General features: G+C 34.3%; 1 protein-coding gene across 3 annotated transcripts; it reads right to left on the reverse strand.

Moving 5' to 3' along the window:
- Nucleotides 1-17220: 17220 nt before the first annotated feature.
- Nucleotides 17221-44060, reverse strand: LOC131855652 (connectin-like). Of its 3 annotated transcripts, none has more exons than XM_059206951.1 (3): nucleotides 43906-44060; nucleotides 21115-22186; nucleotides 17221-17797 (listed from the first exon to the last, which is right to left on the reverse strand). In XM_059206951.1, exons 2-3 carry the CDS (start codon nucleotides 22151-22153, stop codon nucleotides 17367-17369), a joined length of 1470 nt encoding a protein of 489 aa, XP_059062934.1. In that variant the 5' UTR covers nucleotides 22154-22186; nucleotides 43906-44060; the 3' UTR covers nucleotides 17221-17366. The 3 variants fall into 3 exon arrangements, with proteins under 3 accessions (XP_059062934.1, XP_059062933.1, XP_059062932.1); XM_059206950.1 differs by having other exon boundaries at nucleotides 43902-44060; XM_059206949.1 differs by having other exon boundaries at nucleotides 43875-44060.
- Between the last annotated feature and the right edge of the window lie 28029 nt (nucleotides 44061-72089).

Consider the following 72089-nt stretch of genomic DNA (forward strand, 5'->3'; position numbering starts at 1 on the left):
ATCTTTCGCAGTTCACGCTATCAAACTTTGAAATGGCTTACCTCTTAATATTAAAACCTTTTTTTTATTTTGCCGCCGTCGTCGCTAGCAAACCGGCTGCTTCAGTACAGCGGCATGTGCCAAAAACGGCACTGAACATTGACCCTACGTGTGCTGCCACTGGTAACCGCGACGATGATGGCTTCGTCGTGGTACAAAAGAAGAGGCGCACAAACAGGGTCAATAGGAATCATTGTGGCACTGCACTCACTGGGCCCAACTTTCTGCTGCGTGCTGCTACACCGACCACGACAATGTACCTGTCCCGTCTACATTACGCCACTAAGGAGCAGGACATTGTCGATTATATTCGTACCAAGAGTAACCTGACATTGAGGGTAACGCAGCTGAAGTCGAGTCACAACGCGAGTTTCAAAGCGTTTGTGGCCCTGTTCCCCACCGACTTGCTGCCCACCTTCATGAAAGAGGACTACTGGCCGAAAGGTGTGGTGTATCGGCGCTACCGTGGCAGATTGCCGTCTTCAGTGCCGTGATCACACAGACAATATCGTTGTATTGGTTTTTAAATATTATATTATATGTATGTTAGTCTATAAGGTATTTATAATATGGGCCTAGTTGCCTGAAATAAATGAATAAATAAAACCGCAATGCGGGGTTTTTGATATAGAATAGTGTCCACTATTCTACATCAAAAAAACTGGATGTGTTAAAACCACAAGGTCCTAAGGTTACTATAAACCAAAACACTACATTCGTGTATATAAGGTTTATTGGTCGGTTTCAAATACAGGTGCAAAAAATGTTATAAAGTAAAATACATATGGACTTTCTACAAAACGAAACGTTAGCGAGTTTCAATTTTGTTACAGCGCCATCTATTGGCGCTGCATGCAAACAATACTATTTTATGGATTATAATACTTTAACATAATGAATATTTGCAAAAATAAAAACTGTTAGAAATATTACGTCTATTAATACGAATATGCTTGCCCTTAAACATTTTTGTCCCAGTATGCGTCGCACGTTGTCTGCAACCCTAATAATAAGAAACAAAGTGCACTGAAGTATTTCGCCAGCTCCACTTTCATTTGGTGGGGACACGATAGGACATAACTACACTCAATGCAAAGCGATATCTAAACTCATAGTATAAATCAACGCCCTCAGTGGTATAGTAGTTTTGTAGTTTAGCACAGCACCTTATTTACGATGGTCGTGGGTTCGATTCTGCGCACTGTACAAACATTCTGTATTCACGAGTGTTTTCTATGTATATTATATACGTTTTTACAAAAAAAATGTTTCTAATTAAATGTATCAGTTGTCTAAAACCCTTAACACAAGCTTTGCTTAGCTTAGGACTAGATGGCGCTGTGTGAATTGTTCAAGGATATTATTACAGTTAGTTAGGCAAAGATACAGGAAGTGAAACTACATAGAAAACACCAAAACTGATACAAACAGTGTCAAACTCATGAATACAAATGTTCGTATTATAACATAATTATAATTTTATCCCAACAGATGATAACATAGCATTCTATATGCTATAAATACATACAGCTAGCATATATAGTGTAGCTTTAAGTGGTTGTGAAGCTTTCTTAGAAGTCATAAATCCAATTACTTACAATTACTAATTAACAGTAGCTTAGTATAGGGGAAGCGGTGAGCTGGCAACACTTAAAAGTAATAATTTTAGTTAATTGACAGATTAAGTAAATTTTAAACGCAATATGAATACTTATGTATGTTTATAAATAGTTCTGGTGAACGTATTAGACAATCAAATGTAAGGATGAATGAACAGAATCTGACAGAATTTTTTTATTTTCACTAGCTGTGCCCGCGGTTTCACTTGAGTGATATATTTAGCCTATATGTTATTCTGATATATAAGCTATATTACTGTAAAGTTTCATCCGTTCAGTAGTTTTTACGTGAAAGAGTAACAAATAGCACACTCAAAACACTTTCGCGTTTATAATATTAAAAATGTATAGTGGAATATAAAATTGGGTTTAAGATGTATGTACTAAATAAATGTAAGAAAAGCAGATAAGAACACTGTTTTAGGTTCTACTACGTAAAAAAATCCAATAATAGATTTTTTCAGATATAGACGGCTTCGGTGGTATAGCGGTTTACTTCCAATGGTCGCGGGTTCGATTCCTCTTACAGTAAACTTTGTATACAATTGTTTGTATCGGTCTGTATAATACATACGTATTAGCAAAAAAAATATCTATATATTTGTATCAGTTATCTAGTACCAATAATACTAGCTCTACTAAATTTGGGACTAGATGGCTTTATGTGAAATGTCCTCATATATTATCTTTCACGTACAATCGTCAGGTGAAACTGTAAAGGCCAGCGGCCAACATCATTAGAATAGAATATAAAATTGGGTTTAAGATGTATGTACTAAATAAATGTAAGAAAAACAGATAAGAACACTGTTTTAGGTTCGATTATGTCAAAAATTTTCCAATAATAGATTTTTTCAGATAGCGACGGCCTCGGTGGTATAGCGGTTTACTTCCAATGGTCGCGGGTTCGATTCCTCTTACAGTAAACTTTGTATACAATTGTTTGTATCGGTCTGTATGTTTTATTATGTATAATACATACGTAGTAGCAAAAAAAAATATCTATATATTTGTCTATCTAGTACCAATAACACTAGCTCTACTAAATTTGGAACTAAATGGCGTTATGTGAAATGTCCTCATATATTATCTTTCACGTACAATCGTCAGGTGAAACTGTAAAGGCCAGCGGCCAACATCATTAGAGTAGTCAAAAAAATGTACAGATATATCCGTATAAATTTTATGTAAATAACTCGTTCGTTATGATTTTCATCAATTACATCCCGTTGTCGGCAAAAAGAGCGTCGGTTGCGGGGATCGTGTGCGGTTTTTTAAAACACATGCATACAATACAAATAAACCGTAAACACATACCTCAACGTTATATTCCGTACACATGCCAATTTGCAAACAAACGTGCAAGGGATTAAACTCTGTACCTTGTTACGAATTAAATTGTATCAATTCGTTAGAATCGGATTTGTTATTTGTATATTAGTATTCCAAAACGTATATACAATACATGCTGATATAATGATTTTATTTGAAAACAACGTGACAATGAATATATCATTATTACATTGTATAAAACAAAGTCGCTGTCGGTGTCTGTCCGTGCCTATGTATGCTTAAATCTTTAAAACTACGCAACGGATTTTAAAGAGGTTTTTTTAATAGATAGAGTGATTCAATAGGAAGGTTAATATATATACATGTGCAACCGTGCAACGCAGGGGTGAGTAACTAGTAAAATATAAATTAAATTACATTATTTATATTACTAACCGGGTCTTAACACGAACTAATTTTATGGTAAATAAAGGTATTTACCTCTCCCGATGTTTCGACTAGATTGCACTAGCCGTGGTCACGAGCTGACTGGAGTAACAGCGATGTCAATGTAGATAGGTTTATATAGAGTATAGGTTTGCCATAAAATTAGTTCGTATTAAGACCCTGTTAATAATATAAATAATATATATTAAACACGAAAGTTTAAAAATAACTATAAATTGAATTTTAGATATTATTTATTTTTCTTATATCTGCAAATAAGGCTGTTGTAGCGCAGTGGTTATCACCTCATCACTGTAGTGTTATATATGATGTGATGAGTGTCGCTACAGGTAATATTTGTATATTGTAATATGTAGATAGTGATTATACCGTACAAAAATGAAATGTGTGTACTATTTATTGTACATTAGTAAGTTTATTTGGTAATGTACATGGCTTATTAGTAACGCGTACATTCGCGGATTGTAACGTGGACTGACTTTACACTGAACTTAAATTTATGTTATCTGGAGAGGTACTAATGGAAGGGTCTCGAGTGTTGACAGAAATATTACAAGTGTGGGCACACTGTATTAGCAGGCTTTAAGCAGATTTACGGCCATAAGGCCGCACGGTGCGCCGCGCCATCACCGAAATGTCGGTATTGTGCTGCGGCGGGTCGCAAGTCCGACCACAGAGTGGGCGTCACCAAGGAGTGTCGCCCGCCGAAGGCCCGTGTACCGGCACCGAGCAGCGGCTGCGGAGGGGAAGGGATGGACACCTAACGGTTGGACATCCAATCCAACCGAGGTCACAGAGCTGCGGATGGGTAGAGCCATCCAAAGCTCTCAGGACGGAAAGTGGCCCGAGCGGAGGCGCGAGGCGTATATCCCATGGTGCCTTCTTGGGGTGTCCATTCAGAGCTCAAGGCGGGGAAGCGGACGAATGTCGTTTCCCGCGACCTCGCCACGAGCAGAGAGGTGTACCATCAGGTTTTTAGCCGGTAGGAGTCCGGCAGTACCCACTCGCCCCCTATGGCGACTGGCTCTCCATGACCGATTTTCCTGATGTTAAAAAAAAGGCTTTTAGCAGATTTGGCTCGGCAGGGAGAGAAACATGAGCGATGAAGGGAAGTGTTGATGCACGTCGGCAAAGGACGGTTAAACCTACACCCGGTTCCCAAGTCCCGGGAACTGCTCGGAGTTTCCCTCTCTGCCATGCGATGGATCCGGCTCCTGCACAGAAAATGAATGAATCGATGACATGCAAAGAAGTTTGTCTTTATAATAAAGATAGAAGATAGATATAGAAGCGAAATTATCTGTTTGTATTAAGGTTTTACGTTAAAACAGTTGAAAGGAGTAGAATTAAATGTTTATAAAAGAAATGTCAAATATGGGTCAACATATAAGCCACACACCTGATAATATTCTGCTCTGAATAATCCCCTAATTCAAACGGGGATCGAAATTACGACGGACTGAGTCGAGTTTCGAACCCCTAGCAGTGACCTCAGACTAAAATCGTGTCAGTCAGGTAGGAGTTCGCCTTAAGCCACTGCATAAGTCCTTCCGTGAGTTTGAAGTGCCATCTGCACTCGCCCCTTATCGCCCGGTGAAGCTATAAAGCCCAGCTGAGGCGAAAAGAAATGTTGGCACCAACCAGATGGTACTATGATATAGTAACGATCACTGGAAGGCCGATAGGCCACGAACCGTGCAGGGTGGAAACGGATCCGAGAGGCGTATGCCCAACGGTGGGCTACTTATATAAATATTAAGTGGATATACAGCAACAAATATAATTTAATCTTAATTTGGCAGCGTGGGAAGGCCTCCAGCAAGGTGGACCGATGATCTGGTCAAGATCCCTGGAAGGCGATGGATGCGAGCAGCGCAGGACCAGTCGTCGTGGAGATCTTTGGGGGAGGCCTTTGTTCAACAGTGGACGTCTTTCGGACTGAGATGATGATGATGATAATGACTCTTGATTTAATCACAGTTGCACGTAAGGTATAACTGTTACTTTGCAACAAGAACACTAATTTTAAATGTGATGGATTATACTTTTGATTTCACAATGTGCCTAATAGCTACCCCATGCTGAAGGAAAAGCGAAAGAAGTCAAGTGACATACTATATAATTACAAAAATACAACGTGCAAGTAACTTTCATTCTGTTTGAAATTTCCATGTATTAACTCATGAAACCCGAAGACGCTACTAAGCAAATATTAATGTCGCCAGGAGACGGCCGTGGCGAAATAAATATTTGATTTATGACTTTTATTAAGTTTATGAATATCTTCATTAATATTTAAACATGTATATTATATATTTATATGTACGCATGTATAAACTGAGACGCTTTTACTTTAATAAATATTATAAGTCGTCCACGGTGGTCTAGCGGTTTAGCATACCGTGTTACTTCCAATGTACGGAGGTTCGATTCAACAATAATTGACCGGTAACACAAGCGCTTTTGGAACATCCTATAGGTAAATGTGTAATTGTTATGTAAACAAGTATGATGGTCTCGGTGGTTCAGCAGTTGAGCATGCCGAGTTACTTCCGATGATCGCGGATTCAATGCTTCGCACGATGCAAACATTTGTATTCATGGGTATGACTTTGTATGGGTCTGGGTATTTTCTGTGTCCTATTACAAAAAATATTTTGAAAAGGATTTCTATCAGCTGTTTTATACCCATAACACAAGGTCTGCTTAGCTTGGGACTAGATGGCGTTGTGTGAAATATCCAGGGTTATTATTATTTTATCAGTACTTAACCAGTAATCCGCGGGGGGAATGGATATAGTTATTAATGTGGAACAATAACCTTATTTCTTTCAAGATAACATTTCGGTTTGACCTCCACGCTGTTCCCCTGGAAATCGCTGTGATAAATACCCGGTGAATTTGCTACGAAGAGCAATCTGATTTGACCTCGTGCTCATCTTTTTATCCTCCACTGCTCTTGCTCATCTTATTATCATCAGGTTATAAAGTTGCTTGACAGTTGAAATATATTATAGAGGTACTTTGTCCTCCAGTGTTGCCCCGCCAGCTTTAACTGTCAGCACAGGCAACTGTAACATTGTAACGCAAGGTAAAAAAGGTAGAGGTAACTATACGATTTTTCACAGAGTATACCTCGATGAGTTCCTGAGATTATCGCGACAATAAAACAAACAAATTCTTTATTACATGGTATAAAACGAAGTCGCTGTCGCTATCTGTCCCTATGTATGCTTAAATCTTTAAAACTACGCAACGGATTTTGAAGCGATTTTTTTAATAGAGTGATTCCAGAAGAAGGTTTATATGTATAATACATGTACACCCGTGCGAAGCTGGGGGGGTGGCTATTTAGATTATAATATTAGTATAGCTACGAATACTTGCCTATCGTTAAATTATATAGAATATTTATAGAATTGTCCGATGTTCCCAAAGGAACGAGAAATTCAGAGCTTTCCGCAAAGTTAAGTTCACAACAACTCCCATAATAATTAATATCAAACTAAGCTTCGAGGCGTGGCTCCGTTTAGCTGGTACATAAATAACTACAATTATGTGGGTATATTAATTTTTTTATTGTCTTTTTATGTTGACGATTATAGAATCACTCAACTATTATGTGGCGTTGTAATTAAACGTTGAACATACAGTGGGACAGATGACATATTTAAAAACATATTATTAATGGTAATCATAACATAGTATAAAACAAAGTGGTTGTCGCTGTCTGTCCGTTCCTATGTCTGCTTTAATCTTTAAAACTACGCAACGGATTTCGAAGCGGTTTTTTTAATAGATAGAGTGATTCAAGAGAACGGTTTGTTTAGTCATTTATATAATAGTATTATTGTCATAGTTTTTCGACATATCTGCCATACAACGGTTTCTATGTCTACCTAACGGTTAGCTATTAGAGAATGTCATATAACATTAAACTCACCTTCTTTTTTGTGAAATATACAAATGATTACATAGTATAAAACAAAGTCGCTGTCGCTGTCTGTCCGTCCCTATATATGTTTATATCTTTAAAACTACGCAACGGATTTTGAAGCAGTTTTTTTTTAAATAAATAGAGTGATTCAAGAAGAAGGTTTATATGTATAATACATGTACACCCGGGTGAAGGCGGTGCGAGTAGCTAGTAAAATATATTTTAATTCAAAAGATAAACAGAATGCATTTAAGTTTCACATTTTTCCAAAGGCCCCGTTGAATAGAATAAAATTTAAACGTTCATTAATCTCTATTAAAATTCGATTTCGTCTTCGAAACGTAAATTCGTTTCCGTGGGATTAGAAATGTGCTTCTACGGGATAAATTAATTCATAGCTAGTTAGATATGAATTACTTTATCCTGCGAGCCGAGTGGAAGCGGATTCTAATCCCTCTACCAAAAGGATTTAAGTTTCAAATACATTTTCCGCCAACTGAAATTCTATTTTTAATCTATAATTTTATATATATATGTACTGCGATGTTAGCAATAAAACATACGGCACATGATGGTAATCGGTTACCATCTTAATAATATAATAAACGCGAAAGTTTGTAAATATGGATGTTTGTTACTCTTTCACGCAAAAACAGCTGAACGGATTTTGATGAAACTTTACAGTACTATAGCTTATTCTTATTACTATAAAGTTTTATTTAGCTTAATACATAGGCTATATTTTTTACTGAAATTTAACGCGACTGAAAGCGCGGGTATAACTAGTAAACTATGAAACACCAGGAGAGTCACGTTCGTGTTACCGACCCTTAATAAACCTTGTTCTTGCACTTCTGAAATTGTATTTTTACTACATACTCTTTATGTTTTTATATACTACAGTGTCGGCAATCAAACATATGGCTCATCTGATGGTAAACTGTTACCATAGCCTATGAAATACCAGGGGTGTCACGCGCGCATTACCCGACTCTTAAGAAACCTTAATAAACCTTCTTTCCGTAACTCCGTCCACGTGTACATTTATAGTCTATTGATAATAATCAAAGCACTATTGTAGTCCTAATAGAATAAAACATCTATATAAAACCGTCTTTTATTTGATAAATTAATTAATTAATTAATATAATAATTGACGAAGTAAAAGTAAATATTGAAAAATATTCATAATTATTTCAGTTCTATAAAATACGGAAATTTCTCTCGAGTTTCTTCAGTCTACATATTGGACCCATATTTATTAACATCATCATCATTATTACACAATATAAAACGACGTCGCCGTCGCTGTCTGTCTCTATGTATGCTTAAATCTTTAAAACTACGCAACGGATATTGAAGCGGTTTTTTTAATAGATAGAGCGATTCAAGAGTAAGTTTTATATGTATATTACATGTACACCCGTGTGGAGCCGGGGTGGGTAGATAGTTAGTAGTTTATTCATCAACACAAAAAAACAGATAATTCTCGTCTTGACACGATTTTATTATGTGTAAATTGTAATGAAATATAACAAACAGACAAATAAGCCTAGCGGTCCTGACCTAAGCTCTTAAATTCGTACTCACTTATTTCTGTATACAAGTTTGTTAAGATACAGATAGACATTTTTATATACTGGAAAGCCTGGAGATGATTTGTAAGCTTTCTTTTCAAGCTTACTTTGAAAATTAACCAATGTATTGCTTATCCTAATACCTGAGCGGCTTATACTCGTACTCACCTATTTTTGCTGCTATACAGCTTGCTTTGTGAGCTGTTTCGGGTAATAGTTAAGAAAGCATAACCGATACAGTGCTCCGAAATGGTAACATATAAGAAATACCGAGGAAGACTGTAAAAAGTCTGCGTTGTTACCTCAGTCAACCATAAAGCAGCTTGCTTTGTAAACTTTATTTCAGCTGTAAGGTGAGATAAGGTAGCAACATTACAGGATACAAAGCATGACATCTTAGTCCTCGGGAATAACTATACATGAGGTGTATCCCGGGCGTCAACTGACGTGATGTCCGTAGTACAGCTAATAATTTATTGAGAGAATATCAAATCAAATCAAAATATCTTTATTCATGTAGGTCTATTACAGATTCTTATGATATGTCAAATCTACCGTCAGTTCAAAATGCTTACGAGGTGAGATGCACTTACAAGAAACTCAGCTCGTATTCTTTTCAATTATTACAACAATGTTAGATATTAAATAAAAGACTTTTGTAATACAATCAATTCTCTTTTTTCTCCAATAACGATACATAATGTCGATGGTTCCTATTTCCTACTTACTTGTCAGATGAGGCGTCAGTTGAAAACTGACGCATCGCGCGCCATTCCAAAAAACACATAACATGACACTTTGTGAAAAAAAGTATTATCCAAATAGGTCCAGCCGTTCTGAATAAACATGCTTTTTTATATAACCATTATGGAAACCTTCAGTAATTCCCTTGTAATAAGTAATTTCCTTTCTATCTAAGATTATACAGATAAATTTCGCTTTTCAAATGCCTGCCTATTTCTTATTCAACTTAGTGGAATATTAAATAATACTTTATTATCTACTAGCTACTCGCCCCGGCTTCGCCCGGGTGTACATGTATTATATATATAAACCTTCCTCTTGAATCACCCTATCTATTAAAAAACCGCTTCAAAATCGTTGCGTATTTTTAAAGATTTAAGCATACATAGGGACAGACAGCGACAGCGACTTTGTTTTATAGTATGTAATGAAGTTTATATTATTATTATTTGCAAATAAAAAAATATTTATTTTCTCCACAAAACACAGGACGCAATGGGACGGGAGCTCGGTCCGAAACCATGTCCCATCTACTGATCTACTGTCATACTCTTTGTGTCCAGCGTCTTGAATGAAAAAAGACCTGAATACGGCATCTAATTGTCCCAAAAGCTACCAAGTACGGTCTTAACATGTTTAACATGTAAAACCACTGTCACTTTTTACCATCACACCGCTCGCCATCCACGGTGATGCCATCGCCATTCATCCCCACACTTGGTCTTGGACAGTGCAGTTTCAGAGGAGTTTCCTCCCGCATACACTTAGGTTGTGGAATGAACTACCTGCCGAGATTTTCTCAGGGGACTACAGCATGGTGTTTTTTCAGGACGGGTACATTAAGGCGACTAAGGCGTCCATAGGCTACGGTAACCATTTACCATCAGATGGGCCGCCGATGGGATTTGCCACCACAGTAGTATGTATAAAAAAAAAGAAGCCTTCTTTCGTGTTAATGGTTATGCATTAAAGGAAAACCTGTATGAGACAAACATATCGCGAAATAACCATTTATATCCATTGACTATGAACATATCATGAGGAATAATATTTTAGAAGGGTCTCAAATATTACTATTTATAGGTTCAAGGGAAGAGACCGTGTAAAGGATGGATTTGTGTATCATGGCACGCAATGGAGGAAAACGATTACTGAATCGACGGCTTTATGGAAAAATTAGGGAGATTCGATTGTAGAAATTGGCTGATATTTTGAGATGAAAGAATGACATGATACAGTGAACCTTCATGTGAAATTTCAATAGGATCTGTGAAGACGTTTAGTTAAAGAATTGTTGTTTGTCCTAGTAATACTATAATAATAATAATCTTTGTTGGATTACGAATCCGTATAAAGAAGAAATAAGAATGATAAAAATGGAGAGTGTACTGTATTTTTGAAAAGAAAATAATTATTGGAAACGTATGGAGAAATACGATTTCGACCTGGAAGAACGTCTTCCACACTCCGAACACGCCAAAGTAAGCAAAGTAACAACAAACTTACTCACCTTTGCTCAGGAACGTCCCGATGTGTAGTACAGTTTAGTGGCCACGCACTCCGGACTATATATTTTTATAAAAACAAGTATATTAATGAAGTAAATATTTTTTTTGTTTTAAAATAGTTAAAATACGGACCGTCCTTTTTCTTCCACTTCTTATTTTCAATTGTTTTTTCCTTCTAAATCTGAATTTTAAGTGACCACATGTTTTTATTGGTGGTCAATATTATTATTATGTGACCTTTGCTCCTGTAAGCAAGCCGTTGTTACAACCTGCTTATACGAAAGTATTCGAAATACGGGACAACACACTTAGACAATCCACACAGCGCCATCTATTTCCAAGCTTAGCAGAGTTTGTGTGCTAAACAGCTAGACCACCAATCTATTTCCATATTAAATGAAATTAAGATCTGTTCAGGCGTAATTTAACAAACAGACATATCATAATATATATATAATTATACATATGTAGGCGTCATTTAAAACTTAGATATCAGCAAGTGGGCAGGCAGCTTCTTTCCTGACATTTCCTTGTAGAAATAAAACATGCCCTTAAAACCTTACCTTACCTTCCTTTTCGATTTGCAAATAGTTGGGTAAAAAAAATAAACAAAGTAACACTCATGGAAAAGTATCAATTTATTATACTCACACACGAATAGAATAATAAAATACAATATGTATATCAGATCTGAGCTGATCATTATATTATCAAAAATTTAATTCAAACTTTGGTGAATAAATTATGAAAAATTTGATTGTAATACAAATTATTATCTTCCAATAAATTTATTATTAAATTTTGTAATTTTTAATTTTAAATAGAGATTTGAAAAGTAATATTAATTTAGGTCAACAGGAGTCAATATATTCATAATTAAATATATTTTATATTAAACGTTTTAGAACAATAAATCATCATTTCCTTCAATGTCAAATAAAGAACATGAGTTTTAATCATTAATATTATAATAATCTTCTAATTAATTTTAAGTGTGTAATTAAAAGAATCCTATTTTTATTTTAAAATACCTTCAAATATACCTTATAATTATAATAATATAAGACAATATTAACTTCATTAATTCAAACTGGACCCAATTAAATACTCACTGTTACACTCAATAATTGTTCAGACACTGCATACATTCATAGAAAATGTACAATAGATGACGCATTTACAGATCTTCGTAGAAATAATAAGCACACAATCTTAGAACAAGTCATTTATAAAAACTACACTTATTCCCGGTTTACATTATTACAATCCAGGAATCGATAAAGCGCTGGAATGCTACTGCAATAATATTACAGCCCGACCACACTTTTACACACACACACGACACCGTCCTCGCCGGCGAAGACGACGACCTCAAACACACAATATCGCGCATTCAACCGGGCGCCTGCGCGCGCCCGGGTGCTCCACGCCGACGCCCCCTGGCGCCCCTCCGATCGATCTCCCGTCCAATTCAAACGGGGATCGAAATTACGACGGCCTGAGCCGAGGTTCGAACCCCTAGTGATGCCCTCAGACTAAAGTCGTATCCGTCAGGCAGGAGTTGGCCTTCAGCCGCTCCATAAGTCCTTCCACGGGTTTGGAGTGCCATCTGCACTCGCCCCTAACGTCCGGTGAAGCTGTAAAGGCCTGCTACGGCCAACAGCATTAGAGTAGTACGAAAAAAAAAATAGTTAAACCGGTTTTACACGAATAATTGTGGTAAATAAAGGTATTTTCTTTTACCTCTCTCGACGTTTCGACTAGGTTGCACTAGCCGTGGTCACGAGCTGACTGAAGTAACAGCGAATGTTAATGTTGATAAGAGCGAGGAATTTTCATTAGATTGTCTGAAGAAAAATCGCGATACGTTTAACGATATTTGTAACTAGCTTTTGCCCGCGGCTTCGCTCGCGTTAATTTATCCTCTTAGGGGTGGAATTCATCAAAATCCTTTCTTAGGGGATGCCTACGTCGTAGTAGCTTTATGCATGCAAAGTGTCGGTTTGAAATTGACAAAGTTTCATACAAAATTTCATCCCCTATTTTATACCCTTGGGGGTAGAATTAATCAAAATCCTTTCTTAGCGGATGCCTACATCATAACATCTACCTGCATGCCAAATTTCAGCCCGATCCGTCCAGTGGTTTGGTCTGTGCGTTGATAGATTACTGTAATTATATGCAATTATACAGAGCTGGTGTTGACTATTATACGAATATATAACTGGAATAATCTAGACGAAATCATCCAGTCCAATACTCTAGAACTACTGAAATGCTCTGGATTACAGGACTGGAATACTGTAGAGCAATCATATAGAGCTAGTGATGGTTGTTGTTGCGATTAAATAACTAGAATAATCAAGATCAAATCATCCAGTCCAATACTCTGGAATTACTGAAATGCTCTGGATTACTGCACTGGAATAATGTAAAGCAATGATACAGAGCAGATGTTGACTATTTTTGCGACTGGAATAATCTAGACGAAATCATCCAGTCCTATACTCTGGAATTACTGAAATGCTCTGGATTACTCGACTGGAATACTGTAAAGCAATCATACAGAGCTAGTGTTGGTTGTTTTTACGACTAAATTAATAGAATGATGCAGAAGTCCAGTCCAATATACTGGAATTACTGAAATGCTCTGGATTACTCGACTGGAATACTGTAAAGCAATCATACAGAGCTAGTGTTGGTTGTTTTTACGACTAAATTAATAGAATGATGCAGAAGTCCAGTCCAATATACTGGAATTACTGAAATGCTCTGGATTACACGTCTGGAATCCTGTGAAGCAATCATACAGAGCTAGTGTTGGTTGTTGTTGCGATTAAATAACTAGAATAATCAAGACGAAATCATCCAGTGTAATACTCTGGAATTACTGAAATGCTCTGGATTACTGGACTGGAATAATGTAAATCGGGAATTAATTCCAATAAATTTATGGTGCATTAACGTTATTATTAAAATTATATCACAAGCTAACGTACTTTTAAGTAATATGACTCAAGATTATTTTACATAGTATAATATTGTTTAGATGTATAATTAATTAACGTTATATTTACATTTTGTACATACCACAATTAGCTTCGTTTCATTATTTAATAGTTACTTTAATATTAATATCATAAATAACAATTTTACGTGTTGTAATTTTTTTTATTTATTTACAATACTAAAATAGTTACAAATAAATAAAACATAAATGTCACAATAATAGCTTTTCACTAAATACATATGAAAATATGTTTAAACAGTACATACATAAAAATAATTAAACAGCTCTAGAACGGCTACACTGATTTTGACGGGACTTTCAGTCGCAGATAACCAACGTTATAACTATTAACTTAGGGTACTTTTGTTTAAGGAATTTTGTATATTTTATAAAAAAGAAAATTAAAATCTACGCAGTCGCGGGTAATAGCTAGTGTGTAATATAATTGAATAGAATTACAGACACTAGACATTTACATAAAAAATATTAGGCTTCTTCATCATTATAAATCATCATCATTACATATACATTTGTCGAGACTTGATAACTAATAATCTGCATAAATGCATAGATACATAAATGGCACATGGCTCAGTATCGGGCGCTTTGTGTATTCAGTTCAAATTTAGTTCAGAGCTACGTTCATCAGGTATATAGTTTTAATCTGACGTTTGGTACAAATTTAGTCAGCTTTCAAATAAATTGTATATGACTATAGACTCTATCACAAAGACATAAGCTATAGTTTGTCTAAAAAAAAACATACGCACTTGCAGATAATTGCTTATAAACATATTATCATTACGATTGATAATACAGATGGAATAGGCAAAAGATATTGTCGACTTATATTTGGAGTGGGGCATTCTTATCATTTACAGGATCAAAAAATGATAACAAAACTATTCTCCAACTTACGGAATCTTATATATAAAATTCTCGTGTCACAGTTTTCGTTCCCATACTCCTCCGAAACGGCTTGACCGATTCTCATGACATTTTGTGAGCGTATTGAGTAGGTCTGAGAATCGGCCAACATCTATTTTTCATCCCCCTAAATGTTAGGGGTAGACAAACCCTAATTTTTTTTTAAGGCAAAACAACGTTTGCTGGGACAGCTAGTATACATATAAAATTCCATCAAAATCAGATAAGCCGTTTCGGAGAAGTATGGCAACTAACAGCTGCATTTAAAGAAAATGACACAACAATATGTAGATGTAGTTTTAATGTAATAAAATTAATATGTTGAAAGGAATTCAAGAAATTAATGGCATTAGGTATAATAATAAATATTAATTGATTCCAAAAGTAGACCAAAATGGAGGGAAGAAATTCTGCTGAAAAATTAATTATTTCATTAGTTTGTTAATCGTAAAAAAAATATATTATTGATGTTAAAAATAATTACTATTCATTACTTTGTATTATTTTGTTTAATTCCATTACAATTGGCATTTGTGAGTGCACAAATTAACCTAACCACATCCACCGGAAGCCCTAAGACAAGGGTCTTCAACCCGCGGCCCGCGAGCTGCTTGCGGCCTGCCATGTGTTTTCTGCGGCCCGCCAGCATAGGCCCACTCTCAATAACGACAACAATTAACTAAAAGTACCTTTAATGTAAAATAAAAAAAATCCTTATAAAACCTATGATGTAGCCCGCTATGCAGAAAAAATTTTTTTGGCCCTTGATTTGTCAAACGTTGAAGATCGCTACCCTAATTCCCCATTAGTGATCAAATTCCGCCAGTTATTGGATTTACACCTATATTGCCACAGGAATTTCGCCTCTAAACGAGGCAATATTAGGCAATTAATATAATTTGGATATAGTTTAGAAGCCTAGTGTTGACTATTCGGCGACTGGACTACGGCGGAATTAAACAAAATAAAACAAATCCATTAAGTAATAATACTCACTTCCGCAAAATAATACCTAATTCCATAAAATATAATTATTATTTCTTAACAATATACTATTATTATTCATAATAAAAATATACTTAACTTTATCAGATCAGAATGTATAGGCCTTATTTATTAGTCTTATTTACTAATATACCAAACTTATTTTAGCTGTTAGATTGTTTTATTCTTATCTCACAATATGTATTCTTGCAATGGCAAGAAAGTCACAAGACACTGTAGAGTTAAAATAACTTTTACTCTTCATGAACAAGATCTAAAATCTATAGATTGTTTTTACCCGACGATGAAGCAAAAAAGAGGGTTATGTTTTTGAGCAGTATGTATGTATACATATTATTATGTTCGTCTATTCCCTCAAACTTCGAAACTACTTATAAGAATTTTGTAAATCAGGTTTCGTTAGAAGTGTTTGATTATGTGCTGGTTAGGCTATGTGACGTCATATATGATTAAAAATGGCGCCCTCTGGAGAATAGAAAGTCATGGACTAAAAATGAAATCGTGTTTAATTATACCAGGTATCATAAGAGCGTAATTAGTTCATTTTAAATATATATACCTGTATACTGTCTGACTCAACTATACTCTTTTGTTATATAAATTAATATCACTAAATATAAATTAATATAAAAATAGGGGTAGATGATAGAAGTGTGAAAATTCAGGGTTGTATGTATTTTTCTAGTCCGAATCATAAAAATAGATTAAAAAAATTTTTTCACAACACTTAAAAATTTTTTTTTATCGTGGGCCACCTTCTCAGTTCAAGATATAAAAAACAGATAGCAACCTATTCTCAAAACTACCAAGTATACATATAAAATAAAAATCGGTTCAACCCTTTGTCTGCTCTTATCACTACGACTGATTTAATCTTATTGTATATTTATAAATATAAATATACAATAAGACCCAAAAAAATTAGTGCTGATTGGTAGTTTGTATTCACACGTTTCGACTTGTAAATGTAAACTTACAAGGATTAAAAGAGCAACACACAAAATTCTTGCTCATTCTTCTTGTGATGAGACAGCTTTCCGAACGAGCGGTAGATAAAGAAAATTGTTATGACTATTCAAAAGTGTTTAAGTTTATTTGATTTTCTATTCTATTCTATTCCTTTCGGAGAAGTATGGCAACCAACACCGTCACACGAGAATTTTATATACAGATATAGTTGTCTTTTGCCCTCAGTTTTGCTTAACTTTACAATAGTCGGGTTTTAGTTTTTGAACTTATTACTTTACAATACTTTTCCTTCTAAAAATACTTCACAATAATCAACAACAGTATAGAATTTAGACAGGTCTTCTCACTCGACGATGCCTGGTAATACCTGACCTCGTCCTGCGTGGGGGGTGAGTATGTTCCCTCAGAATGTAATCGATACGGGCACAGCAACTTGTCAAGAACCTGTAAAACTTTCCTATTCGCCTCTGCATCCCGGCTTTTCACATCATCGTAAATTTTATCGTATTCAAAATCGACTTCTTCGTAGTCTTTCCTATAAACGTTTAGGTTCAGTTTCGCTGAGTTCTCTGTGTTATCTATGGTTGTGTCTGTGCTTATTTTAAATTTATTATCTATGTTACAGTTTAGGTATTTTAATGATGTTTTCAGTCGTTTGCTTTGGGTTTCGTTGTATAGAGTATGCAGCCAGGACAGGCGGCAGTCACATGTAAGGTTATTACCTGAGAAAGAAACATTAATAGTTAATTAATTATAATTAAATTAGACGGCCTCGGTGATCTATAGGATTAGCACACCGCTTTGTTTCCAATGGCGGTGGATTTGATGCATCGCACGGTGCAAACATTTGTATTCACGAGTGTGACTGTTTGCATCGGTTTGGATGTTTTCTATGTATATTTTTAGAAAAAACAGAAAATATTTCTATCAGTTGTTTAGTATCCGTAACACGTTCTACTTACAATGGGATTAGATGACGCTGTGTGATTATCCACGATTATTATTATTATTCTTCAAACTTCAAATCCCTATCAGCCTACATATCCGAGCATACTCTCCTTTTACTCATATCATCTTTCATACATCCATCTATCTTTTATTGGTAGTCCTCTCTCTTTCTATCCATCCACATTCAACAATATAGCAGTAATCTAACTAACTCTATTGCAATAATACCAACCAATCTAGTACATTGTTAGAACAATAAGCAACCGGCTTCCACTAGTAACACAAAGTCAGTTAAATCACCAACTACAAAGCAGGCCGCCGGTTCTGCGCAAAACATAACTCCTCCACTAAAATATACACGCTATTAAAATGTCGCATGCGGCAGAACATATGTTATATTATTGATTTATTAATCCTTAGTTAATCCATATATAAAGTTTAAAAAAACTTTTTGTATGTATTCATAGGGGTTATTACGTCACACATGTACTTCTTGACGGCCTCGGTGGTGTAACGGTTTAGCATGCCGTCTTACTTCCTATGGTTGCGGGTTTTATTCTCTCCGATCGATCCCCCGTCTAATTCAAACGGGGATCGATATTACGACGGCCTGAGCCAAGATTCGAACCCCTAGCGGTGCCCTCAGACTAAAGTCGTATCCGTCAGGCGATAGTTGGCCTTCAGCCGCTCCGTAAGTCCTTCCGCGGGTTTGGAGTGCCATCTGCACTCGCTCCCAATCGTCCGGTGAAGCTGTAAACGCCAGCTGCGGCCAACAACATTAGAGTAGTCCGAAAAAAAAAGGGTTTTATTCCTTGCACTGTACCATTGGTATTCATGAGTATGATTGGCTGTATCGGTCTGGATGTTCTCTATGTATATTCAGGAAATCGTGTGAAAAGTTTATTTTTATTATTTTAACTAAAGCGCTCTATTCATCAATAGCTATCCCGCAGTTACACAGTTACACAGTTCTAATACTAATGATTAAAGAATATTTTAAATAGATCTATTAGACTTTGAGTTTAATTACACCTACATTTAGGAAATATCACGAGATCTTACCACGTTTTAGTTTTTTTTAATTAGTTCCCGATATTTCGACAATATTGTAACTTCCTTAATCACAGGTAAACTGAAGAGCAGTGGGTAGATGGTAAATAAAATTTGAGGTTATTTGTTACAAAACAAAACGCTGCTCTTCTGATTAACCGTGATTATAGCGGTAAAAACAAACAAATAACATCAAATCTTCTTTACCATCTACCCGCTGTTATTCAGGATAACCGTGATTATGGCGGTAAAACAAATAACCTCAAATTTTATTTACCACAACACAAATATTTTCTCTTTATAATATTAGTGTACATTATAATGGCAAATAAGCTCATACATATATTGTTACAACTTTCCATCAGGTGGTCCGCTCGTATCCCATTCCAGTTCCGTAAAAGAAATCTATAAAAGTATTATTCGTATTTCGCGGGAATAAACTCGCTAGCAATAGGCTGTCAACGTATAAAACATATACCTTTATGATATTAATAATTCACTACGTTTGTAGACCCATTAAATAGAAGGAACGTAAAATACGGAACTCGACGTGGGATATAAAATTTCCTCGAAATACTAAAAGTTCTAACATTTCTGTTAGAACAATAACGTAAATTTTACATCAAAAAACCAGTTTTATCTCCCTCTCTAAATATAAAATAAATAGGCTAAATTAATGTCGAGCCATTAAATTATATCATTTAATATTTATATAGTTTTAAGTATAAAAGTGTAAAATATGTATTTATTAGGTTATGTTATTTTGTTACTAGTAAACTTTTTATGAGGTGGTTTAAAAGTATTTTGTTATTTTATGTGGTCAACCGAAATAGGCGTATATTTGTTCTGTTCTAATACACCAAACAACTTTATGCATCAAACGTTAGTACAATCTTAAGCTGGACTTAAGTGATCAAATTCATATTAGGTATTTGTATTTCTACCTATACTGACGCGGCAAATATTAATACGACAAAATTACATTCATATAGGTATGTTTATTTCAATCAAATTAAAGTAAAAGTTGGAGTCGTGTCGTATCAACAACTAAGAAGACTGATAGAAGATCGTGGAAGGTTGCGGAAGCTCCACCGACAAGAGCACAGCTTAAATTATGAATGAATGAATGTTTATTTCATTTTGTAATTACATATATGTATATATCACTACATCTATTCAATTATTCGTAAATTGAATTGTTGACTTGCAATATATCTACATCATTATGTTATTCTCAAATAAAACTTTTACTGGATGCTAAAGAACTGATATAAATATTTTAAAATAAATATATAATATACATAGAAAATATCTAGACCAATAAAACATTCATACAACTTATGGATACGAATATTTACATTGTTTTAATATCGAATCCCCGATAGTATGAATGTGTGCTATTTCGCTAAACCATCAAGTCATTGTATATCTATACATATAAATAAAATTGGAGTGTCCGTTTGTAATATTGAAATAACCGTTTTTACTACATGCATATGAATATAAATGCGGTACATATACCAAAATAACATTTTTTATCATTTTAGTCTGTCTGTCAGTCTGTTTGTTCCGGCTAATCTCTGAAATGGCTGGACCGATTTTGACGGGATTTTTTTGGTAGGTATCTGAAGTAATAAGGAGTAACTTAGGCTACTGCTACAGCAACAGCTAGTATATATATATATATATATATATATATATATGTTTTTCAATGAAAGAGTATCAAATATCCACGCATCAATTCATCCACACTCAAAAACTTCGATGTTTATAATACTTAGTAAGATTAGTAGAACTACTTTAGGTGGCATATACCTAAAGTAGTTCTACTAATCTTAATACTATCGTAGAAAATATTCATAAAGACGAAAAAACACATAATAAAACTTAAAGCGTACGATATTCAATTTCCAAATTATTAGCACATAAAAATATTAGAGCAGAGCAATCAATAGAACTTAGCGACTTATAAATCCCCAAGTTACTTAGAATGTAAAACAATGAGGACAAAGTATGCGCAAAGTTATAAAACACAACTCACCGTTCAGAGAGATTAAACCGTAATGCGTCTTCATGTTTTCTAAAATCTTCTCAACGACCTCCTTTCGTAGCGTTACTAAGTCATTATTTTTCAAATCCAAAACTGTCAGCTTTTGAACATCACCAAACACGCCATTCTCTAATGTTTTCAATTTATTATCTGGCAAAGAAAGTTTGTTCAACTGACTCAAACCGCTGAAACCGCGCTCCGATATAAATTCTATTTCGTTACCGTCCAGATAAAGTTCCTGCAGATTCCAAAGTTCCGCGAATGCCAAATCACCTATCATTGTTAATTTGTTTTTCCTCATATCCAACGTAATTAGGTTAGATAGGCCTTGGAAGTTCTCTCTAATTACAACAGTCAACAAATTATTGTGCAAGTCCAACTTTATTAGATTGCTAAGGTGTTCAAAGCAACCATCGTGTAGTACATTCAACGTGTTCTTCGATAGATATAAACTTTGTAAATTTGGTAGCATATAGAAAACGTCTTGTTCTATCTCCGATATTTGATTTTCCACCAAACTTATATTCGTCAGCATTAGTAAGTGTGCAAACGCCATCTTTTCCAGTTTCATTATTTTGTCTTTAGGCATGACTATTTCTCTTAATTTCGTTGAATTTTCAAATGCAAACGCAGGTATATTGAAAATATTAGCGTATTGTATATTAAGGTACTTTAAATGTTCAAGTTTAGCTATAACTTTTGTTGGTATGTACGTTAGTCCACCGTCCGCTCGTACATTGAAGACCAGCTTTTCTACATTTGGCTGCGTGTAAAATGTTGACCAGAATGGGTCGTCTACAGCTATGCCTCCATTGAAAACCCAGCAGTCTGCTCTGGTAGCCATTTTTATTTTTATTGTATCGCAATAACAGTGTACTTTAGACCCTCTGTCTTGGATGTCACAAATGTTGACAGGATGCGAAAAACCTCTGTTGTTTTTCCATCTCCTCCTTTCTTCGCCGCGTCTACTTTCTGTTACGTTTATTTTAACGATAGCTGCTATCAGTAATATTAAACATTTGAAATTCATTTTCAGTTGTTATCACAGCTACGCAACATCCATCTGCAACAAAGAAACATTTACTATAAATAAATAATGAATTATAATCCTCATACATGTTACCATTCCTAATATTAACATTCTGCATGTTCATTTTAGGAATAGTAACGTAATTACTTACTTATGTTTTTAGGATTATAGAATGTGAAGCCCTATGGCAACGAAATCAGACTAGAATCATAATCAAAATAATTTGAATTTCCTCTGAAAATAGTGTAAAAGTTCCACTATCCACGTTGTGAATAGAGCTCTCCATACCCATAGCATAGAACAGCACAGTACTGTACAAACTAAAAAATTAAAAATGTTTGAAATTAAACTTTAAAGCTAAAAGTTTAGAGTGGATTTTCCAAAGTTTGTAATTTTTGAGGTTACCAGCATTGCACTAGCTCTGCAATATCCTACAATGTTATTTTTGTTATGGCGAGTAGGACGACTGTTGAGGTTTGGTGTTACTTTATAATATTTTCTTTCTTTCTATGTCATTATTAAAATATCTAATTTTAGGTTTTTAAACAGCCAATTACAATAAATCTTTTTTAATATTAAATTTGTCTATACATTTTTACCGTCCATACACAGTCCATAGTTACTACTACAGTCCACTGTAGAAAATGCACAAACGCAATACTCACACACAATATAAATATATATAAGTATAATAATTTTCAAATTTATGTTTTCACCGTTAATAAAATAAAAAAATATTACATGATTGTGTACTGAACTACGCTGTTTCATTTAAGATTTCAATAAGTATGTAAGTGGTAGATCGCACAGGGTTTCAATAGTAAACAGGAGATCTTGGGTCTAATCAAGTTGGCCACCCCTGCTCTACGACTACCATTCATTGCAAACTTTATAATTCCATAATGAATCATTAATTAAGCATAATAGGCGTTACAGAAGAATGCTGGTGGAACGAAAGGATTATTAGGCAATTGAAACTTCGACACTGTTAGACCTTTCTGTTAAAATTCTTGTCCATTGTGTTATGTTTTAAAGAAGATAAGACTGCCTTTTGTACTCTATTGTTCTGAATTTTGATTTCTCTAATATATTTGATGCAATATCTTATATATAAAATTCTCGTGTCACAGTTTTCGTTCCCGTACTCCTCAGAAACGGCTTGACCGATTCTCATGAACTCTGTCCACTCCTGTCCTAGAGTGTCTTTATTCTCGACTGATTCTGCTTACCACTCGTCCGCACTCTATTCATTCAAATATGTAGGCTAAACATAACGTGGCCATTTATTCTTTATCTCAAAATAGGATAATTGGTTTATTAGGTCACCAGATGTACAATGAAAAATAAACACTTTATTATACATAAAAGGGTTTTTTTTTTCGTTGCATATACAAAAAGCTTTATAAGTGTTTTTTTAAAGGCTTTTGTATCTCAGAAAGTGTTATAAGTCGTTACTATTTAATAACTTGTACTTGAACTCGATATTATCTTATTTGTTAATCGAGAATCAATAGTTTAAACTAAACTGTTACCTGGGGAATATAACTACTAGGGACTGGATGTCCTTCATACAGGTCATTATGACCTAGTAAGGCCACCAGAGACATTGAATGTTGAAACTTATGTAAAGAATACATCAGAAACTCATATAATATTAATACCCCTGGACAATTCACATAACCTAGTGCCAAGGTAAGCAGAGATAGAAATATATATGTATAGGAAACACCCAGACCGATACTAATGATCATATTGATGAATACAAATGTTCGTACCGTTTTAGGAATCGAACCCGCGTCTATCGGAAGTAAAGTGGTGTGCCACGCCGTCTAGTGCTTTAGCACCGAAGTCCGTCATTATATATTGTATTACTTACTCTAAGAAATATAATAATTTACATAAAATAATTATAATCCAATAAATGATGAAAAGGATAAGTATATGATATGAGTGCCGTGCCATTCACACAGCGCCATCTAGTCCCAAGTCAAGCAGAGCTCGTGTTATGGGTACTAGACGACTGTTATAAATACTTAAATACTTTTTTTAGTAAATCTATATACATATATGAACACGTATGGACATGTAATGCGTAGGAATGAAGATCATATCCTAAGGACGATGTTACATACGAATGTGGATGGTTATAAGGGTAGAGGAAGACCGAAAAAGAGATGGATGGACTGTGTGAAAGATGATATGGTAAGAAAGGGAGTAAATCACGGGATGATTGCGAACAGAGACGAATGGAAGAGAAAAACATGTTACGCCGACCCCAAATAAATGGGATAAGGAAAAACCGATATATATATATATATATATGTATAAATACATACAATAACGGTACATCATAGTAAGGTACTAATGTGATCGATATTATATCTTTACATATTATAAAGTTAAGTCGCTATGGATGTGTGTTCGCTTAGATCTTTTAAATTACGCAACGCATCTTATCGCAGTTTTCAGCAATACATAGTAGAGCAAGAGCCCACGACGGCCAGACATACGTCTTATTAATAAACGTGAAAGTTCGTGTATGTGTGTCCCGAACACAGGTAAGAACGATCCCCAAACATGAAACCTGGATCGTGGTTCCTTTGGCAGGTAACAGGTAACAAAGGTGTAAAAATGTTCATATCAAATTCGCTATTTTAAGAAACTCAATTTTTTCACATATTGCTCTTAACAGTATTATAACTTGCTCTGCTCATTGCCAGACACTTAGTATGGTTAATGTTTACTTATATATTTTTCAATTAATGTATTTTCTTTTAGCAAAGACAATGTGAGAGTTGCCTTTCGTGTAAAAAAGTAAATAACAACCAATGACGTAATCATCATCTTGAAACCCCATGTCATCTAAAATAAGCAAAGTAAACACCCCTCGCCCCCCTATAGTCCTTACGTAATACTTGAACAGCCCCATAGAGTGACTCAAGAGGAAGGGTTATATATATAACACATGCACACCCGTGTGAAGTCTGGGCGGTTAACTAGTTTTATATAAAATTAAGGAATGTCCCAAAACCTCGGGCAGAAATTTATTAAAATTATGACAATTATAACCCCCGTATTTTAATTCTTATGAACTAGCCAAATAAAATAATTAGAGGGCACGCGGCCGTCACGAAGAAGGGAGCCGGTTAATATCAATTAGGAAAGTTTAATGACCTCGTGCATTATTATTAAAGTGGCTGGAGTGGTGCCCATGAGGTTATGAGTAAATAAAGAGACAAAGACAATGCGGTAATGTATTCACGTTTGTTTATTCAACACGAAACTGGTAAAAAAATATTGAACGTAATTTCGACGCACGCTATTCGGAACACAGAGGGTTAATCGTAAACAGTAGGTGTACCAAGTTAATATAATAGTTCGAAAGTTAAAATTTTTCGGAACACAGAGGTTTAATCGTATACAATAGGTATACCAAGTTAATATAATAATATTTTTTTTTGTTCCGAAATATTTTAACTTTCGAACTATTGTTCGAAAGTTAAAATATTTCGGAACACAGAGGGTTAATCGTAAACAGTAGGTGTACCAAGTTAATATATCGTCCATAAAAAAACACACTCATGTTTTCAACCATTATTGGGTTTGACGGCCTCGGTGGTCTGGTGATTCAGCACACCGCTTCACATGCAATGATCGCGGGTTCGATTCCTCGCACGGTGCAAACATTTATGAGTATAATTGTTTATATCGGTCTAGGTGTTTTCTATGTACATATATTAAGTATGTATTTATAAAAAGAAATGTAAATATTCATAACAGTTATCTAGTATCGGCTAGCTACACAATCACTGCTTACTGAGGGTCTAGATGGCGCTGTGTTAGTTGTCCAGGGTTATATATTTATTCACAACCTTGACATTCTGTCCTTGACTTCTGTTTCGAATTCATTCATATATAAATTGTATCGATTCATTTTATGCGTAAAGTCGTAACCATAAATAATGAGGCAATTAAAAATAATAGTATACTAGAAGAATTTTCATGTTTTTTTTTACAGATGAGATCATTATCATACTGTTTGACCTTTGAAAATATTCAGGACTACGTTTATATATATAGAAATAAATTAATTAACGTGTCTGTTGGTAATTTCAAATAACCGTTGATAATTCATACAGCGCCATCTAGTCCTAATCTAAGCAGAGCTTGTGTTATGGGTACTAGACAATTGATTACAATATTTTTTTTTGTAAATACGTACGTAATAGAATATATTCAAATTCAAGTAATCATACTCATGAATACAAATGTACCGTGCGCGGAATCGAACCAGCGACCATCGGAAGTTTGGCGGTGTGCTAAACCGCCAGACTACCGAGGCCGTGCGTTGGTACATTTTTATTTTATTTATTACTTACTTATACTTACTTACTGAATTGGTAACAAAAAACAGTTCTTTTATAATGAAATTAACTTGGTGTTTGATTATTATTGTAATATTACAAAGTGAGTAAACAATTTTTAAATATACATAGAAATATTAGAAAAAGATTGAGCCGATTTTGTTATGAGGACAATAACCCCGGAGCTACTGCACCGATTTTCTGAAATATAAATGAAACGTTTATTATTCCAGAGTGACATAGGCTAAACTTTATGTTAACATATATATATGTATATCTCACATTTATATATACATCACATATATATGAGCATCTAGACGAAGCCGGGGTGTACCGCTATTTACGTATATAGGAGCAACGTGGAGGTCGACCTTATAGTATACATTGCTATTATTCATTGCAGTTCCGCTCCTATTGGTCGTAGCGTAATGTTATATAGCTTAGAGCCTTCCCCGACAAATGGACTATCCAACACAAAAAGAATTTTTCAAATCGCACCAGTAGTTCCCGAGATTAGCGCGTTCAAACAAATAAACTCATTTTTATAATATTAGTATAGATAAATAAAATCAAAAATAATTTATTCATGCAGTATAATTACTTATGAACGTCAAGTGTTTTGTGTTAATAATAATTAAAGAGTTATATATAGGAAATTTTATCTAAAATAAACCGTGACCCTACCGAGACGAATAATGTAGGAGTCTATATAACGTTATTGGGGTAGTTCATAAGAAAACAAAAATGTCATCGAGCCGCCTAGATCTCTGTCTTTTATAAACACGGCGAGTTAACGAAGCAAGGAGGGCAAATAATCTGTTTGTATAGGGCTGTGTACTTAGGACGGGCCAGGCCTTACCTGTAGCGGCGCAAAAATTGCAATTTGGTTGCGAAGCTGTTTCTCGTGGGTTACGTTACGAACTTGTATATTTTTAGTTCAGTAGAAATACACAGTCATATGAAAATATAATTTTCCATGTAAATATTTATATAAAAAAAATCCCATTATCTTATGCTGCCCACGCAAGAGATGTAGATTATCTGTACTTGGGGAGAATATAAATCACTACTCGCGCTTCTGTTGGGTTAGAATTATAAATATATATATTTTCCGATTAGATAATCAGAGATATTGTTAACTGTTGACGTCGTACTGGTGCTGATAGAAACATATTTAAAGTACATAATAAGAAAGTGACCGGAATAGACTTTGTATAAAGTCATCTGCATGGATATCTATTACCAACCTATCCTAGCTATCTGTTACCTATTTGTGTCCGTTGAGATGTGAGATATGGCAGCAAAATTACAGAGATCGGACATGACATCATTCATTACATGATTATGTCATGAGAGGATGATGACTTGACGATGTGAAGTTCGTAAGGCTATTTATATGTATAATTGATGGTTGCTACTTACCATCAGGTGGTACATCAGCTTCTTTGTCATTGTAGGTACATAAAAATTCCAATGTAAATGCAAGCAGTTGGCCACTAGTAGATTAGTCTATACACTTCAAGAATGCAATTAGTATAGCCATGTGTCGCTGTTGTCAAAAATAAGGTGTTATACCTACATACCTTGTTATTACACTGCCATATCTCACCCTTCAAGCCGGAACTACGTTTTAAATATCACTGTTATTAATGAACAGAACTTAAAGATAGTAATATCATATTACTTACCTACAATTTAACGCCCAAAGTTTGATGGCTTCTATTAGAAATGGCTTGAATTTCGCATTACCGTTAAATCACCAGCGGATTACAGACTTGTGCTATCGATTCTCATAAAATCTATATAGCAGATACCCGTGACTATGTTTCCTTTTTTTAGATAAAAGATAGCCTATATCTGTCTTCATGATGGTGACAGTATGTCTTGATGTTGTTTCAATAAGATCTGTTCAGCCAATGAAGCTCAAAAATGTAACTTCTTAGTGACAAAATACACAAACATGTCACTAAAAAGTAATTCTATGATATATATTGATGTATATTTTGGTAAATGATACAACTTAATTACTATTTCCCGCTGACTACTTTATGATCGAATTTGGTTTCTTTTTAATTGAGTTACTACTATTTTAATATCTAATACATACATACATTAAAATACAAATTTCCGTATTGCGCAGGGTTCGAAGCCAGTTATCGAAAAATGAAGCAACCATTTTAACAGCTACACAACTAAGGTCAACATGAACAGCACGTGGCGACTTCCAATTATAGTTAACAAAAGCCGTATTACGAAGTGGTTAAATTTAACGCAAAATGGCCGCACTTCCAGTTAACTGCAGAGCAAAAACTGTCTGACATAATGGTTCCAATAGAAGCTTCATTAGCGAATGGCCGTCGAATTTAACTGGTTTAATTTCTGTAACTATTATTAGTAAACCCAACAGCAGGATTATTTTTGTCTTTAGGATGGTAAACTAGTTGTCAGCCCACCTGATGGTAAGTGGTAACCGTCGGCAGTATACTTGAACAGCACTACGGACATGACGTCATAATTTAAAGCCCGTGATGTCGCTCATGCGTTATTATTCTGGAGGGCTCTGATATGAAACCTATTACCCTATAATTTCACTGTCTTACCTCACTTTTCCACCGAAACACACCTTACAAAGCATGATGAAATTGACGGCTGAAATAGATGAAGTAGATGAAGAACGCAAATGAAACGAACAAAGTCTACCTTTTTAATTATGCATCGGATTTTAATATTAATTTCAGCAATAGATTTTTTTGCATTTGATTTGATTTTAGCATTAGAGTGATTCAAGATAAAGATTGTATGTATCAGAAATGCATATTATAGTACATAAAAGCCGAGAAATTCCTCGATTTGTAATGCAACTTGCGACGACGGGGAGGTTCGCCAGTTTATAATATTAGTATGGACATACACGGTTCCTCTTGAAAACCATCGTGATAAATTTGTAGAGAATTTGACATGATGCTCTAACTGACCTTACCTCATCCTCATTTCATCGTCCTTCACTGGTACTCCCCGCCAGAGTAATATAAGTATATTCGATATATCAAGCTATTAGTATTTTTTTTATGATACTGTACTTTAACGTCGTATAATAAAGCGTTTAAAATTAATTGCCTTCCATTTTGTATTACGTAAAGAACATTTTAAGTATTTTATAAACAATTATCTACATATAACCTCTAATCTGTATTCGATCAATATTTTACCTGTGATCGTTTATAATAGACTACATGGTTCCATGGTAGATAAGAGCGTTGTAGACCGACAAATCGTTAGTACGAATCTGACCGGCATCAAAAAACTTTGTGTGAAAAGTTTATACTTCTGACTGTATCAGTAGTAACAAACTGAACTAAACCGAGAGATAACAAGTTCCACTAAGGTAGGTTAGGCTTCTCCCCGCCACATTGAATTCAAATGTGCGGACCGATAAATGAAGTGTGAGGATTCGAACCGGCGACCATCAGAAGTAAGGGGGTGTGCTAAACTGCTAGACCGACCCGTCAATTTCTAAGGAACTTAACTGAATCCACATTCCTAATGTGAACGAAACTTGAGTTAATTTATTTATTATATTTAGTACTAGCTACCCACGCTTCGCACAAGTGTACATGTATTATACATATAAACCTTCCTCTTAAATAGCTCTATCTATTAAAAAACGGCTTTAAAATCCGTTGCGTAGTATTAAAGATTTAAGCATACATAGGGACGAACAGACAGCGACAGAGACTTTGTTTTATATTTATATATTTATTCTTTAGTGCACTTTTAAAAATTGTGAGCTTAAGGCCATATGGCATTCTCTACCAGCTAATCATTAGGTAAGAACAGAAAGCGGTTGATGGGCAGTGGTGGGAAAGGATATATATTATGTAACGAAGATTATTAGCGATTTTTTATGATATAATCGACGTCATCACTTTCCATCATTTCTGCATTTGATTTTCTAATAGTCTACCTATCAATCTGGCCATTGATTCATTGTCTCCTCCCACGTAACTGTCCCGGCTTGAGATTCAGGCAATTGGTGATTGTAATCACTTATATTATATTCGTCAAACACGCAATCAAGTCATTTCCATGGCATTGATAAATGTATCTGGGTTTGACACTCACAATATTAGTATCGCTTTAAATTTTCACCTTCTATATACAGAATTTCACTGTTTGTTTGTACTTCTAGAACTCTTTAATTGAATGTATTTAATTGAATTAGTGCTAATTGGTGGTTTGTATTCACACACTTAAACTTAAAAATGTAAAGTAATAATAAAATTATTTAAAAGAGCAACACGCAAGTTTCTTGCTCGTTCTTCTTGTGATGAGCTTTCCGAATGAGCGGTACATTAAAAAAATGTAATGACTATTCAGTGCTTCAATGTAAGTTTATTTGAATAAATTATTTTCTATTCTATTCTATTCTATTCTTTATTATATCCTTACTTACTATACCTTACTATACTTAAAGACGCGGTCATTATATATAAAAAAAATCACGGGATCTAACCACGTTTTGTTTATTACCTGCCACGGATTCGCACGGGTGCACATGTATCATACCTACATATAAACCTGCCTCTTGAATCACTCTATCTATTGCTGTAATTGCATTCAAATTTTAAAGTTATGCCCGAACAGATTTATTTTATACTATGTAAACTGAAGAGCAGCGGGTTTTTTTTAGTGATGATAATGGAATGATTTATCATCACTAAAAAAACCGCCCGCGCTAATGGGTTACGCTGGTGGGGCACAGTGGAGTACGATAAGATGAGCATGAGGTCAAGTCAGTTAATCAATCGTGACAAATTCACCAAGAATTTATCACGATGGTTTTCAGATACATGGCACATTGCTAGATATCATCATCATCATCAATCCACATTCCTAACAAGCCCCTTTCCCTCCCGAAGAGCAGCGGGTTTACCATATGCAAGTAATATTATGGGCAGACATCTTCGTCTACGACATACAACACTCGAAGACAGTCTTCGTTTAAGAATAGAACGCAAACCACTCGATTTTTATTTTTATTGTTGTACTTTTTTATATTTTTCATAATTCGACATTCTAAAATACATTCAATTCACCACCATCAACCCAGTACTTTAACAATTTTTTACTTTCGGCAGTCGATTATTAATAAGTAAGTTGTTTACCGACCAACGAAGTGAGCACGGGTTAGTTGGTAGTATATAAAATTAATATATGTATGGACATATACGGGTGTATCGACACATCGAACGATTTACCGTCACATATGACTGTAATTGCTGTTATCAATAATTAAAACATTCATACTAAATCTATTTCATTAATATTCTGTACAGAATAACAATGACTGTTATTTTTTATCGATATTCGGGAATCTGTGATTGTAATTATTTATTTATTACCTCTTTATAACGTGGGACGTAATCTACTGAGTAATGAGGTACGAAATGACGTCTATTGTAGACTGTTGAAGTATAATGATGTTATTTTTCATCATATATTCAGTGTCAATCATATCGTGGATTACTATTATAGCCTAAGATTAGTCAATTTCAAAATTGTAAAATATCTAAATATATATAACTGAAAGGTGAGTCAAGGTTACTCAAGACTGTCATAATGATCTATCAACGCACTGCCCAAACCACTGGATGAATCGGGCTGAAATTTGGCATGCAAGTAGATGATGTAGGCATCCGCTAAGAAAGGATTTTGATTAATTCTACCCCCAAGGGGATAAAATAAGGGATGAAAGTTTGTATGAAACTTTGTCAATTTTAAACCGATCAGGCTGAGACTTTGCATGCATAAAGCTACTATGACGTAGGCATCCCCTAAGAAAGGATTTTGATAAATTCCACCCCTAAGGGGATAAAATAACGCGAGCGAAGCCGCGGGCGGCGAAAGCTAGTTAATGTATAAACTGTTGTTCTCCCAAAAATAAATAGATAGATAAAAAAATGTATTTTACTACTAGTAATATTAGTTATTATCACAAAATAAGTAATTAAATAAAAAAACAATGTGTATTTTATTAAACACATACATATACGTATGATTACTAATAGTTTATATTATAGAATACTAGTGGTCGACCAGTGGCAGCGGTCAAAATTCGACCGTATTTTACTGAATGTAAGACTATAGACAATATTAAATACAAACATTAATTTATTCTCAATTTGACAATATCAAACAATAGCCTATTTTCCTGCTAAGCGCCTTGCTTTCTTAGATATGGTATTTTTCGGACTACTCCAGTGCTGTTGGCCGCAGTTGACCTTTAAAGCTTCACCGGACGACAGGGGGCGAGTGCAGCTGGCACTCCAAACCCGCAGAAGAACCAGAAGAGCTTATGGAGCGGCTGAAGGGCAACTCCTGCCTGACGGATACGACTTTAACCTGAGGGTACCGCGAGGTATTCGAACCTCGGCTCAAGACCGTTGTAATTTCGATCCTTCTTTGAATTGGACGGAGAATCGATCGGAGGAGGCCAGTTAAAGAGATATCGTAATAAAAGTATGGATGCCTGATATTTATACTCGTAGATCTGAATCGAAACGAATGCATAATGACAATGATATCAAATGCATCACATGTTAGTGTGTACTTGCCTATTTGCGACGTTTACCACTTACCATTTAATTTGCAATCGTCAGAGGAAAGACGGAGTGTCAAACCAGTGTTAGTTGGTAGTTGGTACCCGTGTCGACTTAAAAATTTAAAGTTACAACAATTATTTAAAAGAGCAACACTTAAGTTTCTTGCTCGTTCTTCTTATGATGAGACAGCTTTCCAAATGAGCGGTAGATTAAAAGACCGATAAATTGTTTACTTGTGGAAACTGTTCTGTTCAGGTTACGAACCCTGATTTGACTTTTTGCTTTTGCAATAGCATATGCTGGTGGTCACTCTATTCTCCCAAATTTGAATTTAAAGTGAATCTGTATTATTGTAAACTTGTACAATACCTATTTATCTGAAAATAATACCAGCTGAGTTTCTTCACGAAACTTCGAACTGATGGTAGATTTGACATATCATAAGAGCCTGTAAATTAATACAACTTACATAAAGATACTTTTAAATTTTGAATTTGAATTTTATTTGAATATAGGATTTCTATTCTATTCTAAACTACTAGACCATTGAGGCTGCAATAAAGTTTAATCCGTTGATACATTAATAAAACCAAAACACAACTAGAAAGCTTGACATTTAAAATCCTATCGAATCATTAATTTAAATAATATATTTTAGTTATTACATTATATTTTTTAATTTTAGGTTCTTAGTTGTACAATTAAGTTATGTAAATAAAAGTTAAGTTTTGTAACAGATAAATTTAAAGTTGTTTTAGTATATATTCAGATTAGTTATTTTATGTGATATGTTAAAATAATATAGCACCCACCTAATACAATTTTAAAGCAAATCTAATCTAAAAATGATCGATTTATATATGACCTATGTGAACTAACTTGATAATAGGTATTAAACTTTTATGTTAATGCACACCCCATTATGGCACTTAAGTGGCCGGACAAGGTAAATCGACTTTAGGTCAACGATGTCAAGCATTATTACAATATTAATGTGGACTTGCTTCTGAAAACATAAACATTGCTTAACTTCTTTACACTGTCCCTTTATTCTGACTACACTAATGCTGTTGGCAGCAGCTGGCCTTTACAGCTTCACTGGACGATAGGGGGCGAGTGCAGATGACACTCCAAAACAGCGGAACGGATAAAGGCCATCGCCTGACTTTAGTCTGAGAGTTCTGCTTGGGGTTGGAACCTCGGCTCAGGCTCTCGAAATTTCGATCCTATACAGAATCCTTCGCTTCTATACAGAATTACCACTCCCAATATACTACTTTTCATCAGTTGGACCGTCAGCGTGTTTGCCATTCTAGATATATTTTAAGACCTTTTTACACTCAGCCCGAGTGGGCAGGGAAGTGTGCATCGCGAGAGTGTAAATACGATACTTCCCATGCCATTGGCGCTGCCACTCGCGCTGCCCGGCACTCCCTCGATTGTCGGTTTTTCGTGCGCGAGTCAAAGGACTGGCAGCACGAGTTGCAGCGTGTGTTTACATTCAGCCTTCTCGCTCCGTTGCCGCCCGGCGTTTTAAGCGGAAGGTAAGGAAGAGTCGCCCGGTAAATAAGTTTGAGGGCTGAGTGTAAACGACACTCACTCGCGTCGACTCCCGTCGACGCTGACGCGGCAATATTTCCGGCAGCACGATTGGCAAGAGAAGCGGCTGAATGTAAACGTAACATTAAACATTTGCTGCACGCGGCTCCCGTATGCTCAGCTGTATTCCAAGATAAGGGGGTAATTGAAGCAATATCAGTTGTTGAAGTTATACATTATACAATTACAAGAATTACCCTTGTCACACAAATTATGAAAGGACTTCGACCCAGCGCTAGAAAAAATAATAATCATCATGTAAACCAATTATTTAGACAAATTAAAAACATTTCCATTGGTAGATGGATATGCCCCTGGATATGTGTACACAGCAATGTCTAGTTACGAACTATACACAGTTCGTTAATTGGAGTAGGCAAACATATGGAAAACCAAATACTCTGATTCATAAATAGCCCTTTTACTTGTCCTACATTCATCGACCTGTTCATACAAGTTAGACAATTGTTAGTACTATTAAATTTTGCACTAGTACAATACCTTTTTGGTCTTTGAAAACGTTTCTACTCTACACAAGAGAAAAAATGAAATGTAATTATTCGTCATTAAAGGTGTACATATAGAAGATCTTGTTTAACTCATCTCGTTTTCACTTTTAGTCTTTATAGAAATGTTTTTTAGATAATTTAATAGACTTACATTATTCTCTTCTTTTTCGATCCTTTCTAAAAGATCAAATCAAATGAAATTTATTTTACAATAAACATGAGTTGTGATTATAAAATATAATGACCAATTTTGATTTTCCTCATTAAGCAATCAAAATTTGTAAAACAGAGCAACATCCTCTTCTCAACCTCAATTTTTCAATTCACAGTTAGGATATTCAGTAAGTAATATTGTCATTTTTTTTAATTAATCAATCAAATTCAAATTCAAAAATTATTTATTCATGTAGGACATTTTAGCCGCTTATGGACGTCAAATTGTTTATATTATATTTTTTTCTTGAATGAGCGGTAGAATAAAAAAACTTGACTATTCAAAAGTGCTTATATTAAGTTTACTTGAATAAAGATCATTTCTTTTTCTATTTCCCTACCGTCCAGTTCAGTATATAGATCCAATCGAGAAGAACTGGCAAGAAATTCAATTGCATTACTTTTTTTTTCAATCAACAAATATACTAACAGTATCCTTAAGATACTTAGCAAGTAATATTGTTTTATTTAACTAATCAATCAACAAATATGATTCTGTTAGTTTAAGTTTTAATAACGAACTTTCTAGTTACTCGTAAACTTGTTATTTTGAACTGTAAAATAACTATAATCAGTATTCTCAGCTTAACTGAAACATTCATACTGCATGGTTGCATTGTTATAACTTTGTCTGATAAACTTCTACCCGATAAATGTGACGGAACCTCTTTGTTATTAACTTATTATTATATATATTTAATATTCAAGTGACTGCTCATAATAATGCTTTTAAGTATAACATGTTGGAATATTTGATATTTATTTCTCCTTTTGTACACAAAATTGTATAAATGGCGGACTTAATGCCTGATGGCATTCTGTACCAGTTAACGACACATTGATCAGAGTTAATAAGACGGTGTAATTTAATAACTAACATTAAAATATAAAAACAGATAAATACAAAAAAATTATATTTGTCATACCCATGTTTATATACTTGCATATATATACAATAAATAATGAATGCGTATATTATACCCATATAAAATATATAATTACATAATTTATATAAGTAACTGTAATTAATTTCTTATTAATTTCGTTATTAATAAATAAACGATTTAGAATAATAAATTTAATGGTAGAAAGGTTAAAATTAAGGGTTGTATGTATTTTTAACAACGAATGAACTTAAATAAAAACTTTGTTTACAAAGATATTTTTGATTTGCAAATTACAACATAATGTAGTCCTTCCAAAGGCTTCCTAGCCCTCATTTCAACTGCTTCTTCTTAATTTTGCAAGTTTTGTATATATTACAATAATGTTGGAATAATATATTTTCCAAAGAGTGAAAATATTTTTACAAATCGAAGCCTTAGTTTCACGGTTTACTTTCCTTTCGCAAGTTCTGTATATATTACAATAATAGCACTTCGGAGTAATATGCTTTTCAAAGAGTGAAAATAATTTGCTCAATTAAGGGGGTATAATAAAATAAGGGATGCAAAATTTGTATAGAAATTCGTCATTTTTGAAGTTGGAATAAGTAGAATAGTATTATATATAGAAAACACCCAGACAAATACAATCATACTCATCAATACAAATCATTTGTACAGTGCTAGGAGACCATTTTTTTTTCGGACTACTCTAATGCTGTTGACCGCAGCTGGCCATTACAGCTTCACCGGACGTTAGGGGGTGAGTGCAGATGGCACTACAAACCAAAGGAAGGACTTATGGAGCGGCTGAAGGCCAACTTCTGCCTGACGGATACGACTTTAGTCTGAGGGCACCACTAGGGGTTCGAACCTCGGCTCAGGCCGCCGTAATTTCGATCCCCGTTTGAATTGGATGGAGAGTCGATCGGAGGGGGCGAGGAAACCAGCGGAAGTGTGCGTCAACCGAGCTCTTTTTATCTCAAAAAGCAGAAGAAATCACAGCAATTCGTACATACGATAGTGTAATAACTGGCGTAGACAACAATACTTGTATTATTACAAGTACTTCCTTACGGAGAAATGTTTAATAAAATAGGGGATGAAAGTTTGTATGGAAATTCTGAAACATGAACGACGAAACTTTTCCTTTGAATTTTTTAAGTTATATTGTTGATTTTTTTTAAATTTATCATGGGCACTGTAACAATCGGACGAAGTCGCAGGCACAGCTAGTATTATATATAGAAAACACCCAGACCGATACAATCGTTCTCATCAATACAAAACAGTGCAAGGAAACCAGCGGAAGTGAACGCCAACCGAGTCCTTTTATATCTCAAAAAGCAGACGAAGTCGCGGCATTTCACTAGTATGTTACATACGATAGTGTAATAACCGGCGAAGACAACAATACTTGTATTATTACAAGTACTTTATAACTTCCTTATGGCGAAATGTTTGGAACAATTCCGTTAATATCGTTATTTGTTACAAAACTCAAATATTTGGCTCGGGAAACTCATTTCAGGTTGTTAATATGACCTTCTGCAAACTTGTGATACATTTTAATAAAGTATATATATTACAGTGTTCGGGGGAATGTTTATTATTATATGGATACTATATTTTGACTACGGGTTCGATTGGAAAATATTTTCAGGTAATTAGAAAGACAAACAAACTGATGGCTCACCTTCGATCGATCCCCCGTCCAATTCTAACGGGGAGCGAAATTACGACGGCCTGATCCAAGGTTCGAACTCCTAGCGGTGCCCTCAGACTAAAGTCGTATCCGTCAGGCGGGAGTTGGCCTTCAGCCGCTCCATAAGTCGTTCCGCGGGTTTGGAGTGCCATCTGCATCGTCCGTTGAAGCAGTAAAGACCAACTGTGGACAACAGCGTTAGAGTAGTCCGAAAAAAACCGTACTGCTACAGTACGGTTTTTTAATAGTAAGTATTTCTGTCTCTGACGGACGAACTCCCGCCTGACGGATACGACTTTAGTCTGAGGGCACCGCTAGAAATTCGAACCTCGGCTGAGGCCGTCGTATCTTCTATACCCCTTTGGGTTCACGTTAAAAAGATGACATATAAACCGGTTGCCAGACTTTTCCATTTATATATTTATGGATTGCTTTCAGTGTCATTAATATTTATATCGTCTTATTTCAGCATTATAATTAACTACAGTACGCAACATATTATTACTTAATATTTACTGGTTTTGATTAACAATTCATAAACCTTACTAATATATAAATACGAGAGTAACTCTGTCTGCCTGTCTGTAGCGCTTTCACGCCAAAAGTACTAAGCCGATTAGAACGAAATTTGGTACACAGATAATCTAGATCCTGAGAAAGGACATAAGCTACTTTTAATCGGAAAAAAGGGTTGTAAGAGGTTGAAAGGGGAGATGAAAGGTATGTATGTATGTGTGTGTATGGAAGTATAGGCATTTTTTAAACTTGAAGCTTGAAACTTTTTTTAAGGTATTTATAAAACATAAACATAATATAAATAATATAAATTTCGTACAAACAAAATATGATAATTATAGTTTTAAAGTAAAAAGGGGATAAAATTTTCAATGGAAGTTCCTCATTTTTGAAGATAGAACGATGAAAGTTATTTCTTTGACTTTTTTAGGTTACATTATTAAATATTTTTTATTAGATAAAATAGTATTTATTAGGTCAAAGTCAGTATTCCACGCGGACGAAGTCACGGGCACAGCAAGTATTTCATAATTTAGAATTCAATTACATGGCTGAAAGTGGCTGAAACAAAACAGATTGATTGAATTAATAATCATTTCAATTTATTTCGCTTCACGATGAGGTGTTATGTTATTTAAATATTAATGAACTTTCATTTATTATTATTAGTTTTAGATTATAATATAATAATTGACGGCCTCGGTGGTTTAGCGGTTTAGCAGAGTACATTACTTCCGACGGTCGCAGGTTCGATTCTGCGTACAAACATTTGTATTTATGAGCATGATTGTTTATATTGGTGTGAGTGTTTTCTATGTATGTATTTATAAAAAAAATTAATGTATCTATTAGTTGTCTAGTACCTATAAAACAAGCTCTGCTTAGTTTGGGACTAGATGGCGCTATAATACGATATCTCGCGACACTACAGGATAGGGTTTTTTAAAAACGATATATTAAGGTTTCTTAAGGATCGGCAATGCGCAAGTGATATCCCTACGCATCCATCGGCTAACTGAAACCGTTTACGATCAGATGGGCCGTATGCTTGTTTGCCACCATCGTAGTATAGAAAATCAAAGAAAATGTTATAGAAAGTCGCTTACACCATATGTGCTTCAAGTAATTGTTTAGTGAGTAATCGGTTTTGCTCAGTAAATATGATTTAACAGATGTTTTGAATTTATTTAAAAGTATTTTCAGTATATCCATAAATAATTAAATTATGTTCCATTTGTCATCTACAATGACTACAGGTGTAATATATTTAATCAGAATGAACCCTTAATCCGAGTTGTAAAGAATCGACAAATGAAAAAATTTTAATCATAGGGAAATTCCGCGCATTTCACCCTTCATAAGGGATCGCAAGGGAATTAATTTCTATTGGGCATGCAAACTAATTCAAATTCCGGTTAGACCAAATATATAATTTGCATAAATATATTCAGTTGACAAGAATATCATCTTTATTAGATAACCCTTACATTTGTATGATACATCCTGAGATATTAATTTCAAATCTTATTAATATTATAAATGTGGAAATTTGTAAGTATGGATGTTTGTTACTCTTTCACGCAAAAACTACTGAAGGCACTTTGATGAAACTTTACAGTAATATAGTTTATATATCAGAATAACGATAAAAATATATTCATTTATAATTGCACATGCATATACAATACTCCACGACGACTGCGCTGCTCGCATCCAATGCCTTCCAGCGATCTTGACCAGATCGTCGGTCCACCTTGCTGGAGGCCTTCCCACGCTGCGTCTTCCGGTCCGTGGTCGCCACTCGAGGACTTTACTGCCCTTACTAATAGTTTTATATATAGGTAACAAATTATTAACACACATGGACTCTGTTTAAATAGTAGTAATTTCATAGATGACACTGCACATTTTAATCTGTCAGTTTGTTAAGATGGAATTAAAGTCTACGTAGCTCCTACAGTAAGTCTATAAATCTTTGAGCCCTTTTTTAAATAAATTATTTTTTTCTTCTTGTTCAAAATCTACCCTATACCATCGTAAGCACAGATTATTATATTAGAGTCCGTTAGCTTCTTCCCGCGCTTTTACTTCCCCTCCCTTACCTAGTACTGAACCGACTGTTTTTTTTTTATTAGCATTCCATGGGTTCACCATGCGGGTGTCGGGTGCATGTAGCAACTTTGAGAAGTTTCCGGGACTTGCGACCCGAGTGTTTTTGTTTAAGAGGCCACTTTGCCGATATACGTCAACACTCACCTTCACCGCTCGTGTTTTTCTCCTAACCCAGCCAGATCTGGTAGAAGCCTGCTAGTGTTGTTTTAGATATATGTTCTAATATAGAACTTATTTCAGTTCTAGACTGGCCAATATCTTTTAGAAGATTGCTTGTTCCCTAAGGTTGCCTTGAAAAGATTGCTTTTAGTAATAAGGCCGCCTTATTGTAACGATACATGTGTCCTTTGTTTGTGCTTCTTCTTTACTGTATGTTGCAAATAAAGTATATTCTATCTATATTCTATCTATCTAAGATTATAGAGATTTCACTGATATACCTCTCGCTCACACTTCGAGTTAAATACTTTCTAACTGGTTTCATCTTACCTAGATCTGGTACGAGCCTGCAAGTGCAGCTTTAGATATACGTTCTAGTACAGAACTTATTGCAGTTTAAGACAGGCTAAGATCTTTCAGAAAATTGTAGAGATTTCGCTGGTATACCTCTCGCACCAATTTGAGGAAATAATAATAATCTCAGGACTATACCTCTCGCCGCCATCTAGACCCAAGATAAGCTAGCTAAACTTATGTTATGGGTACTAGATAACTGATACAAATACATAGCTATATTATTAGAAACACCGATGCAAACAATCATACTCATTAATACATATGTTTGTGCCGTGCGAGGAAACGAACCCGCGACCATCGGAAGTAAGGTGGTGTGACTAGCTGTACTCGCGGACGAAGTCGCGGATACAGCTAGTCAACAATATAAAAAACTAGCTGTGCCCACGGTATGTAAGCATAGAGGTGAACTGAACGTGAAATTTATTCCCTATGTATTATTATGTTTATACATCATACTATGTATTATTATGTTTATACATAATCAGAATAACACATAGACCATAAATTTCATGCAGGTGTAACCGAGTCTCACCTATCTCAACCCCTAAGTAGCTTGCTTTGTGAAATACATACATTATAAAGTTTTATTAAAAACCATTCAGTAGTCTTTCCATGAAAAAATAACTGTTACTTAAACTAAAACATTATTATTATTGTTGTTCTTATGTAGTCTTACCCTACACTTGTCATATAAATTACAAACACACGTATTAATAACATTCCAGACTCAGCAAAGTACATAATCCCTTATCTTATTGATTTACCTACAGTAATGTACCTCTACGTGAGTTTAAGATAAAATCAAATAAACGACTTTGTATGATAAATTACACTTAATAGTATAAAAGATATGATATCTTTTGTGTTTCGCTGGAATACCTCTCGCAGCAATTCGAGGTAAAAATAATAATCTCAGGACAATTCACACAGCGCCATCTAGATCCTAGTTAAGTTAGCTAAAACTTGTGTTATGGGTTCTAGATAATACAAATACATAGATATATTATTAGATACATATATATCCTGAGATTATTATTACAAAAGGTAATAACCTCAGGACAATTCACACAGCGACATCTAGACTCAAGTTAAGCTAACGAAAGCTTGTGTTATGGATACTAGATAATTGATACAAATACATAGATTTATTTTTCGTAAATACATACATATTATACATGGAAAACACCATCATACTCATGAATATAATTTTTGTGCCGTGCGAGGAATCGAACTCGCGACCATCAGAAATGAGGCGGTGTGCTAAACCGCTAGATCACCGAACCATTAATTTTGTAATTGCACGTATGAGTGGAACTATGTGTGTTACATGATAACGAGATGTCTGTAGTACTACCACAGATAACATAATATTACATAGTACTACTAATGTAGAGACCCCTCAGTGGTCTAGCGGTTTAGCACACTGCACCCATGATCGCGGGTTTAATTCCTCGCACGGTAGAAACATTTTGTATCCATGAGTATAGTTATTCATATTGGTCTGGATATTCCAGATCCATAATGAATATTCTGTGTTTATATATGTGTTGACAAAAAATATATTTAAGTATTTATCAGATATAAAGTATCCATAATAGAAGCTTTGCTTAGCTTGGGACTAGATGGCGCTGTGTAAATTATTCTGAGGTATTATTTAGGATTGTAGGTATTTTGATTGCACCATTATAAAAAAAATTGTCCAAAAAAAAAATGTTAGGGGTGGACAACCCTTATTGTTTAGGGGTATGAAAAATAGACAGCAGCCGATTCTCTTACTTACTGAGTATGCATATAAAAAATCATAAAAGTCGGTCAAGTCATTTCGGAGGAGTGTGGTACATTTTGACACGAGAATATACAAAATTCTCGTGTCACAATGTGAGTTACCACGATTGTCACTTACCATCAGATGAGCAGTCAGATTCTTGCCATTTTTTTTATACTATGATGGTGGCAATCAAACTAACGGCCCATCTGTTGGTATATTGGCAGAGCCAGCTTCCGATGCAACCAAGTTATTATGTGCTATAGTTTTTTACAGTTTTGGTACAATAGGATTGTCATCATCATGTTTTATGTACAGAAATCCCAAAAATATATAAATAAAAGAACAAAATCTGATGGTAAACGTTTACCGTAGCCTCGAAAACATCTCTATAACAAGATGCCGAAGATAGATTGTACTAATTTTGTTAAGGATGAATCAGTTTCCTTTGTATTTGTAGTAAATTTCAATGTAAATACGTAATTTAAATTTCAAATAGATTACTGTTTAAATTTAACACAGTTTATGAATATTTATATTTTTCTTCCAATATTAAAGAACATCATATTGTATTATGTAAAACTCAGTAAAAAATAAAGTGCATCTATTCATAATGCAACCAAAATTAAATATCTATTAAGTAAAATTGAAAAAAAATTTAATCAACTGAACACAACTTTTTATATTTGTAATAGTAAAGAGCAAGCATGAAAATCGGAAAAAAAATACTTAAAATATTTAGTACTTATTGAATTATTAATTACATAAAATATAATTATCATTATTTGAAAATGGAACACAACTAATCAAGTGATAATTCATAAAATTCCATTTTCAAATTCACTTCTCAACCTTCGCAATTCGAAATGTCATTGAATTCCATTTTCAAATAATTCAATTTTCAAATAATGTTTCCTCGAAATTATATTCTGTTACCTCATTTGAATAATAAAAACAACTCACTGACATAACTCACGAACTCTGGATTGAAAATTTATGGATGCAACATCACGGATGCAGACATAGATTAAAAAATAATTTTAAAAACAAAAAACAACGTCCCCGAACAGTCACTCGTTCCGAGTACGACGCGACGTATTTTCAGTATCTCAGGCGACAGGACGCGAGTATCTACCGTGGAAACACGGGCGCAACTGAGCTTTTAACAGCTCTTAACTCCTGTGTACGTCTGTAAAACTCATACACTGTACAGGTATAAAAGTAGATATGTAGGCGCTAATTACAGAACCTTCTGTCAGATTAAAATAGATCATAAACAAGTAAATTTAGTTTTTCTGTCACATTTCTAACGCACTCGGATACGAGAGTGCGTTATATGTACAGTCCTCTTCAAATATTAATAGATAGATGTTATTATTTTGTAACTTTCTGTTAAATAAAGAAAATAACTTGAAAGAAGAGGGCAAAACAATTTAATAGCTGAATTGGATTTGTGAGATATTATATTAATTTAGATATAAGGAAAAGACACGAGTCTTGTAAGATGCATATTCAATTTTATGTAAAATTATTGGAATAATTTGATAAAAAGAAAAAGCTTTTTATATATAATTACTAGCTACTCGCCCCGGCTTTTCCCAGGTGTACATGTATTATACATATAAACCTTCCTCTAGAATCACTCTATCAATTATAAAAACCGCTTCAAAATTCGTTGAGTAGTTTTAAAGATTTAAGCATACATAGAGACGGACAGACAGCGACCTCGACTTTGTTTTATACTATGTAATGATAATGATAGTGATGATGTAAAAAAGATATACAGTAGCTAATTTCACATATATATATCACATTAAAATTAATAATTTTGAATGGTTCATTAAGCATTAAAAATAATATTAGACATTTTTTAACTTTAAGAATACATTCTTCTAACATAATATAGATAGTTTTTAATGTGAATAATATTTTTAATAAATAAATACCTATGATCACACCTCAGTGCCATCGTATAAACAGATTTTTTTTAAATATATGTATAATATTCATAGCAAAAACCTATACAAACAGTCATACGCATGAAAACAAAACTTAATTTATATGGGAATCGAACCGGCAACTGCCGTAACCGCTACACCACATAATCTGTTTTATTACGCGTTAATAATTCCCTAATATAATAAAGGCAGTAAATATTAAATAGATAGGAGAATGAAGAACTCACAATTATTATTTTCCTGAAAGCTCGCTCTTCAACGAGGCAAAGAGGGAAGAAATGTAATATTAACAAGCTCCATGGCGGGTACTTAGATTTCATCCCACTTCACTTGCTGGAAAACCGTCTCGTCTTACACCTCCAGGAATTAATTTTCAAATCAATGTAGGTATATACCCATGATGCAGAATCGTACCATTTTCAGTAGTCCTCAAAAACTGCAAAATCTCAATTCGTTTGGCTACGATTTTGTTACACTGTACATTTAACTTAAGTAGTGGTCGCACAGTGGTGGTAATTCAACTATAGATAATTAATTTAATATTCAGTAAGAATATAGACAAATAATAATAATATCAGGACAATTCACAGAGCGCCATCTAGTCCCAAGTTAGGCTATCAAAGATTGTGTTACGGGTACTAGATAACTGATACAAGTACATAGATAACTTTTTTTTCATAAATACATACATATTATACATAGAAAACACCCAGACCGATACAAACACTCATACCACAAATAACATAATACTTCATCTCATAGTCATGAATACAAATGTTTGTGCCGCGCGAGGACTCGAACCCGCAACCGTCGAACATAAAGCGGTGTGCTAGACCGCTAGACTATCGAGGTCGTCAAAAATAATGTTAAAAACTAATAATATTAATCTATTCTCAATTTGACCACAGAGTTTAACAATAAACAAATATATATATACACATATACTTTATATTCGTGTGCGAGTCAAATGCGTGGTAGTCTGTATAGAATAGAATAGACTAGAATAGAAAATCATTTATTCAAATAAACTTACATTGAAGCACTTTTGAATAGTCATAACATTTTTTTTTAATCTACCGCTCATTCGGAATGCTGTCTCATCACAAGAAGAACAAGCAAGAAACTTGTGTGTTGCTCTTTTAAATAATTTATTCTTACTTACAATTTAAGTTTAAGTGTGTGAATACAAACCACCGATTAGCACTAATTCAATTAAATACTCAAAAAGAAAAAAAATATTGAATGCATAACCAACTGGTTAAACAATTAATAAGAGGAAATCAGTCATAGTGATTAGAGCAGACCAGTCCCTACAAGCAGCACCCGTTCACGAGTATGACGGATGAGCCAGCCATCACTGCGCTCGACCATATTTTAGGGAGCCCAATGACCCGGCCCACCACGCCGCCACAAGTCTGGACATTTTAGTGAGCATGACTACTCAAAACACCAGACCACGTCATAGCTACTCACAATTGCCATCTGATGTTTATAGTATTCACATTTCACATAAGAATGCATGCGGCAATTAATACAAAACCCGCTACGCTTTCATATTTCTAAAATAATTGAATCAAGAAAGCAATGAGATAAACAAATTATAACGTTGTATGCTAATAAACTAATTATTTACTTGATATGTTGTCTTCTATGAATTCGTCTATCCTGTAATAGGCTTTCTTACACAAAAATTGTTTAATATAAGATTTGAATTGCCTCTCTGTCAGATTTAGTGCAGATTCTGGCAGTTTATTATAAAATCTTACGCAATTACCATAGAATGAATTACTGACTTTGTGCAGGCGGCATTTAGGTAAAATTAGCTTATTTTTATTCCGTAAGTTTCTATTTGTACAGTCTTTAAGTTTTCTAAAACTGTCTAAATTCTTCCGTGTATACATGATATTCTCATAAATGTATTGTGAAGTAACGGTGAGGATATTTGAATCTTTAAAACACTGACGTAATGACTCTCTTGAACCCATACCATAAATAGAACGTATGGCTCTCTTTTGTAAAATAAATATAGTATTTATATCGGCTGCTTTACCCCACAGTAGTGTACCATATGACATAATGCTATGGAAATAACTAAAGTATACAAGTTTAGCCGTCGCCACGTCTGTTAATTGCCTAATTCTTCTAATTGCATATGCAGCTGAACTGAGTCTATTGGCCAATTTTGAAATATGGGGCCCCCATTGTAATTTCGAGTCCACTGTTATACCTAAAAAAACTGTATCATTAACAAAATTTACTATTTCGTCATTAAGCAATAACTGTGTATTTATTGGTCTTACATTAGGAAGTGTAAATTTTATACACTTTGTTTTGCTGGAATTTAATAATAGGTTATTACATGTAAACCAATTTAATATAGCAGACATAGCACAATTTACATCGTCTAATTGATTAGTTTGACGTCCAATTTTAAACACTAACGAAGTATCATCCGCAAACAGCACTATATCTGCAATTTTCTCTACCATAAAGGGAAGGTCATTTATGTAAATTAAAAAGAGAAAGGGGCCTAAGATTGACCCTTGTGGAACGCCCATCCCAATATTAGCTCCCTTAGATTTTATACCGTCAATATCTACAGTTTGGACCCTATCCTCTAAATAAGTTCTCATTAATTTTAGATCATTATCTTTTATACCATAATGTTCGAGCTTGTACAAAAGTGTTTTATGATCCACGCAATCAAATGCCTTTGATAGGTCACAAAAAACTCCGAGTGCATCCTGTGACTTCTCCCATGATTGGAAAATATGTGTTATCAGCGCTACACCTGCGTCAGTGGTAGACTTGCCGGCGGTGAAACCATATTGTTGACTGTGAAGCAGTCGGTTATCCCTGAAGTGTTGTAACATTTGATTTAACATTATCTTTTCAAACACTTTACTTAGAACTGGCAAAATAGATATAGGTCTATAGTTCCCTGGCTCAAATTTATCTCCTGATTTAAATAGTGGGATTAATTTGCTAAACTTCATTAATTGTGGAAAAGTCCCATTATCAATACATTTATTAAAAATAGTAGCTAGATATGGAGCAACAATATCTATGAAAGAACTAACTACTTTTACAGACATGCCCCAAAGGTCTTCTGTATTTTTTAAATTTAGATGTTTGAATATTTTTATGATATGAACGGGGCTAACATGTGAAAATTTAAATCTTAAAGCACAACAACCGATATTAGACTCTAGTAATATTTTTGCTCGAGATGGAGATGAGTCCAAAGAAGATGTAATATTAATCGGAATATTAGCAAAAAAATCTTCAAAAACATTAACTACATCTTTTGTTGCTGTTATTAATTTATTATCATAATTTAATGCAAATTGATTATAGGCTAATTTAGATCTTCCGGTTTCTTTATTTATAATGCCCCAGATGGTTTTAATTTTGTCAGAAGACTGGTTAATTTGTTTATTAATATAATTAGATTTAGCCGTAATACAAACTTTTTTAAAAATTTTCGAATAATTTTTCACATAAGTGGTGAATTTGTCATCAAATCGATATTTTTTTTGATCGTATAAATCAAACAAAATATTTCTACTTTTAAGTATACCTACTGTTGCCCATTCCGTGAATTTAGATTTAACATAAACTTCTTTTTTCTTGAAAAATTGTTCATATTCTCCTGATAGAATAGTAATTAGCTTGGTGTAAAGATAATCAGGATTATTACTATATTGTAACAGCAAATCCAATTTATTTTTAATCGCGCTTTTGTATTTGTTAATATTGTAAACATTTATTTGTCTTTTTGATTTTTTATTATTATTATTATTATATATTTCTTTAATAAAAAAACATATAATGGCATTCTGCACTCCTTCTCTATATAAGACGACCTCGGTGATATAGCGGTCTAGCACACCGCTTTACATCCGATGGTCGCGGGTTCGATTCCTCGCACGGCACAAACATTTGTATTCATGAGTATAATTGTTTGTGTCGGTCTGGGTGTTTTCTATGTATAATATGTATGTATTTACGAAAAAAAAATTATCTATGTATTTGTATCAGTTGTCTAGTACCCGTAACACAAGCTTCAGCTAGCTTAACTTGGGTCTAGATGGCGATGTGTGGATTGTCCTGAGATTATTATTATTATTATATAAACTATATGTGTGCGAAAATTCATACTCCTATGTATAGGCAATTTTCGTAAAAAGGGGCACAAAGTTTTACCTTAACGCATATATTATGTTAGTCTATAAGGTATTTATAATATAGGCCAAGTAGTTTGAGTTAAATTTATACATATAAATAAAATTGGAGTGTCTGTTTGTAATATTGAAATAACCGTTTTTTAATACATGCATATGAATATAAATACGGTACATCGTATACACCAAAATAACATTTTTTATATTTTTTGTCTGTCTGTCTGTTTGTTCCGGCTAAGCTCTGAAATGAGTTGACCGATTTTGACGGGACTTTTTTTGCCCGATAGCTGATGTAATAAGGAGTAACTTAGGCTACTTTTATTTTAGAAAATTAAAATTAAACTCCACGCGGACGAAGTCGCGGGACCAGCTAGTATATAAATAAATTTATAGATACAATAATAAATGAAAAATCAAAGAAGTTACAGAGTATAATATAAATTTTATTTGTATTTGGATTGTTTTGATATGTGAATAATGGTCAAATGTGAAAATGAGTACTCGCGATATGTTTAGTGACTAAACATCACCTAATTTTACCCCCTCAAGTACCTACAGAGACATATTTACAAAAAAAAAAAACTTTGTATAAATATGCTAAAGATAAGACGGCCTTATCGCTGCAAAAAATTTCTTATGCTACGTTTACATTCAGCCGCTTCCCCTGCCACTCGCGCTGCCGGAAATATTGCCGGGCGAAAACTGAGCGAGAGGGCTGAATGTAAAAACACGCTGGCAGTCCTTTGACTCGCGCACGAGAAACCGACAATCGAGGGAGCGCCGGGCAGCGCCAATGGTATGGGAAGTGTTTCCACTCTCGCGCTGCTCACTTCCCTGCCCACTCGGGCTGAGTGTAAATTGGGCTTATAATATGAGTAAGGTATTTACCTCTAGACGTTTCGGATGTCTAGATTTTCCAACAAAAAATCCCGAAATACAGAAGTCCCGGTATCTTACACTTATGTCATATTTTATAATAGAATAAACGAACAAACGAACTCCCAGCTCACCTGATGGTAAATGATTACTGCCAGCCATGAACACCCGCAATAACAGGGAAATTGCAAGTGCGTTGACACCCTTTTAAGAAGGGATTAGCTCTTTTCTTGAAGGTCCAATATCATATCGGTTCGGAAATACCATTGCTGTGGTACGCAATAATGTGCGTTGCAAAAAGTTTCTGGAAAAACGCACTGAAAGACTGCCATTCTTTCTGATCGGGATGGGATTTTAATTTCTGCCGGGTAGTTCGATCGTTCGGTAGTAGTGAAGTTCAGCAGCTGATCATGACTGATGTGGAACTTTGAATTTATTTATCGCTGGATTCCACATCGATAATAATTTTAAGCAATCCTCTCGATTATCCGAAACGAAACGTAATCACATTTGACGTTTTATAAATCACGACCGCTTTCGCAGAGGTCGTTACGATTACCATTTAAAACAAATCGACATACTCAAATCCAGCTCCCTTCTATTACGGGAACAACTACAATATATCAGAAAGTCGACGAGCGTGATCAACACTCAACATTATTCACGGAGGGATTCGATTTTATGGCTCCTACGTGATGAGCAGCGATCCTTTGTTTCAATGGAAAAATAGAACGATTATTGCCTAGGTAAGGTCAAGATATAATTATATATGCCATATTTTTTTTTATTAATGACGGAGAAAGGTTCTCCGTGCGCTATAACGGTATATGCTAGTGGTTTACCAGCACAACGAACAAAAAACAATTCACATTTATACCCTCATCTGCGAAGGAGCCAATTATTGCAATCGGAGACTATAATCCCATCTGTGGAGACTCCAATAATTTTTGAAACCTCAGTTTCAGGAATTATCGGATGCTCCACAGATAGGCCCAAATCCCCATCTGTGAGAAGTCCTATAATTGGTCTCACAGATGGGGCGTTAATATCATTTTGACAGCTAACAGTTAAAAGGTTGTATTAGTCACAGTTGCCCCCGCACATGGAGTACTGCTCTCATCTTTGGACAGGAGCGCCTGGATACCAGCATGATCCTTTTGACTCGGTTCAGAGACGTGCTATGAGAATTGTCGATGATCTCGATCTCTCTGGTAGCATCGAGCCACTTAGCTTGAGGCGAGACTTCGCATCACTTTGTGTGTTCTACCGAAATAAGTGTTCTGAGGAATTGTTCGATGATGCCTACGACTACCTTTTACAAATATACAGAGGGGTACAAAGTTTTTCCTTCATTTATCTTATTAGTATATAGATTGTAAGATCGAATCTAATTGATATTAACAACTTTGTGTGTTAATTTAATTCTGTAACTAACTTAGGACTAACCTAATTAATTCGAACTACAAACGTAGTTTCGCTTCTACCACTTTGAATTCAATGTATACTCAACAAAATGTAGCCGTAACAACTGTTGCTATCGCCACCAAACATTGACTATACCTCTGACTATGGTATAGTCCAGGATACTAATTGTAGTATTGACACAATACCTTGCTATGCCCGCAGTTACCCGCGTTAAATTTATAGTATGTGTTATTCTGATATAAAAGCTATATTATTGTAAAGTTGCATTACCATCCTTCAACGAGTAGTTTTTTCGTAAAAGAGTAACAAATATCCATGCATCAATCCATGCACACTTATAAACTTTCTTGTTTATAATATTAGTAAGGTAAGGTCTTAGCTAGGTAATAATTTAAATGCCACTGTGTTACCCAGCATAGTGGCATTTAAATTATACTAGCTGAGCTGCACACTAGCACAGTGGCATTTAAATTATACCAGCTAAGCTGCACACTGGCACAGTGGCATTTAAATTATACCAGCTAAGCTGCACACAGGCACAGTGGCATTTAAAGTATACTAGCTAAGCTGCACACTAGCACAGTGGCATTTAAATTATACCAGCTAAGCTGCACACTGGCACAGTGGCATTTAAAATATACTAACTAAGCTGCACACTAGCACAGTGGCATTTAAATTATACCAGCTAAGCTGCACACTGGCACAGTGGCATTTAAATTATACTAGCTAAGCTGCACACTAGTACAGTGGCATTTAAATTATACTAACTAAGCTGCACACTAGCACAGTGGCATTTAAATTATACCAGCTAAGCTGCACACTGGCACAGTGGCATTTAAATTATACTAACTAAGCTGCACACTAGCACAGTGGCATTTAAATTATACTAACTAAGCTGCACACTGGCACAGTGGCATTTAAATTATAGTAACTAAGCTGCACACTGGCACAGTGGCATTGAGATTATACTAGCTAAGCTGCACACTAGCACAGTAGCATTTAAATTATACCAGCTAAGCTGCACACTGGCACAGTGGCATTTAAAATATACTAACTAAGCTGCACACTAGCACAGTGGCATTTAAATTATACCAGCTAAGCTGCACACTGGCACAGTGGCATTTAAAATATACTAACTAAGCTGCACACTAGCACAGTGGCATTTAAATTATACCAGCTAAGCTGCACACTGGCACAGTGGCATTTAAATTATACTAGCTAAGCTGCACACTAGTACAGTGGCATTTAAATTATACTAACTAAGCTGCACACTAGCACAGTGGCATTTAAATTATACCAGCTAAGCTGCACACTGGCACAGTGGCATTTAAATTATACTAACTAAGCTGCACACTAGCACAGTGGCATTTAAATTATACTAACTAAGCTGCACACTGGCACAGTGGCATTTAAATTATAGTAACTAAGCTGCACACTGGCACTGTGGCATTGAGATTATACTAGCTAAGCTGCACACTTACACAGTGGCATTTAAATTATACTAGCTAAGCTGCACACTAGCACAGTAGCATTTAAATTATACCAGCTAAGCTGCACACTGGCACAGTGGCATTTAAAATATACTAACTAAGCTGCACACTAGCACAGTGGCATTTAAATTATACCAGCTAAGCTGCACACTGGCACAGTGGCATTTAAATTATACTAGCTAAGCTGCACACTAGTACAGTGGCATTTAAATTATACTAACTAAGCTGCACACTAGCACAGTGGCATTTAAATTATACCAGCTAAGCTGCACACTGGCACAGTGGCATTTAAATTATACTAACTAAGCTGCACACTAGCACAGTGGCATTTAAATTATACTAACTAAGCTGCACACTGGCACAGTGGCATTTAAATTATACTAACTAAGCTGCACACTGGCACAGTGGCATTGAGATTATACTAGCTAAGCTGCACACTTACACAGTGGCATTTAAATTATACTAGCTAAGCTGCACACTAGCACAGTAGCATTTAAATTATACCAGCTAAGCTGCACACTGGCACAGTGGCATTTAAAATATACTAACTAAGCTGCACACTAGCACAGTGGCATTTAAATTATACCAGCTAAGCTGCACACTGGCACAGTGGCATTTAAATTATACTAGCTAAGCTGCACACTAGTACAGTGGCATTTAAATTATACTAACTAAGCTGCACACTAGCACAGTGGCATTTAAATTATACCAGCTAAGCTGCACACTGGCACAGTGGTATTTAAATTATACTAACTAAGCTGCACACTGGCACAGTGGCATTTAAATTATACTAGCTAAGCTGCACACTGGCACAGTGGCATTTAAATTATACTAGCTAAGCTGCACACAGGCACAGTGGCATTTAAATTATACTAGCTAAGCTGCACAGTGGCACAGTGGCATTTAAATTATACTAGCTAAGCTGCACACTAGCACAGTGGCATTTAAATTATACTAGCTAAGCTGCACACACCTCTGCTCACAATGTCATACAATTATTTTGTTAGTTTATTTCTGAATTCAATATAGAATATTAGCTTTTACCAACGGCTCCACTCGCATTGAATCCATTAAATAACATTACTGGTTGCTACATGGCGCTGAAGTAGCCAAATGTTGATATTTTATTTTTTTATTATTATAAAAAATATTTGTATTGTTAGAATCGGTCTGGGTGTCTTCTATGAATATTATGTATGTATTTAGAAAAATATATATGTCTTAGTATTTATATCAGTTGTCCAGTACCCATAACACAAGCTCTGCTTACCGTGGGACTAGATGGCGCTGTGTTACTTGTCCAGGGTTATTTATTTATTATGTAATAAAAGAAAAATTTACGACATGTCTGAATGCACTTTTTAAATCTAATTTTAACAATAATGTTAGTGACGTCACAAAAGTTACCACTTTCATAAATAATATCTGAAGATTAAAACCTCTTGCAAAAGCTGCCTTTTATTTTCTTTTATTCATAGCAGTGATTCCCAATCCTTCGTCCACGGGCCAGCCACTGCTTGGGCCAAAATATGGACCACGAATAAAATTTTCAAATAATTAATTCATATTTAGGGAAACCGTGGGAAGGTAAGTGATTGACGTCACAATGTTACGGGTCCTTTATTAAATATGTTACCTCTGATTAAAATTTATATATAGATTATGATATTTTATTTTAAACTAGCTACCAACCCCGCCTTCGCATGGGTGTACGTGTATTATACATATAAACCTTCCTCTTGAAGGTTTCTATGTATAATACACGTACACCCGTACACACACACACACTCTTTCTCTATATATGTTTGAGTATAAAGACTCAAAGCTATCTAATGCTAAAAGATGATTAAAATCCGGTAGAAGCGACTTCATTTGATACTATGTAAAGATTTTATGGTTCTGGATAACAAGAAAAGCAGTCGTAGATATAAAAAGGTTTATATATTATTGTTGACAATGGAATGATGCACCCGCCTGCGCTAACGATTTACGCTGGCGGGGCACCAGTGGAGAATGATTCATTCATTCAGCCTATCTTAGCAAATCCCTTCCGATCGATCCCCCGGCCAATTTAAACGGGGATCGAAATTACGACGGCCTAAACCGAGGTTCGACCCCCTGCGGTGCCCTCAGACTAAACTCGTATAAGTCAGGCGGGAGTTGGTCTTCAGCCGCTCCATAAGTCTTTCCGCAAGTTTGGAGTGCTGCACTCGCCCTGTATCGTCCGGTGAGGCTGTAAAGGCCAGCTGCGGTCAACAGCATTAGAGTAGTCCGAAAAAACAAAAACTTAGCAAATGCAATGCAATTTACCTTGATGGTTGTCAGAGGTAACCACGAGGAGATCAATCTGACATAGTACATTTCTAGTAATAGGATTATTAGTCCACATTCCTAACAATCCTCTTCCGCCCCTAGAAAATTTTGCATGCTGTGTTCGCCTTTAAATGACCATGAAATTAGACCATAACCCATCACATTTAATTAAATTAATTGTATAATTGTAACAATTGTTGGTGATCCTAAATAAAATAAAATAAAAATGTTTGAGAACCACTGTTTTTCAGCGTTGTGTTCTATTTAGTATCATAAATGCAACACTGCAAACTACTGCCGATATCCAACAAAGCGGCCATTCACTTATTTGGCATGCTTTCTGCATTACTGTTATTTTGTGTTCCCGTGGGAAATTCGGGAAACACTTTCCTGTTGTATATAATAACAACTTCAGTAGTCTAGCTGTTTAGCACATAGTCTTGCTTCCGATGGGCGCGGGTTTGATTCCTCGCACGATACAAATGTTTGCATGTTTTTAGTATGATTGTTTTTATTGGTCTATCTGTTTGTCTACGAGCGTAACTATTATTTTGTGTTCCTGTGGGAGTTCCGGAAAATACTTTCCCGTATGTATTACAAAGCTTCGGTAATCTAGTACACACATCACATCACATCACTCTATTTTTCATTCTTTAAGTATAGTTGTTTGTACTGGTCTGAGAGTTTATTAAGTCTGTATTAAAAAAAAATTATTTAATTATGAATTATTACTAATTTAAAGCCTATATGATATTCTGATATATAAGTTCTATTACTGAAAAATTTTATCAAAATCCGTTCAGTAATTTTTGCGTGACAGAGCAACAAACGTCCATCCATACTCACAAACTATCGTGTTTATAATGTTTATAAGATTTAGTAATAATAGAGGCTCTGCTTACCGTGAGACTATAAGGGGCTGTCTGAATTGTTCAGGGTATGTTTTATATAAAACTATATATTTATATATAGATACCCACAATGATGGTATGAGTGCCTAAAAGGCGGCTTAATAAAACAATCCATTTGACATTTTAATTTGCATTTGAAAAGACCTCTTCAAAAACATCTCATTTAATGGAATCCGATGAGATTTAAAATTGAAACGCATTAAAAGTGTTCGCAAATGATTCTATTTTTAACTCCCAACGCATTAACGTGTAATATTTTATTTTATGATATACTTGTTCTTGGGGGCCATCAAATTCCATAAGTTATAATGTGACATCGTATGACAAACACAACACAAACGTGTAGTTTATATCAAGCCATACTCTCAAAAATAATCCAGCGAAGTTAGATCGGGTAAGTCGCGGTTTGGTCGCTGAACAGGCAATAGTAGGCTTCCAAGCTATACCCAAACTCTATTTAATACCTGATGATGCCTCGTTCAGAGGCGAAACACGTGTTGCAATACGGGTGTAGACTCAATAACGGTCGGAATTTGATCATCATTAGAGAAGGTCGTAACGGTAGTCAAGTTTCCGCATTCAATATTTCGCATATTTAGTACAATACTGCTGTAATTCAGAAATTTAATTTTTTTGAAATTTGACTTTAATGCCACTGTTATAAAATGTACTTTCCAAAATTTGTAAGTTTTAAGTTAAGCTATTATTATAATAAGTGTGCGATTTGTGGTCTCACATATGCTAATTGTAGCGGAAGTAAATAATATAAATCTATTAAGTAATTATTAAGATTGGGACTAGATGACGGCCAGTATTCAGCTGTGATAAAATCCGGAATGTTCGTTTCCAACCAAGTTTGGTTGGATGAAGCTTTATGACCTGGTGCTAAGTTTTGCTGAAGGACCATTCTTGATTACGGAACACAAGCTGTGCCCGCGATGTCACCCGCGTTAAATTTCAATATAAAATAAAGCCTATGTGTTCTTCTGATGCATAAGCTATATTACTGTAAAGGTTAATCACAATTCGTTCAGTAGTTTTTGCGTGAAAGAGTAACAAACATCCATACTTCCAAACTTTCGCGTTTTAATTTTTAGGATGGTGTTGTTAAGGAGCTTAACCACCTCAAGAGAACAGACAGCATTCAAAAATCTAGTGATAGTGCTGGAGGCATGGACTACAGCTGCAGTAGAAGGAAAAATAGCTCCAAGGATCTTAAGTATTGATGCTATGAGAGTTGGTGTCGACACGGCCGCAGTCCCGGACAGACTGAAGTGTTCCAAAGCCTCAGAACACCTCAAGAGTAGTATACACATACTAGTACTGGTATGGTAAACTTGTGCCTATGTTTTTATACCTATTCCACAAACATACAAAGCAGCCACTCCGTCTTAGCTAACATCCCACCAAACCATCACTGAAGTGGGATAAATTCCACGTTGTACTCTGTTAACTAATTGGGAAGCTCTTTTAGTGCTTTGAGCATAAATATTATAATTGTAAAAAAAATATCATCCGTAAAAACAATTTTTCTTTGACCTCTCTTTGCGTGCCGTTTAAGTAGATTTGATTTTACCACCCTATACTTTTTTAAGCATACGGCTTAATGTTGTAACTGGCTAATCAGATATGTATTTTATATTCTAAATTTGTATTTGAATTTATAGTTCTTTTATATACTTCAATTCCTTCATTCTGTTCAATTGTCAGTAGTCTATATTAATATATATTTTTCTCCGTTTACCTAGTCTTTTTTCTTATTTGTATTTACATTATTTTTTAAAATTATCAGTTAAATAAGGACCAGTTAATCCCTTATAGTCTGCAAGTCCTAAGTCATCTTTGACAATACCCGACATATTTCTAGGAGCTATTTTCACATAGGAGATAGAATATTTTCTGACAGGATTTTTTCGAATTATTATGAGTAATGCAATCACTGCGATTCGGTTCTCTTATAAAGAGACTCCATTTTAATATGACAATGAAATATGACAGCTGATTGCCGCGAAAATGAGAAACAATGAACATTCATAAAAGAATGACAGATTCCAAATTCAAATGTAATATTTTATTTTTTAATTGTTATGGCCAGACTATATATACTCTTTTGTTTATGGCCAGTGCGACTGCTAGTGCCTGTGATTATAGAAGTATATAGTCTTTGACAATAAAACCATAATAATGTACAAACTTAAAATTTAATTGTAGAATTTCGAACACTAGACGAACACTGATAATGATATAATCTTATATATAAAATTCTCGTGTCACAGTTTTTGTTCCCATACTCCTCCGAAACGGCTTGACCGATTCTCATGAAATTTTGTGAGCGTATTGAGTAGGTCTGAGAATCGGCCAACATCTATTTTTCAACCCCCTAAATGTTAGGGGTAGTCCACCCCTAAATTTTTATTTTTATTTTAAGGCAAAACAACGTTTGCTAGTATAATATAATAGAAGACAGTTAAACTTCCACTGTATACAGTCAAATTAAGGTACTGCAAAATCATATTTAATACCAGCTGTACTAACTACATGCATATGAATATAAATACAGCACATACACCAAAATAACATATTTTACAATTTTTGTCTGTCTGTCTGTCGGTCTGTTTGTTCCGGCTAATCTCTAAAATGACAGGACCGATTTGGACGGGACTTTTATTGGCAGGTAGCTAATGTAATAAGGAGTAACTTAGGCTACTTTTATTTTAGAAAATAAAGTTAGATTCCACGCGGATGAAGTGGCAAGTACAGCTAGTAAATAAATAAACCCTTCAGGGATTATGTCGTTTTAAGATAAACAAAACAAATTATGTAATTTAAAATATATATATTTTTTATCGTGAATAGGCCGCTTTAGGCTATCTTAATTCCAAGTAGGAATAATAAAGTCTACAAAGACAACGAACGGTTCCTAAGACCTCGCTTGTTGTTAAGAAAAAATCTCTTATTTCAACTCAGATTCAATAAGCGGAACTGAACATATACGCCCATTTATTTTTAATAGACAATATTTATGAAAATATGTTATTTATATATTTTTATATTATACAAAAGAAACTATCTTATATGTACTGTTGACGGCCTCGGTGGTCTAGCGGTTATAGCACACCGTTCTATTGGCGATTATCGCGGATTCGATTCTTCGCATGGCACAAACGTTTGTATCTGTACGAGTATCGTTGTCTAGTACCCATAACACCAGCTCTCCTTAGGACTAGATGGCGCTGTGTTTATTTGCCAGGTTTATTTATTTACTACATTGGAAATGTATAAAAAAATTATGGTAACATTGCAGAAAAATAGAATCACACAACCGACTTCAGCCGCAAAACTAGGAAATATATTCAGTATTTGATCACAGAATCCTTTCACCATGAAATAATACGCGTAATGCTCTATATGCGAACACAAAACTTCGATCAATACCTATTACATAGGCACCAATTTAAAATGATCTGCCAAAACTCAAAGATCAAAGCTGTGGCGATACCGGTGTCAGGATAACAGAGGTCAAGTTACAGTGGTCGTTGATCGAGTGAAGAAGCCAGATTTTCTTTTTCAAGGGGGCAGTAGATTGGGTACGAAATGTCCGGAACCAGATTTGACACTCTGCCGATATCGTCACATTACACCCTCTATCTCGTTTGGGGGTGACGAATATGGAGAGGACTTTTTATAAACAGTAATTTTTTTTTATATACTATTGTGGAAAATATTTATGAAAATATGTTATTTATTTATTTTTATATTATACAAAAGAAACTATCTTATATGTACTGTTGACGGCCTTGGTGGTCTAGCGGTTATAGCACACCGTTCTATTGGCGGTCATCGCGGATTCGATTCTTCGCATGGCACAAACGTTTGTATCTGTACGAGTATCGTTGTCTAGTACCCATACCCAGTAATTTTTTTTTATATACTATTGTGGAAAATAAGCATACGGCCCATCTAATGGTAAATGGTTACCATAGCCTATGAACCAAACAGCAGGGGTCTTACGTGCGTGTTGCCGACCCCTAAGAAACCTTAATATCCTCTTCTTAAAAAACCCCATGCTGTAGTCTCGTGAGAAAACCACATTTTTACGAAGTACTAGCTTTTTTTATGTGGCCGGATAAGATAAATCGACTTTAGGTCTTACAATATTAATGTGGACTTCTTTTTTGTACTGACCCTCTTTTGTTTTTCGGACTACACTAATGCTGTTGGCTGCAGCTGGCCTTTACAGTCATCGAACGATAGAGGGCGAGCAAACCCGCGGAAGGACTTATGGGGCGGCTGAAGGCCAAGTGTTGCCTGACGGATACGACTTTAGACTGAGGGCACCGCTAGGGGTCCTAGTTTCGATCTCCGTTTGTATTGGACGGGGGATCGATCGGAGAGGGAGTCTAGCTGTACGCGAAGTTTCACCCACGTGAAATCTATAGCCTATTTGTTATTTTGATGTATAAGCTATATTACTGTAAAGTTTCAACAAAATCCGTTTAGTAGTTTTTAAGTATAAGAGTAACAAACATCCAACCATCCATGTATATTCACAATCTTTTGCGTTTATATTGTAATATTAAATAAGATTAAACAAAGACGGCACCGCTATCTGTTCGCTTATATCTTTTAAATTACATTATAGATTTTAATGCAGTTTTCAATAATAGATAGACTGATTCTAGAGGAAGGTTTATATGTATAATATATGTGTGTTATAGCATAAAACGAGTCGAGAAATTCAAAGACGCATTTGTACGAAGCCGGAATGGGTCGTTAGTTTATTGATACCTGAGTTTACATTACAAAATATACTAAAAGATTAATAATTAAATATTATACATATTACACTATAGCGAGTAATGTGAGATAACAAGATGAAAAATACACCGTGCGAGGAATCGAACCCGCGACAATAGGATGTAAAGTGGTACTGCTAAACTCCTATACCACCGAACAAGATTATTAAGTACATTATTAATTTTGGGTGATTTATTTCGAAATTTACAAATGTACTGTTATATATTTATAAACTTCGCTTTGTAGCTTTCAATTTCAGCTTTGTAGCTGATTGTATCATCAGCTTTGTTATATTAGGCCCCGCACTAGGCAAACCTAATATCTAGAATGCTATTAATATTATGTAAACATGTACAACATTTATATATGTTTTAAATTTGACGCGGTCATTATTCATACGTATAATAATTAGTAAAAACCACGGGATTCCGAACTGACGGTAGATTTGACATATCATAAGAGTATGTAATAGACTCAAATTAATAAAGATATTTTGAAATTGAATTCCAATTCCATTGACATAATATAATAGTCTGTAATAGACCAATATAAATAAAGATATTTTGAATTTGAATTCTAATTCCATTGACATATAAGAGTCTGTAATAGACCTACATGAATAGAGATATTTTGAAATTGAATTCTAATTCCATTGATATATAAGAGTCTGTAATAGACTTACATGAATAAAGATATTTTGAATTTGAATTCTAATTCCATTGACATATAAGAGTCTGTATTGGACCTATATGAATAAAGATATTTTGAATTTGAATTCTAAGTCCAAAAGCCGTCTCCATATTAAAGAATCACCAACGGATCTGGTTGAAAAATCGACAGGTGCATGTGATAGCATTCGGCCATCGCCATTCGCTTTATTTATTGGGACCTTCCGTCGACGGAGGCGAAAAGACGGCACGATACCGTCAAGCTTTTTACCTCAATTATCTTTTTATGCGCGGATTTGGTTCTAGGATTTGGACTGAATGAAAAATGAGAGGGGGGCTTTCAGAATAGCTGTATTTTCTTTGTATCCACATTCGTGTATTCATAGCGTGCAAATATTGTACTACTGGCTGTGCCCGCGGTTTCACCCCCGTTATATTTCGATATATAATATAGCCTATGTGTTATTCTGATGCATAAGCCATATTACTGTAAAGTTTCATTAAAATCATTTCAGTAGATTTTGCGTGAAAGAGTAACAAATATCCATACTCACAAACTTTCGTGTTTATAATATTACTAGCTTTTACCCATGGTTTCGCTCGCATTTTTTTATTAATTAAACTAAATATCCTATTTTCATTCTAATCTCCTCAAACCTCTAAGAACATGTGTACAAAATTTCATGATGATCTGTTCAGTAGTTTTTGCGTGAAAGCGTAACAAACATCCCTACCTTCACACTTATAATATTAGTAAGGATTGAGATATTTTAATACTAGCGATCTGCCCCGTCTTCGTACGGGTAGGTAATATTATAAAGATAGGTAGAAAAAGGTTAAAATATAAAAATAAAAACTGAAAATTATAACAAGTTGATTTAAAATATGAAATACAAAGATTTTTTTGCAGTATATTACAGAAGTATTAATCAAAGTAGCAAGAATATATAGTAATAAGTACCTATATCGGTGTATAATAGATTATAAAGCTGTTCCATATGTAATTAAGGAATAATATATATAGAATAAGTAATAGTAGTAAGGAAACATAAAAAATAAAAATGTAATAAAAATATAAAAAGTTTAAAAACAAACTAAAATAAAAAGCTCTATTGCATAATCCCTAATTTTAAGATATCCCGTAGGAAATAAGTTGTGCGTTCCCTTAAATAACATAGAAAACCGGAACTTTATATCCGCACCTAAAAAAAACGATTATTTTTTAATACCGAATTTTCTTAGCCCAATTACTCGCTAATAAAATCTTTCCTACTTACAATATTAACGTTGTTATCTACAAATGTTATAAGTAAATTGTTTCAAGTTTAAAGTCAGACTAATGGCAATTAACCCAGCCTTTGTTTGTATTCCCAAACACAACACTTGTTCTTTAACTAAATGATTTTGTTAATAGAGATTTTCAATGGAGTAACGAAAACCCTTTCTTATTGGTTAAAATTGGTTTGGATTTTTAATGGATATACCGAAAAACCCTTTCTTACTGGTTACCATTTATTAAGTGTAACTATTAACCCAACTAATACAATAAAATAAAAATACTAAAGACTAGATAGTCTTCCAGATTAGTAGACATAGATATGTCTACTAATCTGGAAGTTATAAAAAAAATATGTTACCAACATTTCCCATCTGATTAGTCGGGCGGGGCGATGAAGCCTACTGTTCATCTATATAGGTTACCACTTACCATCAGGGTATTTGAAAAATAAACAGGTGTGGATCACCCTTATCTCTTAGGTATATAAAATAGCTTAGGTCCTATTCTCAGACCTGAGTTTACACACAAAATTTCAAAAGCATAAATCAAGCAATTCCTTAGGAGTACAGTTACAAATACATACATAGAAGCCCGTAGTGTTGTTCATCTAAACATACATATAGGCGAAGGTTACCACTTACAATAAGGGTATTTGAAAGAAAATAATGGCCCGCACCACCCTTATCATTTAAAGAAATAAAAAAATAGCTTACGTCCTATTCTCAGATCTGAGTTTACACGCAAAATTTCAAAAGCATAAATCAAGCAGTTTCGTAGCAGTTTTGTTACAAATACTGCTACAGAAGCACGTCGCGTTGTTCATTTATATAGGCGACGATTACCACTTACCATCAGGGTGTTTGAAAAAAAATATTGGGGTAAACCACCCTTATCAATTAGGACTATGGAAAATAGATAACAACCTATTCTCATTCTACTATTCTACTCTATTATGAAATTTTGTGCGTAAACTCAGGTCGAGTTTACACACAAAATTTCATAAGTCAAAATCAAGCCGTTTCGGAAGTCTTGTTACAAACACTGCGACGTACAAATTTTATATATTACACATCTTACTTACGTACAAACGCAAATACTTGTGTACACTACATATGTACCTAGATTTAAATAGAAGCTTAAATTACAGTCGCTTTATCTGAATCCACAACGCTGGTTCCATTTAGTTAAAGTATTTCAGCCACAACCAGGGGTGTCTTTACGACAAATCCTTTCAGTAGTTTTGAGATTATTCCGAACATATAGATAGCTTCGGCATGAGATTTTGTATTATAATATGTATAGACTAGAAGTGCGCGTGGTTTCATTCGCGTTAAATTTAAATAAAAAATATAGCTATGTGTTTATGGGTCTTCTAAAAAAAGAAAATACAAAACAAAATAGATTGTAAGTCACACTGCTTTTCCCGCCCCTTTTCCCCGACTCAACATTACTTCGCCGCCGTCTAACGAGTGAAACAACCATCACCATGCATCAATTAAACAAAAATAAACTGTATTTGTGTCGAGAGTGTGGTGTAATTTGGTTGAAAAACTCAAGTGCTTCAAGTCACCGATGCAGTTCATCTATAAACTATAATTTTGTGCAATTTGGGTGAGTTCCTTATTTTCTTTTCCTTCGAACACTGTAGTGTGGCTAAAATATACATCACTATGTTATTCTGATGCATAAGCTACATATATTACTGTAAAGTTTCATTACAATTCGACCAGTCCTTTTTTTTTAGTAGACCAAACTTTCGCGTTTATAATATTATTAAGATTAAGATAGTAAGTTACAATTCGTGGTATTAACTTTTATCTTTCATTCATTCATAAACTTAAGAGCATCGCTCTTGTTGGTAGAGCACTTGCCACTTTCTACGATCTTCCATCCTACTCTTTAAGCCTTGATACGACACGACTCCAATTCTGTCTTTCATTTGTATGATGTAACTGTGCCTTGGTCTTCCTCTCCCCCTCTTTCCTTCTATCTTTCCCTCAACAATTAGTTTAAAAAATTCATCGAGCCGTATCAAGTGCCCCATCAACCATTTTTCCTCTTCTACTTTCTATAGCATTCAATTCTGCCTTTTTTCTTTCACCATTAGAACATAAACTTTTATAATGAATTAATATGGTATGATGCGTATGACATCCATAGATTCCATAGATCCCTGGCGCGTGACATCCATAGATTGATAAAATCAAAATTAATTCAGGCATTCCGGAATTAACTAATGGATTCTAACGGGGACCGCGTGGAGGTCCATCTTATATGCTACATTACTAGCAGTGGTCCCCCAAAACCCTATTACTGACAATCTCTCCCTCTCCGGCCTATTTCTTGTTATCTGTTTATTTTTATATTTACATTTTTTTTTCGTGGCGACAACTTTTACCTATGGGTTATGATCCTAGGTATCTTTTACTTTTTGTGTTTTTTTTTGTGTTACGTATTTATTTATTTTTTCTATATGCTGATACATAATCTTACCCCGTACCCTGCCGGATATCTTCATTAAAACCCAATGTACGAGATTTTTAGCTCCTCTGTACAACTCAAAAAGTTGGAAATGTTGTTGGAAGTTGTGGCAACCCTATCCTCGAGTAACGAAAGTAAGATATTTACGTATTCCTAGCAATCTTCATACTACACGATACACAATCAATCTTTAAACGAAAGTAATATTTTCGTTTTCTATCCAATACCACGGTGATATATTGCCTGTTGAAGAGAATATAAAATAATAGGGCTATATGAGTACCTAATGTTGTAGACATCGAGCAGTTTTGGTTAAATATAATATGAAACACATGTATGTATATATATATATATCTACTTACTGGATTTATGGAGAATGTAAGTGAAGAATGGAGCTAGTAGTAACGGAATTAAACTAACAATAGTTTACTTCCGCTACTACTAGCTACTATTGTCATATGTGAGACCACAAATATCCAGTGCGGAAATCTGACCGTTGCGTCACCACGTCTACTTGAAGCGTTGTGACCTCTATTGGTGATCAAACTCCGACCATTATTGAGTCTATACCCATGTGACACGGATTTAAATAATATTGTATTCCGAATAGTTCGTTAGTATGCAGGTTATATCACAGGACTTGCTTACTGGAGCAAAAGGCGCTTGATAATACTGGCCACCAATAAAAACATATGGCCACTTAAAGTTCAAATTTAGAAGAATTTCAATTAAAAATAAGAACTGGAAGGAAAAAGGCGATCCGTATTTTTTACTATTTTTCAACTTAAGGAGAATTATTTAATTAATTGTTTAAATATAATTGTTTTTATTAAAGTACACACTTTAGAGTACGTGGCCACTAAACTGTACTGCACATCGGAAAATTCCTGAACAAAGGTGAGTAAGTTTGGTGTTCGGAGTGTGGAAGACGTTCTTACTCACTCATTTCCAATAATTACTTTCTTTTAAAAAATAAAATGCACTACCTACTTCTATTTCTTCCAAAGGCTAAAGCCACTTCCTATGTGGTTGTAGCCCACTCATGCATAAACGAAATATCTCCTTTGTAAAGTTTACACTCTTTTCCGAGGAGATAAAAACCATCGCTCCTAAGAATATCCTTCAATTCTTGTCCCTGATCCTGAGGTAGCGAACTTTGAAAAAGGGCGAGCACAATAGATCTATGTATGTCGCAGTGCTACAGGTGCTACAAACATGTGACAATAGCCCAAATAACCCAATAAAAAAAAGGCCACTTTATATCCACATAGACACCCCAATAAGTAAACACTGAAAAAAAAGAGCTATCCAGTTAATTTTCTTGCCTGGACTTTTCAATTGAATCCATAGACTGAACTGAGGGTAGTGAAAACAATATGAACGAAAAACTTGACTTTTAAAGGAGACTAAAATGTCCTATATGAATAAATGATTAATTCTATAAATTCAACCTTCACGACTGCTATCTCAGACAAGGGTAGTCAGAGGCTTAATCAACTGTCGACGTCAGACAGATGTGCCCATTTCGCTGAGCAAAACTAAATAGAAATAATATTTATTCAAATAAACTCATTATAACTTTTGAATAGTCATATTTTCGATTCTACCACTCATTCGGAACGCAGATTCATCACAAGAAGAATGAGCAAGAAACTTGTGTGTGGATCTTTTGAATTGATGTTTTTTTTAATAAATAATTACACAATAACACTGTTACTTGTTATTGTGTAATTATTTATTAAAAACTGTTATTTCTATTTTATTATTTCATTGATTAGTGCTAATCGGTGGTTTGTATTCACTCACTTAAACTTAAATTGTAAGTAAGAATAAATTATTTAAAAGAGCAACACACAAGTTTCTTGCTTGTTCTTATTGTGATGAGACAGCATTCCGAATGAGCGGTAGATTAAAAAAAAATGTTATGACTATTCAAAAGTGCTTCAATGTAAGTTTATTTGAATAAATGATTTTCTATTCTATTCTATTCTATTCTAAAAAAAACAAGAGCATGCGATAATCAACATAGAAACCGCTACGCACTCATTCTTAGTGCAATCAGATAATTTTGTCAGTGCTATGAATTTTAAGTTTCTTCTACCAAAACGTTATTATCATTCACAAATTTTTCAATTTTATAAAAGAATTTTTTTTTACAAAGGAAGCGATTTATATGATATTTGATCTTTTTCAGGCAGATTTAGAACAGGATTTTAGAAGTGGTGTAGAACCTTACGCAATTACCATAAACTACCACAAACTGGCAGATATTTTGGCAGAGCCTTTACCCGAATCATGGATTAATCTTTGCACTTGTGTCTATGAATGTGACTATATTAAGTTCTAATTACGACATGTAGGTAGAAATAAGACTTTTTCATATATTAAATTACTTTCGTACAGTCGGCTTCATAAAGTTATGTAATTTTCATATAGTAATCAACGTTAATTATGTTAAAATTAAATGTTATCCTAACCTGTATCAAATTATGTAATAAATAAAAATAAATAATTATACCCCTTAGCCTCAAAAATCACCAATTTTATAGTAAAGAAAAACTTCTTATAATAATACCTGTTTAAAAATATACATTTAATTTTATGTTGCCTATTAAAAAAATTATAGAGTTGTATTGTATCATATCATATATGGATTTATAGTGGCTTTAAGTTTATTTAAGACTAGCTTTTCCCGCGACTTCGTCCGCGTGGGATTAATTTTATCTTTCTAATTTAAAAGAATTTTTCTAAAATAAAAGTAGCCTGAGTTACTCCTTATTACATCAGCTACCTGCCAAAAGGAGTCCCGTCAAAATCGGTCCAACCATTTGGGAGATTAGCCGGAACAAACAGACCGGCAGACATACAAGAATTGTAAAAAATGTTATTTTGATGCATGTACCGTATTAATATTCATATGCATGTAGTAAAAAACGGTTATTTCAATATTACAAACAGACACTCCAATTTTATTTATATGTATAGATTTGTAGTGAATTTAATAGCAAGTGGAATATTATTTCTTCTAGTCAACCCTTGAAAAAAGATTAATCAATATATTTTGTTCTTGGTTATGATATATTTATTCCATTTGGTTGAAAGAGGTTAGTTACCAATGTGAAAATGGTCCCATTGTTAACAATGTACTCGGTACAATGTATTAGGTTGACCTCCTCGCGGTCCTTCCTGAACCCCCATTTTCTATAGAATGATAATGGAATGATGCACCCGCCTGCGCTAACAGTATACGCTGGCGGTGCACCAGTGGAGAAAGATAAGATGAGTATGAGGTCAAATCACGTAGCCCATCATGGCAAATTCACCAAAAATTATCATGATGGGTTCCAGGGGGAACTGCATGGAGGTCAACCTGACATAGTACCTTCCCCCACCCCTGGAACCCATTATAACAATACACCAATTCAGGTTAAACTCGGCCGCCTCTTTGGAAACCAGTGGTTAAGACCTGGTGAATTGGTTAAAGTAAACAGACATGATCCTCCAATGATCTGGCACTCTTGTACTCTACCACTATAAACTTTTAATTCAGGTAGGTTCACTATTCCATTAACTTAATCTTATTAATATTATAAATGCAAAAGTTTGTTAGTATAGATGTTTGTTACGCTTTCATGCAAAAACTACTGAACGAATTTTGATAAAACTTTACAGTAATATAGATTATATATCACAATAACATATAGGCTATATTTTTTTATTAAAATTTAACACGAGTAAAACCGAGGCCACAGCTATTCCTCATAAAAGAACTTTCTCATACACTTTCATTAATTTTATATGTATTAAAATTTTAACGATCGTTGAAACTACAATATATGCGTCGCTGACTGTACTTGTATGAATATATATGCAATATGATTTATTCATAGGACATGGAAGTAATATGTCACGGTTGGCAGCTGGTTGATGGATTCCTTCCGTTGTATTCCTGTTTTGTCGACAATATGACCATGATACATACATATAACCGTTTATGAATATTCATACATTTTGAGTGTAAAATAAACAATTAATATTTAAAAAGTGTTTGCATAAATTGCACAAACTTTTTTATTATTATTTCAGTCATCTTATTTTGCCGACAATATGAAAGAAAGAAAGAAAGAAAGAAAGAAAAATATTTTATTCAGTGCAATGTAAAAAATACAATATAAACAACAAACGGAAAAAAAAGAGCAAATAAAATGTACATATAATTAAACTTAATTTAAAAGCTCCAATATGACCATAATACATATGTCTACATGGCTATATGTATATTCATATATATTTAGTGTAAATTAAACAATTAATATTTAAAAGTGCTAGCAAATTTAGTTATTACTATTTCAGCAATCCTATTTTGTCGATAATATAACCATGATACATCCATATAGCCCGTGATACGAGTATGAATATTCATATATTTTGAGTGTAAAATAAACAATTATTATTTTAAAAGTGCTTGCATAAACTGCACACATTTTGTTATTATTATTTCAGCCATAGCCAAAATTTTATTATCAAATAAAATTTGGGAACAAATTAAAATCTTAATAAGTTCAAAAATATACAAATCACAACTGTTTATGGAATGTTAATAATTTATGTATACTATTATATTATCTTTGGTTTATCGTAAAAATTTAGCCCACAAACATGATTATTTTTTTTTCAAATTAGTAGGTAGAAATAATGGTAGTGCATTATTCGTGAATAAATAAATATTTTTCTTTTTTCTAGGAATTTATAATAATACGTTATTATATTATTATTTAACTAATAACATCAAATCAATATTAATAAAAAAAATCAAAAGGATTCTACTTAAATGAATTTATTTTATTTGTTTATTAAATTAAATCCCAAAAGAATGACATAAATTTATTAATTAGAAAACCATTTTCAATTTATTAATTACAATCCAATACAAAAAATCAACAATACATTTATAGTGAAAACCAATAATATTATTATGAATATCTAAGAAATCTCTGCGATATAAACAAAAAAGTTCGTTGAACATTAATAAACGTTTTTAATAATAAACGTCGAAACGTTAAAGAAAAAATAAAAATTTACAAATTGTTCTGTACCAATTTTTTCTATCAATCCAAACTCGCAAACATATCTAGCGAATATTTCGAAGAAGTGAAATAAAAAATTCGAGGAATTTCTCACAAAATTTCTATATCCATCAAACGATCGGAAGGAAATCGCACTATTCCTGGAAAAAGGAAGTAAGTGATTTTCACCAACTTTTCAGGAGCTTAAAAAAACTGTCCTATATTTTTTGTATGAGTTCTATAAATAAGTTTCAAAGAGAAAATCGTAGGTCACAGTTGCCTTCAACTACATGTGTTATTTAATTTAGGAACAGCTTCATGTACTTCCAAATAATCTAAAAAAACACAGTTACTTCTTTATTTTACGAAACACAAAGAACATTTGCAGGGGTAACTACAATTATTGCTTTTTTGTTATGTATTTTGAAATATATGAACAAATTTAACTCTACTTACGCCTTTATACTCTTCTATATTTCATTATAATCTAGAGTTGCAAGTATAATTACGTTGTTATTTAACGGAAAATCATTTTTTGTACATCGAGTTACGTATTTCTAGGGACCTATTTTAGTTTAGGTAGTGTATTTATAAAAATAGCTTTTATACATAATGCGGAAAGTAACTGAATATTTAATTTGTATCATGTAATACCTACTTCTTATAGTATATAGTCCATTATGTGCGTGCATGTAAGTCAAAAGTATAAATATAGGGTCAAATTAATTTAGAGAATATGAAAACAAGCAGGGTTATTATTAATTATTTATTATTTTTAAAGAAATGTTTATTGCCTCCATAATCAGCTTAATCAAAAAATGTTCAAAATAGTGATATTTTTATTATTTTTATTAACCTTCATTATCCTCAACTTCGGAATCGGGCTCTGTGGTAGCAGATTGAGTACTTAAGCTCTTATAAAACGTCTGGTAGTGTGGTGGTATGTTATTATCTTTATATAGATTCATCAAGTTTTTGTATATATTTTAGGTATCGGTAGCGGCGCATCATACTAATGCCTGATTTCAGAAGGCTCGCTGTGTGCAGCTCTTTATTTTCTCATAACTCTTACGCTTCTATTTGTCTACAATGATTGGTGTTTCGTCAGCGAATGCGTATTTTATATGGAATTTCCCCGAACATTGAGGATCTGCCGAAATTTCTTTAATTTTACTACAACTCGTGTAGTAAATATATTAAGTCCTAACATATGAAATTCGTAAGGGAGTAACCTAATTACTCCCTTACAAAACGCCAATTTCAGTTGATTTTTCAAAATATAATATATTTATTTAATCAAAATATAGTCCATTGCTATTTATGCACTTTTGCCATTTGATAGGTAGTTTTATTGATCCCTTTACTAAAAAACCATTAGGACGGGAATCGACTTGAATTTTTTCCCTTGCAAGAAATTATCCAAATTTTGAAAGAAAGCAGCAAGATCCGGGAAGTACGGTGGATATATTGGACATTTGAAGCTCTTCTAATTTCGTAACGTTGTCCTGAAGCAGCAGTGGCCTACGGTGATTGACCAGTCTCGGTTGTTTAGCAACTAGCTGTTCCATCATGGTTTGCAATTGCTAACAATACACATTTGCCGTAATCGTCTGACCAGATTTAAAAAAGCTGAAGTGAACAACACAGGCACTAGTCCACTAAACGCTCACAAGTAACTTTTTTTGAGTTTGAATTTTCGCTTG

This window comes from Achroia grisella, unplaced genomic scaffold (assembly GCF_030625045.1).
Source record: "Achroia grisella isolate CSIRO2021 unplaced genomic scaffold, CSIRO_AGI_Agris_v1 utg146, whole genome shotgun sequence".
Classification (NCBI taxonomy): Eukaryota; Metazoa; Arthropoda; class Insecta; order Lepidoptera; family Pyralidae; genus Achroia; species Achroia grisella.

Bases quoted from the DNA above. Each gene is read 5' to 3' on its own strand.
- LOC131855652 (XM_059206951.1), bottom strand. From the start codon at position 22,153: ATGAATTTCAAATGTTTAATATTACTGATAGCAGCTATCGTTAAAATA. The intron at 17,798-21,114 runs GTGAGTTGTGTT...TTTCTTTCTCAG, and splicing joins CGGTTTAATCTCTCTGAACG to GTAATAACCTTACATGTGAC.